The sequence below is a fragment of the Hibiscus syriacus genome, unplaced genomic scaffold, assembly GCF_006381635.1.
Source record: "Hibiscus syriacus cultivar Baekdansim isolate YM2019G1 unplaced genomic scaffold, ASM638163v2 tig00110890_pilon, whole genome shotgun sequence".
Taxonomy (NCBI): Eukaryota; Viridiplantae; Streptophyta; class Magnoliopsida; order Malvales; family Malvaceae; genus Hibiscus; species Hibiscus syriacus.
In genome coordinates this window covers 13,838,261-13,892,159 of record NW_024062900.1, presented here as the reverse complement: position 1 = coordinate 13,892,159, position 53,899 = coordinate 13,838,261, and the positions used below count along the sequence as shown (strand labels likewise).

The 53,899-nt window shown below is 35.4% G+C and overlaps 2 protein-coding genes across 2 annotated transcripts; one reads left to right on the top strand and one right to left on the bottom strand.

Moving 5' to 3' along the window:
• The first annotated feature begins 25,082 nt into the window (after nucleotides 1–25,082).
• On the top strand, nucleotides 25,083–27,725 carry LOC120144746. The gene is made up of 4 exons (XM_039158734.1): nucleotides 25,083–25,501; nucleotides 26,979–27,032; nucleotides 27,244–27,336; nucleotides 27,534–27,725. Exons 1-4 carry the CDS (start codon nucleotides 25,145–25,147, stop codon nucleotides 27,723–27,725), a joined length of 696 nt encoding a protein of 231 aa, XP_039014665.1. The 5' UTR covers nucleotides 25,083–25,144.
• A 9,329-nt stretch (nucleotides 27,726–37,054) lies between these two features.
• On the bottom strand, nucleotides 37,055–40,601 carry LOC120144878 (two-component response regulator ORR24-like). Its single transcript, XM_039158839.1, has 6 exons — nucleotides 40,261–40,601; nucleotides 39,794–39,946; nucleotides 39,178–39,570; nucleotides 39,006–39,082; nucleotides 37,706–38,917; nucleotides 37,055–37,290 (listed from the first exon to the last, which is right to left on the bottom strand). The coding sequence occupies exons 1-6, from the start codon at nucleotides 40,391–40,393 to the stop codon at nucleotides 37,213–37,215; spliced, it is 2,046 nt and encodes a 681-aa protein (XP_039014770.1). The 5' UTR covers nucleotides 40,394–40,601; the 3' UTR covers nucleotides 37,055–37,212.
• Between the last annotated feature and the right edge of the window lie 13,298 nt (nucleotides 40,602–53,899).

Genomic DNA, 53,899 nt, shown 5'->3' with positions numbered 1-53,899 from the left:
TTAATACAAAGTACCATATTTCAAAAAAAAAACATACAAGGCAAGGGGAAGAATAAGGCAATTGTAAAAAAATTGAATTGAAAATATTTCTCATTTAATTGATTTCATAACTTTACACCAATTCTATATTTATACACAACTAAAAATTATTCTAGCAAAGTAACTACCCATAACTAATTTGCTAACAAATTCATAACAGAAGAAAAAACTAATTCTAACACTCCTCTTAAGTTAGTGGGTGAAATGTCTTTAACCCCCAACTTGAACATTGGATAATCATGTTGTTGAATACCCAACATTTTAGTCAAAATATCAGCTAATTGTTCTGTTGAAGGAATATGTTATGTGCTGATGTGCCCTGCGTGTATCTTCTCTCTGATGAAGTGACAACTGATCTCTATGTGCTTAGCGCGCTCATAGAATACAGGGTTTATTGCTATTTACAGAGCAACTTTACTATTGCAATAGAGTTTTACCGACTGACTATTGTCGAATCCAAGTTCAATTAACAGGCCTTGTAACCAAACTATTCCAGCTGTGGTTACTGCCATACTTCTATACTCCGCCTCTACAGACAATCATGCCACTTTATTTTGCTTCTTTGATTTCCATGAGACCAATGAGTTCCCTAGCTTAATGCAAAAACACGTAATATACTTTCTTGATATTAGACAAGTTGCTCAGCCTGCATCACAGTAAGCAACTAGCTGACAACCACTGATACTATTTAACAAAATTCCTTGACTCTTAATATACATTACAACCCTTAAGTTTGTCTCCATATGTGATTTTTGTTTGTTTGTGCAAAAACTCACTTAGGAGATGCACTGAGTATATGATATATGGTCTGGCGTACGTCAGATATATGAGTTTTACAATGAATCTCTGGTAGAATGTTCTGTTTGGGATCAACTCATCTTCAATATTCTACTGTAAACTATTAGCAAATTCTGTCGATGTAAGCTTATTGTTTTGTTCTATAGGTGTTATAGATGGCTTGGCACCACTCATTCCAGTACTTTCAATGAGTTCCAACGTATATTTACGTTAGCTAACTAGAATTCCTTCTTTTGATCTCAAAACTTTTAAGCCAAGAAAATACTTTAAAATCCCCAAATATTTCATTTTAAAATATTGATGGTGTAGATTCTTCAACTCATTAATCATAACCTTATCGCTTCTAGTGATCAAAATGTCATCAACTTAGATCAAAATCATCACAATCTTAGCTCATCTCTTTGTAAAAAGAGAGTAATCATACTTACTCTACTTGTAACCAATAGATATAAAAGCCTCTGTCAGCTTTAGATTCCACTGCCTTGAGGCCTACTTCAGACTATATAAAGATTTTTGCAGTTTACATATAGTATTTTTCCCCTAACTACAAAATCCAGCATGCAACTCCATATACACCTCTTCATGAAAATACCATTGTAATAAGGCATTGTAGACATCCATTTGAAACAAACTCCAACCATGCATGGAGGCTAAAGCTAAAATAAGTCTAGCGGTGACCATTATAGCAACTGAAGAGAGTTTATCAACAAAGTCCACTCTCATTCTCGTTGACTATAACCCTTCGCCACAAGTCTAGCCTTTAATCTTTCAACTGCGCTCGAGGTTGTGTACTTGATTCGATAAACCCATTTACAACTAATAGGTTTTTTTGTTAGGAGAAAGAGGCACAACGTACCATGTTTTATTTGACTCAAGGGCTTGAATCTCCTCTTTCATAGCATTTACCCAACGAGGATCTTTGACAACTTCATGAAACGTGAAAGGCTTAACAAGTTTTGAAGTAGAAGAAAGAAAAGATTTAGTAGATACAGATAAATGGTCATAAGTAATATTGTCATTAATAAGATACTGCACTGGATGATGTGGATTGGCAGCTACAGACAAAGCCATTTAACCAAGCGGGAGGTTTAGGGACATGAGAGGATTTTCAAGAAATAACAGCAGGTCGTGGAATAATAGGCTAGTGAACAATAGGAGAAATAAAAAGGGTATCATACTCACTAGGCAAATTTGTTGAGGCATGAGAAGATAAATTAGAAGAAGAAACAGATGAAGAAAAAGGAAAGGAGGAATCTGAAATATTATGATCAAAAGAATCTGATCAGGAAGGAGAAATTATCAAAAAATCATAATCATCAATGTAATGTTAAGAAGGAAAAAAAAAAGAATTCCTATTGGCATGAAATTTAAAAGGAAAAATGCCCTCATGGAAAGTAACATCTCTATCAACAAAGAAATTATTAGTGTCTAAGTTAACGAATGTATCATTTTTTGGGTTAAAGAATATCCCATAAATACCGAAGGAATGACTCTAGAAGAAAACTTGTCATTTAGATTTGGTTGTGTTCTATAACACAAGCAGCCAAAGACTCGAAGATGAGATAAAGAGACTTGTACGGGTTTTTTTATTGCAAGATGGAATAAGGCAAGCAATTATTTAAATAACATGCATTAAGTATGCATTCACTCCAAAATTTAATAGGAATATTATACTGGAATCTTAGAGCTCGAGCTATTTCAAGAATATGTCCATGCTTTCTTTCGGCCACCCCATTTTATTAGGGTATGTGGACACAAGAGCTTTGGTGTAGAACACCAAGGGAAGAAAATATGTCAAAACACTATAGATTGAAAAAATTCAGAGCCATTATCACTACGGATAATTTTGACAAAAGTAGAAAATTGACTTTTAACAAAAACAAAGAATTTTTTAGGGAGATAACAACATCACTCTTAAGTCTGAACAAGTTCACCCAACTCATTTTGGCACAGTCATCAACAAAGGCAAGAAAATATCTATGACCGCTATGAGTCGAGATCCTATATGGTCCCAAAGATCAATATATAGAAATTTAAAAGGTTTTCAAGTTTTAGAGATACTTAAAGTGTAACGCCTTGATTCTTGGGTTAGTAGTTTTGGGTAAAAACTGAGTGAATTTAAATGGGCTAAGGAAGTTATTTAAAAGCTTTGGGTCAATTCATGGTTATTTTGGTTTGAGCCCAACAAGGTTTAAAAAAGGGTGTTTTTGAGTTGAACACCTAAAGAGAAGGACTAGGAGTGTAATTTTCCCCTAGCTTGGTCAAAAGGTTGATTTATTTTAATTTCTAGGTGAATTAATGGAAGATTAAAATACCAAAATAGGAAAAAGCTCTTTCATCCTCTTTTCCTTCACCATTATCTTATTCCTCCCTTTCAAACTCTATCATTCTTCTCCTTGACCCCAAATTAAAGGTGGGAACTTATTGCTCAACATCTCCACTCTAAAATTATGAAGGTAAGATCTCAAAATCACCTCTCCAAGATCTTCATTTTGAGCTCTCAACTTGGTAGTTTGGCCATGGAAGCTTGAGTGAGAGTTTAGTGGGGTTTTGAGTTCCAAAACCCCTTAGGACTTTAAATTTATTTTGGAAGCTTAAAGACCCTATTTACAAGTTTCTTAGATCCTTAAATAAGTTTATAACTCACTTCTTTTATGTGTTCTAATGAGAGAAGAAGATGAAAACTTCAATGACAAGGCAAGGAGAAGGAAATGCTTGGGTGATTTTGAGGTTATTTTTAAAACTCTTAGGAGTGAGGTAATACATTTCTAACTTTCTCGTACTGCTTGTAAATCAAAATTTTAAGCTTTGATGCATGTTGTGTGTATAAGGCTTTGTTTGCACTTGGATGGGGTTTAAGGCATGAAATGGGTTTTGTTGTGTATTTTAAACATATGTAGTGATTTCATAACACCCATACATTCATCTTGTACCTAGAAATAATTGTATGGAAGTTTGTGACTCAAATAGATGTCTCAACAAACTATTATTTTTTTTAGAAATGATTGATCCCTTAAGGGAAAGGATCGATCCCTTGACCGAAATGATCGATCCTAAACTATCTGTTGTGTAATGGATCGATCACTTTTCAAAAGGATCGATCCCTTGGGAGAAAAGATCGATCCTTTTGAAAAAAGATCGATCCCTCAAAAGAAACGATCAATCCCTTCGTTATTTTACCGATAGAGATCAAAATTCATTTAGTAAAGGTATAAAGTGTTATGAAATGTTGCCTTGGTCTCAGCGTGTTTGAATGAGTTCAGTTTAGTCCATTAATTGATATACCAAACTACTTAATCCCTAAATCAAAAAACTAGTTCTTAAGCACTTTAAATACTAGTTGAATGTTACACCGATTCTACGTGACCCGAACACATCCCGAGTACTTTAAAGGAGTAGACTAGTCGTGTAAGTGTCGATGCTTCGTGACCCAGACTTGACCCGAATGTTAAGGAGATATTGATGCTAGGTGATCCAAGTCTTCCTTAAGTGTTGTAAGTAAAGAATGGTGTGAGTTATGCATTGCTATGTGACCTCAAGCTACACCATAATACTTATTTTTTTCTTGAGTGTTGCATTTTCTCATAACTATATTGTATCATGCTTATATGTTGGATGCATGTAGTACAACTTGGTTATTTTTTGTGGCATTGAGCTTATAAGCTCAGCGTATGGAATGTGTTTTTGTGCGCAGGTCAGTAGTTGCTAGTTGATGAGCTCTTCTCCATACTTGGATTCCAGACTCGACTTTTTCATAGTACGTTTTGAGAGTTTTAAAGGGCATGTACTGTCATAGACCCTTATTTAAATTTTCAGTCGTAACTTTGTATTTCGATTACTAATATTTTTGGAGATTTATGTCAGGAGTTCCCCCGTATTAAACACTTATATTTTGTATTTTTCTGGTAATTAAATTTTATGGATGTTATATTCATGAAACGTTTTAAAAATATGGTTAGTCACTCACGTGGTTCCATGCGAAATCATAATTCAATGACCTTCAGGTCAAATTGGATTAGGATGTTACATTTAGTGGTATCAGAGCGTCAGGTTTGGTCGTTCCTAGGACCCACATGTTAGAGTCGTTAAGCATCCGTGAAGTACATGCCTCTAGAGTGTCAAATATACTTATAAGTCTGAAAATAGTGATGTTGACTCCATTCTTCTTCTTGAAATCGTAGGTTATGACTGATGATCATGCCCACAGTTAGGAGAGCCGTGAGAAGAGCCATACCATGTTAGTTGGGGATTCTGTAGGCAAGTTTACTCCCAACTCTGAGGACATGAGTGTCCCAGAAGAGGCGTGCATAGATGAGGAAATATTCTTCCGTGACCTCATATAGGTATTGAGGCACATAGTTAGGGGTATCCCTAGAGTACCCGCTGTACCTGTACCATCTGCTCAACTTTCCGTATCCCCTCAAAAGTCTCTCGTTGAGATACTCCGCTACTATAATACCACCGACTTCTTCGGATTGGATGAGGATGATCATGTGGCAGCTGACCAGTGGCTCTGTGAGACCCTTCGCATCCTGTAATAACTTTATCTTACCCTTGAGGGTAATTTCGAGTGCATCACCGCTCTATTAAAGGGTGATGCTATTGACTGGTGAGAGATTATAGAGATGGTGCTAGAGCCCGAACGTCCCACGTGAGAGCTTTTTCTGTCCAAATTTAGAGGAAATTACATAAACGAAACCCACACTGATGACCTGAGAGATCAATTTTTTCATCTGACTCAGGGAGATTGCTTGGTCTACGAGTATGAGAGCGAGTTTTTGTATCTAAGTCGCTATGCACCCGAGCTAGTGTCTATTGAGGAGTACCACTGTTGGAAGTTCATAGAGGGACTTCATATTAATATTCTCATGCATCTGGAGGCTGACTCATCGAATGTATTTATCGAGTTGACTTACCAGGCCAAGGCGATTGAACGAGTTCTGAAGAGGAGAGTCAGTCTGATGAGTGATTCTGCAGGGTAAAGCTATCGAGCACCTAACACTATTAGACCGTCACAAACGTCGGCCCAGAGAACTAGAGATTCCCATAGATCATAGATACCATCCTCATCTCAGTCTCAAAGGTTAGGACAGACATCCAACCATAGACAGGGATCTAGAACCGTAGGAGGTCTTTGACTTCAACATCCGTGGTGAGTACCGATGGATCAAATAGGACCATACATCCATCAAACTGTACACTTTATGGTATGAGGCACTCAGGAGAGTGACATAGGGTTTCACGAGCTTGCTACGGGTGTGGGTTCTTTTAGTACCTTATTAGAGACTACCCTAAGGCTAGAAGCACTGCATCAGCTACACAGAGGTCAACCCAGTATATGCAGAGGGGTCGAGGATCTTATCAAGGATGAGGTAGTATCATTTTCGAGCAGTAGAGTAGAGGTACCGCTAGATCGATAGTTGAGCCTGAGGCTAAAGTTGCTTCCTACCAGTACGTCGTCTGGGCTTAGGATGATTGTGAGCCAACCGACATCATCTCAGGTATCTTTACAGTTTTTGGTATGCCAGTTACTACTTTGATAGATCATGGGTCAACCAACATCTGTTATGAGCTTATCCGAGAGATGGACATCCCAACTGAGGACTTAGAGGTTAAGGTATGTGTGTCAAGTCTTCTGGGGTTAGATATGTTGGTGGATAAAGTCCACTGTAGATGTTCTATAGAGATTCAAGATCAAACATTCCCTTCCGACTTGATGGAGTTACCATTTCACGATTTTGACATAATCATTATGATGAATTGGCTAACTGAGCATGATGCGAGTTTGAAGTGTCGAGTGAGGCAACTCAAATTACGTAAGTCAGATGGTACCAAGGTTGTTATGGTAAGCAAGGACTTTAATTGTACCTCAAAATTCATCTCGGTCTTGGAGGCCCACAAGTTGATAAACACAGGTTATGAGGCATTCCTAGCTCACATCGTTGACACTCAAATTCCTAGTCCGAATCTGGAGGAGATATACATGATGAGAGACTTTCCGAACGTCTTCCTAGAAGAATTATTGGGTTTACCACCCAAAAGAGATCTAGAGTTTGGCATTGAGGTGATTCCAGGTTCAGCTTTGATGTCTATTACTCCCTCATCGCATGACACCAATAGAATTGAAGGAACTAAAGACCCAAATTCAAGAACTCTTAGAGTGAGGGTTCATTCGTCCGAGTGTATCACCGTGGGGAGCGCCGATGTTATTTGTAAAGAATAATGATGACTCAATGAGGTTGTGCATTGACTACTGCCAGTTGAACAAGTTAACCATAAAAAATCAGTATTCACTTCTAAGGATTGACGATCTATTTGACCAACTCAAATAAGATAGAGCGCTCTCAAAAATTTATTTGAGGTTGGGATACTACCAGTTGAAAGTTAAGGAGGCTGACATAGCAAATACTGCATTTTGAACACGTTATAGTCACTATGAGTTCTTAGTGATACCGGTCGACCTCACCAATGCCCCCACATCATTCATGGATTTGATGAATAGAATCTTTCATAAGTATTTAGATCATTTTATGGTGGTGTTCATCGACGACTTCTTGGTGTACTCGCGTTCTATGGAGGAATATGACTACCACCTCCACACCATTCTGCAGACCTTGAGAGAGCGCCAACTATATGCCAAGTTCAGAAAATGTGAGTTTGGCTAGTAGAGGTATCATTTTTGGGTCATGTAGTGGCTGCTGAGGGTATTCGGGTGGACCTATAAAAGATTCAAGCCGTAGTTAAGTGGGAACCACCAAAGAATATAACCGAAGTGCACAGTTTTCTGGGACTTGTTGGTTACTATCGATGTTTCGTATAGAGATTATATATGATTGTCATTCCAATGACAAAGCTGCTGCAAAGGGGAGTGTCTTTCGTTTGGGACGAAAAGCGTTAGCAAAGTTTTGAAAAGTTAAAATAGATTTGACTCAAGCCCAATATTAACCCAACCAGAACCGGATAAGGATTACATCAAGTTTAGTGATGCTTCACTGAACAGATTGGGATGTGTATTGATGCAAGAAGGCAAAGTGGTTTTGTATGTTTCCCGATAACTTAAGCCACATGAGCGCAACTATCCTACTCATGATCTGGAATTAGCCGCATCGGTATTCGCTTTGAAGATTTGGAGGCACTAGCTATTTGGAGAGAAGTGCTATGTCTTCATTGACTACAAGAGTTTGAAGTATTTTCTCTCCCAAAAAGAGCAAAATTTGAGGTAGCGACAGTGGATAGAGTTGCTTAAAGATTATGACTATGTAATCGACTACCATCCATGTGAAGCAAATGTAGTAGTCGACACTTTAAGCAGGAAGAATGTATCTAATCTTCAAGTTATGCTTGCACGCATGAGTTTGGCCATCAATGGAGGACTACTAGCAGAATTACGAGTAGAACCTGAGTTAGTTAAGGAAGTTAGAGAACTTCAGAGTAATGACAGTTGATTAATTAGCAAGGTTGAGCAAGCCCATCAGGTGAGGCACCGGGTTTTTAATTGAAAGACAGGAATGTGTTATACTATCAGGGACGGTTGTGTGTTCCGTCAGTTAGTGAGTTGCGAGCCAAGATTTTGGGTGAGACACATTGTGGTCCATCTTCTGTCTATCTAGGAGGAAATAAGATGTATCAGGACCTACGACAGTTATACTGGTGACTAGGCAAGAAAAAAGAAATATTCGAGTTCGTGTCCAGATGTTTAGCGTATCAACAAGTGAAAGTGAAACATTAAGTTCTATCAGGGTTACTCCAGCCTATTTAGATTTTGCAGTGGATGTGGGACAGGGTAACCATGGATTTCGTGATGAGATTGCCTATGACACAAATGAAGCACGATGTTATTTGGGTAATGGTTGACTGATTGACCAAGTATGCTCATTTTTTACCTGTTCGTATGGACTTCACCCTAGAGAGGTTGACTAGGCTGTATACTCAGGAAATAGTGAGGTTAAATGGGTTTTCGACATCGATAATCTTTGATCGAGATCCATACTTTACATCGAGGTTCTAGAAGGTATTTCATGAAGCTTTAGAAACCCGACAACATCTTAGTATCACTTTCCACTTGTAAACCAAGGGCCATTCTGAGCGTGTGATCTAGATCTTAGAAGATATGCTCCAATGTTGTGTGATTGATCTCAAGGATAGTTGGGAGGACCAACTTCTATTGGTTGAGTTCGTCTACAATAACAGCTACCAGGAAAGCATCCAAATGGCACCTTATGAGGCCTTGTATGGGAGGAAATACATGACATCATTCTGTTGGACAGAACTCAGTGATAGGAAACTAGTTGGGCCTAATTTGATTTATGAGGCGGAAGAGAAGGTTCGACAAATTCAAGGATGACTGAAAGAGGCCTTCAACCGACAAAGATCGTATGTAGACCTGAAGTGAAATGACATAGAGTTTGAGGTCAGTGACAAGGTTATTCTTAAAGTATCACCGTGGAAAAGAGTACTACGGTTTGGCCGAAAAGGGAAACTAGCTCCGCGTTTCGTTAGACCGTATGAGATTCTCAATAGGGTCGGACCTGTAGCCTGTCGTTTAGCTTTTCCACCAAATATGGAGCACATCCACAACGTTTTTCATGTGTCGATACGTAGAAGATATTGTTCGGACCCATCCCATGTTATTCCTTTGGAGCAAATTGAGTTAGGTTTAGATATGACTTATGAGGAAAAACCAATAAGGATATTAGATCGAGAGGTCAAAGACTCGAGGAATAAGCAGATTCCCTTGGTGAAGGTTCTCTGAGGAACCATAGGGTCAAAGAAGCTACATGGGAGACCGAATAGGACATACAACTATAATTTTCGCATTTACTATTCTCAGGTAAATTTCAAGGATGAAATTTCTTTTAAGGAATGGAGAGTTGTAACGCCCTGATTCCTAGGTTAGTAGTTTCGGGTAAAACCCAAGTGAATTTAAATGGGATAAGGAAGTTATTTAAAAGTTTTGGGTCAATTCATGGTTATTTTGGTTTGGGCTTTGCCCAACAAGGTTTAAAAAGGGTGTTTTTGAGTTGAGCGCCAAAGGAGAAGGACTAGGAGTGCAATTTTCCCCTATCTTGGTCAAAAGGTTAATTTTTTTTTAATTTCTGGGTGAAGTCAAGACATATTAAAACACCAAAATAGGAAGAAGCTCTTCCATCATTTTTTCCTTCACCATTATCTTTTTCATCCCTTTCAAACTTGCTCATTATTCTCTTTGAGCCCAAGTAAAAGGTGGGAACATGTTTCTCAACATCTCCACTCCGAAATTATAACGGTAAGATCCGAAATCACCTTTCTAAGAGCTTCATTTTGAGCTCTCAACTTGACAGCTTTGCCATGGAAGCTTAAGTGAGAGTTGAGTAGGGTTTTGAGTTCCAGAACCCCTTAGGACTGTAAATACATTTTGGATGCTTAAAGACCCTATTTCCAACCTTCTTAGATCTTTAAATGAGTTTATAACTCAATTCTTTGATGTGTTCTAGTAAGAGAAGAATGTGAAAGCTTCAATGGCAAATGCAAGGAGAATGAAGTGCTTTGGTGATTTTGAGGTTGTTTTTACAACTCTTACGAGTGAGGTAACACATTTATGACTTTCATGTACTGCTTGTAGATAAAAATGTTAAGCTTTGATGCATATTGTGTATATAAGCCTTTGTTTGCACTTGAATGGGGTTTAAGGCATGAAAGGGGTTTTGTTGTGTATTTTAAAGATATGTAGTGATTTTATAACACCCAAATGTTCATCTTGTCTCTAGAAATATTTGTATGGAAGTTGGTGACTCAAATAGGCATGTCCTGACGAACTAGTAATTTTTCCAGAAAGGATTGTTCCCTTAGGGGAAATGATCAATCCCTCGACCGAAAGGATCGATCCCAAACTCTCTGTTGTACAATGGATCGATCCCTTTTCAAAAGGATTGATCCCTCGAGAGAAAGGATCGATCCCTTTTCAAAAGGATCGATCCTTCGGGAGAAAAGATCGATCCATTTTCAAATGGATCGATCCCTCGAAAGAAATGATCGATCCCTTCGTTGTTTTGTTGATGGGAAAAGATGAAAATTAATTCAGTAGGGGGTCTAAAGTGTTATGAAATGTTATCTTAGTCTCAACATGTTTGAATGTGTTCAGTTTGGTCTATTAATTGATTTACCTAATTATTTAAACCCTAAATCCAAAAACTAATGATAATGATCAAACTCAACAAATAAATCTATGAAATAAAGTGACATAAAATTAGCCTAGTTTGATACTCTAGGAAACGATGAGGAAACTTAGTTACTTAGTAATGTGAGTGTCTATATATATATAATATCTGGATATATCCAATCTAGTGCTTGGGCTCTTTAAATACTAGTTGGATCCAATGCTATATGACCCAGACACATCCCGAGTACTCTGGAGGAGTAGACTAATTGTGTAAGTATTGATGCTTCGTGACCCGAACTTGACCTGAGTGTTAAGGAGATATTGATTCTAGGTGACCCAGGTTTTTCTTAAGTGTTGTAAGTATAGAGGGGTGTAAGTTCTGCAATGTTGTGTGGCCCCAAACTACATCATGATACTTATTGTTTTCTTGAGTGTTGCATTTGCTCATAACTATATTGTATCATGCTTATATGTTCAATGAATGTAGTAAAACTTGGTTATTTTTGTGGCACTGAGCTTATGAGCTCAGCGTATGGAATATGTTTCTGTACGCAGGTCAGTAGGTGCCAGCTGAGGAGCTCTTCGCCAAACTTGGATTCCAGACTCAACTTCTTGAGAGTACGTTTTGTGAGTTTTAGAGGGCATGTACTATCATAGACCCTTATTTAAATTTTCAATTATAACTCTATATTTCAATTACTAATATTATTGGAGACTTATGTCAGGAGCTCCCCTTAAACACTTATATTCGTATTTGTCTGGTATCTAAATTTGATGGATGGTACCTTAATGAAACATTTTAAAAAAATGGTTAGTCACTCTCATGGTTCTGTGTGACATCATAATTCAATCCTTGGTCTTTTGTGGCGAGCACCGCCACCACCATGATAATCATCGTAGTCCCGTGACTAAAACCCAGCTGACTACACTCCGAGAAGCCCCACTGTTTGCTGAAAAAGTATGTTCAAAGGGTTGCCGAAAAGTTATGGGTTCTCCACTGTTTTTCATTGATTTGTTGCCGATGAGCTGGCAGTGTTCAACATCATCGACGCCAATGAGTTGTCACCATTAAGGAACGTGAGACAAAGGAAATTCAACCGTTAATGAAATGACATCTTCGACACTTTCTGATGTTAAATAGCACTTGTACAAGATTCCCCATATGCCAATTTACAAAACTAAAGAATTTGGTCACCGTCGCACACGTCGCCTCTTGTGTGTGGGGGTTGTTTCCAGCCAATGGAGCTTCTAGAACGGTTCGAGTCGATCTAAGTCGATGCTTGAGCTGATCCACGAACTGAGCTAAGTCGTTAACTTTTGGATGATCGTTCACAGGGCGTTGACTTTTTTTGGACCATCTATCCAAATGTTTTTTGATGTCCTGAGTTTGGTTTTAGGGTATGTTTTACCTAATTCGAACCAGTTAAGCTATTTTCAATCTTTTATATTTTGATTTGAATAGTTTTCCCCGATTAAGTACTATTTTTGACGTAAATTCTTTTCCTATGTTTCTAAGATTTTATGAGGTGTTGAAATCAAGTGTGAGAGAAATCAAATGGATTTTAAATGGTCGATTGATGTGGCTAAAAAATTGAGGTTATACATTACTACATTTTGCATGCTTGAAGGAACACGTTGATATTGGTTATTGCATGAATAAATGATTGGTCAATTATGTAAAGTTAATTATTGTTGGACTGGGACTGAATACGATACCAAATTAGTAAATTGTATGTGACCCGAATGACCCATATAATAAATTGTAAGACTGATGAGAATTTAAATCAAAGTTTGTTGAATAATCAGTAAATCAATAAACCTTAGGATCTGTAAATTCTGATTACTTTCATTAAAGGTTGAATGCTGAAAATAATTGTATAGTAAAATTTCAAAAATACCCTTAGGGGGTAAAATTACGAAAATATATTTGTATAGTAAAAAGTATATGATTGTCTGCAACACATATAACCTGTATACGTATCAAAATACGAGTTATAAATGTCATATTAAACATTCCTATTTTCTTTAAACTGAAACCCTTAAACTTTTGATCTATTTCAAAAGTTCAGTTTAATAAATTATATATGTCTTAATAGTTGAGTAATGCCATAAAATAATAATCTATCATCCAAATCAAAACCAGTTTTAGACAACAATTAGGCAATGTAGTGTTGTTTCACAACACTTATGAAATTGTCTAAATGTTGCTAACTTTAAAATCATTGGGTTTTTCCTCTTAAATACTTTTAATGATAAAGTACTAATTGATCATATTATCAGATATAATTATACTAAATAAAATAAATCAACCCTACTTTATTAATACATGCCATTTTAAATAGAAATTGATCAGAGCTACCAAACAAATAACTTTCGCTTTCAGATTTCTTTTTCATTTGAATACCTCTCAGAACTTTTATCTTTCATATTTTTAGCCCAATGTATATGTAAGAGAATGAAAGGTACGTGAGTCATACGAGTGTGCACAATTAACACTTCAGTGCTATCATCGTAATCAGAATATGCACTCCAAGTGCATTCATATCATTTGCACCAACGATGCTACACATAATGTACACAAATGTACCAAATCATAATCACTCCACCTCATGGTATGTCAATTGTACCTACTACTCTCAATGCAACACACAATGGGTTTTTCAAACCATATTATATTCATTTAAAACATATAAATATTTTCAACTAGAATCATTCCTTATTCATCATCATAAACATTGATAATTTGGATAGTTCATACCCGAAAACCATTTCTGATAATTCATTCAAACATATTTTTAAAAAAATTCTTATAAAAACATATTGGGTAATTTATACCCAAATTAAATAATAAATCATTCGTAAAACCTTTATAAAAATATTATGGAATTATCCCATAGTTAGAATTAAATCATATTTTAAAAATCATACGAGGTTGACTTATTACAATTCTCCCTCGATCAGAATAATTAAATGATTAAGTTGCACTCACCTTTGCCTTACTGCTGAACCTTTCCTACGATGTTTTTTTCCAAGTACTTTGTCCTTCATTTTCGAATCGCTCAAATCGGAAGATTTGACACAGTCTGTACGACATCATACACACACACACACGCACACATATCATTTTCAAATCACATGTTAGTATTCTACTAACATAATCTAATTCCGATGAAAATATAATTCTATAAATGTGATCGATACTACATCGTTACATAAACTAAATCATATTTCCATCATAATTTTAAACTTCTCAAAATACTCATTCAATTCCATAAATATTTATTTTTCATCATCAATCCCCTTCAACTTTTACCAGCTTTGCATTCAATTTACTAATTATGAATTCTTCTTAGAATTCATATCAACATTTCCATTTAATTCATAATGATTCTACACCATTAAGACCATTTCACATAGATTACTAAAATTTCCAGCACCTCAATAAAATACTCAAATTAATACTTTAACATTAAAAAACTTGCAATTTTACCCTAAACTTTCTTAGACTTTTCAAATTCAACCATCTACCTTTATAAACTTGCAATTTGATCCCAACTCCATATTTAAACTAAAAAATCAGCATACTAATAAAATTTTCAGCCTTCTAATTTTCTTAACAAAATAATACCATCACCTTTGAAAAATTACAATTAAGTCTCAACTTTCATGACTATTCTAATTCAACCTTGAAAATTGACCAAATTAACACTTTGGTCCAAAACAACATTACAACTTAAAATTTCAGCATTTCATCATTATACTTCAACATTGAGGGGCCCAAATTACTCATTAATACATCAATGTCCCATAATTCTCAAAGCTTGCAAAACAACCCATTTTCTATTTCAAGCTTCCAAATTAATCCAAATAAATCTCCAAATCACATAGAACACATCTAATATCAATCTGAAACCATAGGAAATATTTCAACATTTTCCCCTAATTTTTTCCTTGTGGTCAAATACCCTTAGTGCACTAGGACTTGATTTTTCATTCAATTTCAAGCATGAATTCAACCTCCTTACCTCAAATTCATGCCATTTTAATCATCATAACATAAAATTCAATAGAAATTTAATCATCCTCTATAAACCCTAATCATGACCAATCATGATATAAACTTTTACACTTGAATTTAATCATCATCTAAGCTTTAGAATTAATATCCAACATCAATAACTTAAAAATCTTCCATTAGATCTTTCAAAATTAACTTGTTCTTCATAAACCCTAATAACCAATCTCTATTTCATGTTTTAATCCAAAAATCAAATAAAATATCTTTAAAAATAGAAAAGAAATCTTTTATCACCTTCCATGGAGTTCACGATAGCAAGGGGAGAAGATGAACAATGTTGGCTGATTTTTCCCTTCATTTATTAGCCTTTACACATGTTTTAATCTAATTAAATGAATTTAAAATTCATTTAATAAGAAATTATCACTTTACCCTTAAAAATGTGATAATTTCCATTTCACCATTGAAAATATATTCCATTAAAATATTCATGGTCAAAGATGAACCAATTTGAAGTTGAATTTCCACTTTGGCCATGCAATTTTTGAAAATTTCACTTTAGTCACCTAATTTCCCCAATTTCGGCTAAATATGGAAAATTAACTTCAATTCCACTGATCCATGATAAATTTCACTATTCTAAAATATGGACATAATATTTTCAACCTTTATTTAACCTCCTTGAAATTTTTATAAAAATTTTGTTCGATTTGATTATCTGATTTCTTACCGGTCTATAATGTTTTATAGCTTTTAATACAAATTCAGAATCAAAAATTTTGATTCTCATGAAAAAAATTTATTTCGGAACCAACTATCCATTTATGAACCAAAATATATAAATTTTAAAAATTATATTTTCGGTCCCTAACATTTTCCAAATTTATACTTTAACCACTAAACTTTTAAAACTTATATTTTGGTCACTGGCCAAAATTTGGGGTATTAAATTATCCCTAAAAGTGGGAAATAACTTTGAAAGCTATACTTGACTCAATAAAACCCTGGCAACCGACTATAACCTCTAAGATGACAAAAGACTGAGAAATTATGGCTCTTGGATAAACTCTTGAAGACTAATTTATTAGAAGTAATGCATATGGCAGAATTACATGAAATGACTGAATTATAGGAACATGTTGAATCAAATGAAAGGACTGGAATACATACGAGTTTTAAAATGACCTAACTACCCCCATAACTTAGAAATAAGTGGATGACATTTGAATAAATTCTGAAATCACCGATAAACCTAAATGTTGTACTACCCTTAAGGGTTATAGAGATGACTCAAGCATGTCAGTCACTTTAGATATTATTGCAATGCAGAATAATACAAATATCATTGAAATATTAGTTTAGTTCCTCAAGATTCGTTCAGCAATGACTCTCAAGGTGATCAGTTCAATTGGTACCGTTAGTATTAAGAAGTAAATATTCGTAAAGTATCTCGGTCCGAATGATTGACACGCATCGTAGTAATGGGATTTGTTCAGTTCGAATTGACATGATATTCTGATAAATCGACGTGAATCTTAAACACTATAAATCATCGTTTCACCTTTATTGGAATAAGTTACTAAGAAATTCTCCAGGAATCAAAATGTATGAAATACCCCTAATAGCTTGAATGATGGAATCATACCTGTTAAATCTGAATCTGAAATAAATATGATGTAAAGGTTCTTGAATGTCTTCCAAATGCATCCGAATTTTAAATGGTTCTGAAGCATTAGTTCCTAAATGTTTAATTAGATTCGTTAGTGATCAAACCCTTTTAATAGGGTCCATATAACTGAAATCCAATTATACCGAAGTTTTATGTTTTCCCTACCTAATATCTATCAAGTCTATATGGAAAATAAATGGATCTTCTAGTGTATTCTCTCTGTGCTATATGACTATTTTATTCATACTGAAAATATGTTTTAATATCTTGTTGATTTATGAATGTTAACTCTGATTTATTGATTAATCATTTATAGCTATGGTTTCCTGATATATGATCTCTTGTTACCTAATTTTACTAGAAAGTATAAATATACCTGATTTATAGATCATATACCTACTGTTACTATATAAATTGTTTTACTGCATATAATTTAGGTAGGTTCTAGAGTATGAAGGTTCAACTCTGATCAAGTTGGTAATTTCTTACGGACCTAAGGTGACTCATGAGTAGGATATTAGGCCATGAGATGCTCCCTTGGGTAGGCTCTTAGGCCCAAAGTTATTTAGCTGCGGAGGCTCTAAGGCCCTAAGGTATTCATTGGGTAGGCTCTAACGCCTTAAGGTACTCCCTTAGGTTGGCTCCTATACTCATTGGGTATAGAGTAAGTCCTTATGGATATAGTTGTAATATCACAAACATCAGGTCAATGACTAAAGTGTAAGAATTCAAAATTTAACAATTTGATTTTGATAAATTGAAATGTTCAAGGATTGATTTGGAAATTTTTTTAGGATGTATTATCAAATATTAAAGGATGGAAGGAAAAAATGGTCTTTTAGCATGAAATGAATTTAAAATTCATTTTTAATGTTATTTAAACATGTGAAGATTTAGAAGATGAGGAAAGAAAAGCCTAAAACACTCTCTTCATCTTCTCTTCCACCGTAAACTTCCATTGCTAAGGTAAATGATTTTGAAGTTGGTTGTTTCTTTCATTTTTGAATTGGTTTTGAGTCTTTGGTGGTATAGAAGCTTAAGAAATATTAAAGATGATTAGAAGCTATGAGATTGATAAGTTAATAGTGATTTGGTAAAATGGGTTTTTAAGGGAATTGATGAAAATTGATTAGTATTTGGATTTTACAGGTATATTTGACTTTTTAAATGCCTGAATAAGATGTTTGAAGTATTAGAAATGATTGGAAAAATGTTTGAATAATGGGTGTGATTTTTAGTTTAAGTGTTCTAGTGAAAATTTTGGATGTTAAAGGGGATTTAATTGATATAAGTTGGTTTTGATAAGTGTTATTGAGTTTAAGGGCTTGAATGGAGTTAGAAGTATGAGATTTAGGTGAGTTTTGGGTAAAATTCGAAATGAAATAAGTGAATTCTGGCAAGAGTATCGGTATTGTAAGAACAATATCGATACTGAAGGGGTAGTATCGAAACTGGGGGTATCGATACCAATAGTAAGGTATCGATACTGTAATTGAAGAGGAAATTCTAGAATGCAATTTCGGTATCGATACTGAGGTAGGTATCAGTACCATAGAAGGGAAGTATTGATACTGGGTGTAGAGTACCGATATTGTTCAGCCTAAAATTGTGAATTAGGTGTTTTATTTAGTTTATGTAAATGCTTATTGGTTATCAAATAATTGAGCTCCGATATCTATCTTGGACACGTTAATGTGTAGATTTTGATCGAAAGTAAGTACCAAACAAATTGACGTAGTAAAGAGATTGAGCGAAAGTGAAAAGAATTTTGCTTAGGGCTTACTTATTTTATATTCGATATGAGGAAGGATTGCGATGAGCCAACCTCGAAGGTTTTTTATTGAAAACAATTTGAATTATTTTATTGAAAACAATTTGAATTATTTTATTTATTTTATGAAATATCATTATAATGTTTTACCTAAATTATATTTCAGAAGCATTGTTTTGATTTCGTTACTATGAGTATATGTCTTTTATGTGAATGAATGATCATTTGAATAATGATATGTGAAATATTTATACGATTAAAGCCCATAGTATGTGTTATGAGAATTAGAGGTATAATTGACATGCCAAGAGTCGATGGTTCTACGTGGTCCTTCTGGACAATTCTATGTGGTCCTTCGAGATAATTCTACGCGGTCATTCAGAAAAAATCTATTTGCCACTTCGGTCCATATTCTACGTGATACTTCGGTGCAAAATTCTACCCAGCAGTTTCGACTGCAATTACAGTGCACAACCTCAGAGTACTCACATACCTTGAGTTCTCAATGATATACATTGGGCTATTTGAACAAGTTAATGTGAATTGAACAGTGCATAACCGTATATGTTATTTATATGAAATGTATCTTGATTTTATGTATTCAATGTTTCTCCTGAGATGTATAAGTAAATGTTTTAATGTTTTATTATGGTCATTTATGCCTTACTAAGTCAAAGACTTAGCGTGTGAGTGTTTTCACAGGTAGGTTCAAAGAAGTATTTACCGCTGGCAGAGTTCGCTTACAACAATAGTTATCAGTCCAGTATAAAGATGGCCCCATACGAGGCATTATATGGGAGGAAATGTCGTACTCCATTAAATTGGTATGAACTCAGAGATCGAAGTATTCTTGGTCCTGATTTGATTCAAGATATGGAAGAGAAAGTTCGGGAAATTCAACATAACCTAAAGGTGGCATTTGATCGGCAAAAGTCTTATTTTGACCTTAAAAGAAAGGAGATTGAATTTGAAGTTGGGGATAAAGTTTTCCTTAAAGTATCTCCCTGGAAGAAAGTATTACGATTTGGTCGGAAAGGATAGTTAAGTCCTAGATTCATCGGGTCATATGAAGTTGTTAAAAGAATAGGACCAGTGGCATATCAGTTATCTTTGCCACCAGAAATGGAGAAAATCCATAATGTTTTCTATGTGTCTATGTTGCGGAGGTACAGGTCCGATCCTTCTCACATCATTGCACCAGAACAAGTAGAAGTCCAATCGGATCTGACATATGAAGAAGAGCCAGTGAGAATATAGGATTATGAAGTAAAATAGTTAAGGAATAAAACTGTTCCATTGGTTAAAGTTCTCTGGAGGAATCACAAAGTAGAAGAATCTACGTGGGAAAGTGAAGAAGATATACGATTTCAATATCCTCATCTGTTTGTGCAATGCAAATTCGAGGACGAATTTTCTTAAGGGAGGGAGATTTGTAACATCCTCCATACCGGGTTAGTGATCAAATTATGAAATTTTAAAAGTTAGTGACCAAAGTAGAAAAATTGAATAGTTGAAAGATTTAATGGGAATGTTTCATGTAGATGGATAAGTAAAGAAGGGAAATTGAAGGGGTAAATAAGTCTTTTAACAAGGAAATTAAATAAATCTTAGTTTGAGGATATTTATTCCCACGTGGAAGCTAATGAGAAAGACCAAAAGTTTCCAGATTTCTATTATTCTTCTTTCTTCTTCTTCCCCGTGAAGACAAAGTTAAAGGTGAGTTTTCTTGTTAATCAAACTCTTAATGAATTTAAGGTTTCTTATTGATCATTAGATGATAACTAAGCTTAAGGAAAGCTTAGGTTATCTTAAAATCAAAAGATGATGGAGTTAGGACGGATTAAAGAAAGGAAGTAGAAAAGTGAAATATTGGAATATAGTTCATAATAAGAATTATAAGTGGGATTTGACTTGTAATCAAGCTAATTAAAGGATATGAAGTGTTAGAATTCGATTTAGAACATGTTGGAAATTGAGTGAAATTCTTAAATTTTATATGGAGAATTGGATTTCTAAGTTTTAAAGGTATCGAATGACTAATAATTAGTTTAAATAAGAGTATGCAAGTTAGGGATAGAAAAGGATGTGAAATATAAAGTGTAGAGAATATTATAAAGAGATTTTCATGCTTAAAATGACATTTCTGGGCTATGTGCATCGATGCATCAAGGATAAATCCCAGAAATTGTTCAAGGTGTATCGCATGCCATCGATGCACCCCCTTAAATATAAACATCGAATAGGATTTATGCATCGATGCATGGTGTGGTGCATCGATGCATGGTGTGGTGCATCGATGCATACCTTCATTAAAAGATGAAAATGGATTTTCTTTTAGCCCAAGAAATGATAGTTAGAATACATTCATTAGTATACTGATTAGCATCAATGAATTACTCTATAGATACCGAGCCTAAACAAGTTCCAGAATAATTGTCTCGTAAGATCGATCGAGGAAAAAACAAGGAAATATAGGTGAGTGCATATACATAGCATGAATATGTATTCTATTCATTTCTAGACTTGTGAGAAGTCTAGATTCAATATTTTGATACATGATCGCATTTCATATTATGATACATGATATGAATTCATATTATATGCATTAAGTGACATGAATATGCAGGAAAGATTATATAAGCTATGTGATAAGGTGATGGAACATGATATGTTTATGTGATAAAGATATGGAAATTATATGTCTATACAATATAAATTATGGAAATGGTGGAAGCCCATGTTATGTAGATGAGAACTATAGGTATAGTTGGCATGCCAAGAGTAGAAGGTCTACGCGGTCCTTCGGGACATATATGTATTCTTTGGAACATGTGTGAGGTCTTTTAAGACACATACTTGATCCTTGGCATATGTATATGATTCTTAAGGAATTATCTACATGGTCCTTAGGGACAATCTTATATGGCACTACGGTGTAATTCTACATGGCACTTCGGTGCAATTCTACGTGGCACTTCGGTGCATTTATACGAGCTGTGGTGTTAGTATAGTGCACAACCTCACAGTACTCACATACATTAGGTTCTCAGTATGGTATCATGGGCCAATAATCTTATTAATATGAATTCATGAATGTCAATATATTATGCTGACAGGTAAAGAGCATGGTGATATAAACTGCATGGTTTAGTATTTGATTTCATCTCATTCCATTTAATTATGGCATTTCCATTACATTTCTTTGTTATCATTATTATATTGCCTCACTAAGTCGATGACTTAGCGTGTGAGTGTTTCACACGTAGGATTCAAGAAAGTAGACGAGACAAGTTAAGCAGCTAGACAACATTACTCCTGCAACTACCAGATCAGAAACAACTTAATAGTATGTCATTTTGTTATGTAAATCAGTGTTGGCATGTAATAGAATGTTAAGTTGTGTACGCTCTGAGTATTTTGATAAACTTGTATTAAGATATGTATATTATTGTATTTTAATAATATAAGTTCAAATGTTTTATCGGTTTTTTAAGAGTATTGTTTTGTTTAGTCAATATGACATCCTGGACTCGTATCCGGGTTGGGTATGGGTTGAGGGTGTTACAGGTAGGATACTAGAGTATGGAGGTACAACTCTTATCAAGCTGGTAAATCCTTACGGACCTAAGGTGACCCTTGGGTAGGCCCACAATCCCCAAGGTACTCCCTTAGGTTGGCTCCTACACCCAATTGGCCTAGGGTAAATCCTTATGGATGCAGTTTTGAGAAACTGCATATCGGTGTTTGGGTGGAGGGTATTTCTGTGATTTTTAAAAAATGTTTTTTTTAGAAATGAACTACTATTTTTAGATTAGTTTTACACTTATTTTCCGACTTCAATAGAACACACTAGACTTCCCAACTCAATATTCTGAAACTATCTCTCTCGGAAATGTTCCTTTTGAATTATAAGCTTCTTGTCTATCACTTGAGGAGTTATTCAGTAGAACCTCAACCTATCTCTATGATCTGTATATGTTTGGATAACTGAGGAAATGTTATGCTTATCATATCTACTTGTCTTATAGCATTAATTTGGTAGTTTTGTATTATTGAGAGCTTCCCAAAGCTCACTTTGTTGTTCACCATTTTAGGTTAAAGGGTTTGGTCATGTGCATTATTGACATTAGTAATGGAATTCCTTTGGCGTTGCTTGTAGAGTACGGTATATGTATGTAGAGGGAGCATGTATGTCACTTTTTATTTGTATATTAGAGTTTAAACTAGATTAGATATTGTATATTAATTTTAATAAATGCATGTTTTTATGGATTTGTGTTTTTATTTATAATATTGTTTTACAGTTTAAAACGGTTTACAAATTTTTTTAATTTTCTTGTATTTTTATGGTGGGTCGCTCCAGCGATCCTAATGTGACACATCGAATCGGATCGGGTCACCCGCATCGAGTTGAGGGTGTTATAGTCACAAACTGAATTACTAACATTCACTAATAACTATTTATCCAAATATTACTCATTACCACATATTTTAATATAGGTTTAATCACCATTAAACAATTAATCAATTTATCACGTAAAATCACTTTTTAATTTTTCAACATTCAAACTAAATTCAATATTAGACAACAACTTAGCAATTCATAACTATAACTACCTAAACTGAACCTTAACAAGTTTCTCCATTTTTATTTTATTGTTTATCGGGTATTATACATGTAATTCATTTAACTATTTTTCAACACTAATATAACTATCCATCATTCGTTTTAATAACATAAACTAGTTTAGACATAAACTATTACAACTAGGTCTAAACTAATTTATGACCATCCATTATTAACATATACATGTAAACTAGTAAAATTAAAATACATCAAATAGATGTCATTACTGATATTGTAGATATAATCCTCGATAGATAGGATGCCAAGCACTCCTTACTCAAATTTCTGCGTTTTACTTACGTGTGAAAATCATAACATGCTAAGTATGCGGTTAGTGAGACAATCATAGTAATATTCAATGAAATACAACACATAAATATAAATAAATAACAATACTCAATACATTATGATTATTTTACTTGAATGAAATAAAACCAAAATTTTATTAGATACCAATTTGAAAGAATGTGTATATTTCATATATCAAATTGAGAGAAAAAATTATTTAAATACTAACTTTAAATAATATGTATAATTCAAATACTAATTTGAAAAACAGTGATCTTTAAATACAACTCAACTGAAGATATTAGTCCATTCCATATACAAAATATATACTTAAACCTAAAACTTAATAGTAGTTCACTAGATTTTCTAATACATATCATTTACATTATCCAATTCCCTTCCTCTTTAAATTAAAAGTAAATTATTTTTTAAACTTTTAAGAGGTATTAATCAAATTAAAACTCAATTGATACGATTTTATCTTAATTAAAATTAATAGAATTTAGGGTAAATTATGTATTTAGTACTTAAACTATCGGTTTTGGTACATTTTAGTACATAATATTTTTATTTTTTCAATATCATACATAATGTTTAATTTTTATTTCATTTTAGTACCTCACTGCTAAAAACTTAACGACACTGCATTTTTATAAGTTAATTATATCATTCATCACTCAATTATCTTCTCACTTCTAATTCGGTATTAAAGTTTAGAAAAGTTCAATTTACTACTCAACTTTCATATTGCTCCTATTTTAATCACTCTAATTTATTTTATTAATAATTTTTGTGACATGATATTTATTAATATATAATTAAAAATAAAAAAATAAATTTAAAAGTAAGAATGATTAAATTAGGAGTAATTTGAAAGCTAAGTAATTAAATTAAAAAAATTAAACTTTAGTGATTAAAATAGGAGTGAGAAAATAGTTAGGTGATGAATGATGTAATTTACTCATAAAAAGTTACCGTTTACAAATCACCAATTAAGGTTCTAACTACGAGATATTAAAACAAATTAAAAAATAAATGTTATGTATAATTTATAAAATTAAAAAATTAAATATTAAAATAGAATAAAATTAATAATTTAAGTATTAAATACTTAATTTACCCTAAAATTTAATCACTAACCAACAAAGATACATCCGCTTAATACAACCAATAACAAACAAATTAATTTATCGAATTACATTGCATGACCGCCCACTATTTTCAATTCATGTGTGCCGTTTTAGTGGAGATGACCATGGTTATATTATGGGCTCCATCTTGAAAAATTAAAATGAAAATTCCAGCATTTAAAATTTGTAAAATAAGTCCAAGGTGGACCAAACAAAGAGTGTTCCAGTGAGCAAACAAGGGAAAGGGAAAAAGGAAAAGGCGCCTTCGTATTTATATACATTGCTGATTGCTCACACCCATCCCCGTCATTTTCTTTCACATTTTCAACCTTTCTCTCTTTACTCGCCACCGCCTTTCCCTGTATCTTCTATATTCTCTCTTGTAAACCTCTTCTTTTCTTCACATCCACCTCTTTATTAACCTCAGCTTTTGTGTTCGTCGGGAGGATGACGAAGACGACGGCGAAAGATGAGTGGGTTCGTGAGGCGATGACCAACGACAGCTGATTGCTCACACCCATCCCCGTCATTTTCTTTCACATTTTCAACCTTTCTCTCTTTACTCGCCACCGCCTTTCCCTGTATCTTCTATATCTCTCTTGTAAACCTCTTCTTTTCTTCACATCCACCTCTTTATTAACCTCAGCTTTTGTGTTCGTCGGGAGGATGACGAAGACGACGGCGAAAGATGAGTGGGTTCGTGAGGCGATGACCAACGACAACGTGGTTGTGGAGTTTCTCGTAAGGCTCAAGCAAACCCAGGACGCGTCACGGCCTCCCAAATCTGCGGTGGCTGCTCTTAGATGGGGGATGCGTCAGCCCAGGTCTAGACCCACGCTGATGGCTTGCGACGCTAAGATAGATGGTGGAGATTTCAACGTCGGCAGTAGAGGTAGCCCCACCACGCCTCTTTCTTGGAGCGGTGGTGGAGGCGCCGCATCTCCTCTCGCCGCCGATGGTTTTGAAGAAACCTGTAGCAGTCACCTCCGTGGCTCTCCACCAGCTGCACCTTCCAGATCCAAGGTATTTTTCACACTCTCTCCCACTCTTTCTTTCTCGTTCATCTGAGATATGGAGATGCTCTCTTTTTTCTTTTTGCTACGTCTGAGATGAAAATGTTCTTGCGTGACATGTTAAAGTACTTAACACCCACGATGTTAATTTCAACCCCATATCTTCTCATTAGTGTTTGCCTTCTTTTCATGTAAAACGATGCTCTTTTTCCTGGATTTCATGTTCTCAATCTCCAGATGACGGTTGCCCTTTCAATAACTCACCGTGGTCAAATGTAATCATTTTTTGTTTTTGCGTTTCTGGGTTGGATGTCTTCAGGCATTTTCATCCGGACTAAAAATTCGCTGGTATTTTTACAAATTCCACGGTTAACACGTGAGATCAGCTGCATAAGCAGATAGGAAGCGTTTTCTTTTCCGGTCACCTCACCTGTCATTCTCTTGTTGGCATTTCTTAGACTTAGTAAATCGAACCACACTTGCTTAGATTCTAGTTGCCACTTCTAGTTTATGGTATTCAGTAAAGGACAATTTCATCAGGAAAAAAAAGTGTTCAGTGGTCCCAGTCTCACCACACAGCCCATCTAGTGGGTGATCTCTTTTTTTTAGGTTTCTTTTCTATGATTCAACCAAAAAGGGTAAAATACAACATAACTCACTTAATTATATTCAAAATTTATTTAAATTTATCAATTTTTTATAATTATTATAGTATCATGATCATTTAAAAACAGTTAAATAATTTGATAATTATTTCAAAACTTTTAAAACATTATCGATAAAAATAAAATTTTGAACATAGTTTAATTGTATTTTACCCAAAAAGTATTTCATAGATGGGATGGGGGTCCATTAAAAGATAACTGTGGGACTGCGTTTTGGGTTTGGTGTGATGTTTTCTTTTTGGGTAGATGGAAAAAAAGGGAGGAGATTATCAGGTGTGACGCAAAGGCAAACGAATTCGGTGGGTCTGTCTTCCTCCCATATCTATATATCTATCTATACGGATGGCATCGGTGTTGGTTTCTATCGTGTTTATCCATTCTTTTATTTATGCATGGCCCCACTGTTGTGCAACATTTAGGATCGGTTGGACCATGCACCGTCCGATATGGAAAAGATGTAGTCAGAAAAGGAATAAATATAGCTCTGAGTTATGCGAGGGTTTTTCTTTTTTAATCATGCAAGAAAGATTAAGGTTATAAAGCCCGTCATGTCAGGAAGCCTCATGTGCTTTATGTCACGTGACGTGAGGTAGAAAAATCCTTCTTTGTATGACGTGGCGTGTTACTACTGGCTGGGAGCAATTTAAGGATTTGTATATAATTATATATATTTATATTTATTTTTAATTTTAATTTTCCCTTTTCTGGTGAGCTGTTAAGGTTTTTTTTTATCGAGTGGAGAAAAATAACTAATCTTTATTTCTTAATCTTCAACTTGCTTTGATGGGCTTTAATTTTTATAATTGTTGATGGATGTTGTAGGGCACTACTGCGAATGAGGCCACTAGCACAAGTACCAAAAGATCAAGAAAAAAGGTCAATTTAGTTTATGATGCATGTAAATGTAAAAGGACGAGGGTTGTATGTTGTGGCTGTATATTTTGAAAATTTAATTTTTTTATAAAGTTCAATTATTTTTTATTAAAAATTAAATTTTATATCTTTAAGATTTTCATTAGTTTTAAATTTTAAATATAGTTTTTTAAGTTCACATATTAACATAAATTTTCAATTTCTTGTGTTTCAGACATTTGCAGAACTTAAGGAGGAGGAAAATCGGCTATTGGAAGAAAGTGTATATTTGAAAAGGGTGTTGGATGAATTCAAGTGGGTGGGGAGGGTCAATTGTCCCCTTCCTAAAAATTTCAATTTTGTGGATATATTTTAGATGTTTTTTATTTTTTATTTTCTATCGATGATATGTTTTCATTTTCTAAAGTTTTTTAACTTCATTCGTCATAAAATTTTATAGGTTTACCTTTTTAATATAAAATCTTGCGTACGTCTTGTTTTTAATGTACGCCTGCATTATTGCAGATTGATACTAAGACGTGGAGTTCAAATGTCGATGGAGAGGAGAAAATAGGCTCTGGTGTTGTCTGCAATCCTTCAACTCTGCCCATTGATGAGCGGAAACCGATGCCGGATTTGTGCAAGGCTGGTTGTAGTGAGCAGGAGAGTGTTTTCTTATTGCCTGATCTAAATATGATGCCTTGTGAAGATGATTAGATGTTGGTGGAGAACAGTGACACTAACCAACCCTTTTTTTAACTCGAAGAGCGTAGATGCTAGAGACCTGTTCCCTTAGTTCAGTACTTGTTTTGATAATTAATGGTGATTCTTATAGGTGCCTCACCTGTGTAAGCTTCTTCAAACAAATTTCATGAATCCTTGTTCATCAAGACAAGGAAATGTTGGAATCTGATAACTTCAAGAACTTCCCTTCAACTCAAATACAAGTGTTATATTCCTTCTGTCATAACCATTTAATTGGAATTAAATTAAAAAGAAGTTGCCATCGACATTTGGGTTAGATAGGTCGAATACCTAAAAACGTATTTTAAAAACAATTTTAAGTAAAAATCGTTTTTAAGACAAAATTCGGTATGCGTTTACCAGAAATTCGATTAAAACGGGTTTCGGAGTCGTTTACGCGTGGGGAAGGGTTAGCACCCCATAGCGCCCAAAATTTAGTACTGTGTCGTTTACATGTTGTCGTAGTAATGGAATTTATGAATCGAATATACAGTTAAAATATGATCCTTTTATCAAATTGCTTCGAATTATTTATCAAAGAAAATTATTTATCTTGAAAAGAAATCTCGAGATTAACAATCATCCGTTAGGAAAGCTAACTCGTCTATTTCTTATCTTTAAAGAATATTCTCTTCTCATTTATTAAAAAAAACACGAATCGAATATAAATATAGAAACAACATTTGCGTATAATAAAATACATTGCCATTTATAGAAACATGACTTGCATCGTTGAGTGTAAAATAAGAAAGAATTAACAACTAACAAACTAAAATTGATTTATTTCAAATTTCATTTTTGTTAAAATGTCGTATCGGATCGCATCACTTCGACCAAGTGATGCTTTCCACGGTCATTATACAAATCGTTATTCTTGAAACTATTCGAGTAGGTGACATTTAACAAACTATTAAATAAAATAACATTTAATATTAAGTTAAAAAATGTACCTAACTTTACTACATGAAACACATAAATATCCTTACACATAACCATATACATATAAATATTTGAAATAGCATGCATAATAACACATACACCTATATTAAAGTGTAATGTAAAAAATGAATAAAATAGATATTAAACCAACAAAACAAGCTCACAGGGATAGACAAGCAATAATCCATTTATTATTTTTTTAGATTTACCAATGATTAATTTACAACTTTACTAAAATATATAGGGACTAAGAACAAAAATAAACCTAAACAAAAAAAATTAAGAAAGAAGACTAAATTGAAATTTAACAAATATTAAAGCATTAATCATGTACTTAAACAAAAGGAAACCAAAAGATGATTAAAATGAACATTTTGCAGATTAGCCATCCAAATCCAGAACATTGACAAAGTAATGAGATAAAACAAAATAGGGACTAAATCACAGCCATGTCAAAAGTTTAAGCCCAGAACAAGAACAAACAAATTTCATTCAATGACTAAATTGAATATTACATAAATAACGACCTTGAAATAACAAGGATCAAAGCTTTTCTAGTGACTAAAATAAAAAGTTACAAAACAATAATGGCACGGAGTGAAGTTTACCCATACGATAAATTGCCTGGTTGCCCCTCATCTAAACGATGTCGTTTTGCACGTTTTATATAAGGCCAACCCTAAACCCTAATCCGACCATTCTCTCATATTCTCCACTTTGTCTCTCTCTCTCTCTCTCTCTCTCTCTTTTTTCTTAGAGAGGGGAGAACTCTCTCAACCCTTTAAATTCCCCACCCCCCGAAAGCCACTAAACTCCCAAAACTGCACATCGACCACCGTTTACCATGAAACTAGCAGCCTAAACGACCCCACATGCCACCCTTCTAACCCTAAAAAAAAACCCTATAACCCCTAAAAAAGAAACAAGGTTCCCTCCCCATTCGACCATGAATCGGTTCACCAACCGAGGCCCAACAACTCACAGCTCCGGCAAAGGCTTAGGAAGGTAAACATCTAACATCTCTCTCTTTTTTTTGGTTCAAAACCCCATATCTCTCTTGTTTTCTTTTTTTTTCCTTTGATTTTTTTCTTTTTTCTTTCAATTTTTCTCCTAAACTCATTGTTTTTTCGTTTCTGGTTTCCCCGAATAGTTTCTCATTTCCCTCTTTTTTGAATCCCTCTTTGTTTCTTTGGTTTTCTCTTTCCCGTCCTGAATGCTCCTCTCTGCCTCTGTCTCTCTATCTTCTCTTATTTTATGTTCCTCATTGTGGTGATTGAGTTGAGATGATATTTCTACCATTGGTGAGATAGAGTTGACAAAGGCTAGATTGCCTCGGGATAACGTTTGATTTTTTTCTCTGCTTTTCCACTGTTGCTTGACTGATAGATGAGCTCTCGGTCACTATAGATGATACCATTGAGCGGGAAATAATCGGTGGCTGGCTCACGCGCGCTCGGAGTACAGCGATGAAGTCCTCGTGCAGCTCTGGTGGCGGTTGCTTTAGGGTTAAAGGATTAGGGTAGAAACCCTAATCTGCTTAGGGTTACTAGGTCAGTTCGGGCTTCAGGTCGGGTCTAGACCGGTTCGAGTTTAACTGATGGGTCTACTGTGATAGCTGGTGGGTTATGTTTTTGGGTCAGGGTTGGGTTGAGGGTTTTGGGCCTCGATTGAGGGTCTGTGTTACATGGGCTTGTTTGTAATCAGGCTACATTTGGCCTGCAAAATATGTAAACAAAATAAATATAATAATAATAATAATAATAATAATAATAATAATAAATTAATAATATTTTTGTAGACCCGGACAAAAACGAGTGTCTACACCTTCCGAATCGATTCTCCTTCATAAGATTGATTTTCACTTTGCACAATCAAAATCTCCAAATAACATCTATGCGGTCAAGGTCTTAAAAGAATATCTTTGGACATCGGACATCCTGAGCCCCCTCTTGAAAAAACTACAACCCATTAGTATAATTTCTGATAGATTTCATGTAATCGTTTAAAATTAATTGAGTTTATCTATCTTATCAGTTTATGAATAATTATTATGACATTTAACTGACACCAATACTAAATATCATTATAAAACTTTCAATTAAGATTTAGAGAAGCGAGCATTTGAAATATAATCTTGACCTTCCTTCCTTGACAAAATAAAGAACCCTAGAACTAATAAATAATCGTTAAATCAAAAGCATTTGAACAGTCTATAATCATGGTGACCTATTTATTCAATCAACCATAAGAATTATACTCGATCTACCTGGTTTGAACTATTTCTATCACAACACTTCTTTGATCAACCGTTACGAATTTACATGGCGGATTCACTACTTCAGAAACTAGAAAAAAATTACCTTCACGACAGAAGAGGATGTGGATCTTCTTGGGAGATTTCGTGGGAGAGGAAGCAGTAGATTAACCCCACTGTCTGATTGGGAAACTCATCACCCAACGAAAATTGATGTCAGTACGATGACCCAAGTATTCCGAAATATCTGGGGTACCAACATGTGCATGATATTGAGGAATTGAAACCTGGAACATTTTTATTCGAGTTTAATAGTGAGGGTGCTATGAAGGTGGCTATTAACAGATCACCTTAAACATTTGATAGGAACTATTTTTCCCTGGTAGAATACGATCCGACTAAAGGAATGGATGAATACTCTTTGGAGTTGATGAAGATTTGGGTAAGGATATACAACCTTGGAGTTGATTCTACTATAATTGTTAATCTTTATCATTGGAGTTGATTCTACTATAATTGTTAATCTTTAATTTCTTCTCCAATCAACATTTTCCTCCATGTCTGTCGGCTTTTAATAGACATGATATGCATGATTGTGGTGTCTGATTCCAATTAAACATCTTAAATAGCATATTTGATGCACTGGGGGAACTTCCTATACGAACGCACTTAGTATTCTTCGAAGGAATGAAATTGCTCATACAAAGCAAAGTGTCATTTCTAGATAAAATAATTATAACCGAATAAATGATAAATTTGGTAAAGCCTTTCATGGCATCACTCTGAGATTGTAAAGAAAGAAACTCTCGATATTCTTTAGAGAGAGACGAACGAGATAAAGGAGGAAACAAGCCCAGACACAGAAAATGTTGAAAAACTTGATATGCATTTTTAACAAGATTCAAGACACTTTCAAAATTTTCTCTTTTTTATTAATGGTAAATATAAAACAGTATCTGTTTAAAAATACACTCTCAACTATATGACATTGAACGTTTACATTCTTAACATTTTTGGTATTCGAACTCGAAATTTCAAAAAATAACAATAATTCCTTTATCACTGAGTTCGTTCAGTTCATACAAAAATTTCAAAATCACTATTGAATATGTGATTTAAGGTACCTAATCGTAACCAAGGTTAATTTATGCAAATAATACTCTTCTTATATTTATTTATTTAAACGTGATTCAAATAGATTTTTTTCAAAAAGAAGATATTCTTTTGGTAAAGATATGTCATGTAGGAGGCATTTTTTAAAAAGTGCAATTTTTAGGATTTTTTTTTGTTGATGTGACAAATATTTTTAGGTGAGTCTTTAAATTTAATGTCGCTCAGGGTTAGAATAAAAAAAAATTGTGAATGATGAATAAAAATGTGAAAAATTTATTTAAATTATTGAGTGATTGAAAATAAAATGTATATGTGCATATTGTTATTGTTTGTCGTGTTTGTGCGAATATATGTTTTTAACATGTAAATACACATTATTTCCTTTTAAGTAAGTTTCCTTATTGTTCTAATCTAGTATGTGTTCAAAATTTGAGGACGAATTTTCTTTAAGGGGAATAATTGTAACACCCCAAAATTTTGGATGGTGACTAAAATGTAAATTTTAAAAGTTTAATAGTTAAAGTATAAATTTAGAAAAGTTTAAGGACCAAAAATATATTTTTAAAAGTTATATATTTTCCCGTAAATGAATAGTTTATTGCAAAATTGATGTTTTCATGGGAATCATAAGTTTGATTCGGGATTTGTATTGAAAGTTATAAACTAGTAAAGTCTGATAAGAATTCGGGTAATTGGATCGAATTGAAATTTCACGAAAATTTGAAGGATGATATAAAAAGGTTGGAAATATTATTTCCATAATTTAGAACAGTGGAATTTAACATGGATTAGTGGAATTGAGGTTGATTTCCATGTTAAATTGAAATTGTGAATTTTGGTGACTAAATTGCAAATTTCAGAAATTGTATTGGTAAAAGTATAAATTCAATTTTTTTTTGTTCATAATTGACATTTGAATATTAAATTAGAAGATATTTTGGTGGCAAGTTGAAATTATCAAGGATTTTAAGGACAAAATTGAAATTTTCCATTAATTGAATTTAAAATTCAATTATATTATAATGATGTCAAGTGTATTAAGTGATAATGGCAAGAAAAATCAAGAAGAATTCAGCCATTCTTATTCAAGGCTTCCGTGAACTCCATAGCTACAAAGGTAAGATTTTCAATTTGATTTTTAAGTTTTCATGGTTGATTTTTGGATTAAGCTACTAAATAGAGACTTAATCCTCTTGAAATTATCTATCATTTGGAATAAAAATTTCATGGAAATAATGCTTGGATGATGAATTTCATGAATTGGATGGTTGAAGAACATGTTGGATTTTGAAAAGTTAATGGATGATTTTTATGTTATTGATGTTGTAGATTAATTTTCAAGTATGAGTGATAATAAAAAACAAGTATAAAGGCATATATAAGTTTTGGCCAATGTAGGATTTATGGATATTGGTAGAATTTTGATTGAATTTGACGTTAGATGAGTTCTACATGCTTTGGAGATTGAATTGGATCAATTTGGAACCTTAAGATAGTAAGAGGACCATTTTGCAAGTTTTTTAAATTATGAGACATTGATGTGTAATTATTCAATTATGGGTGTTCATTGCTGGAATTTTATGTTTAAATGTTGAATTTGAAGTTAGACTATTGTTTTGGATCAAATTACAAAATTTGGGGAAGTTTAGTAGTCAATTTGAATGAGCTTGAAATTTGGGGATTTAATTGCATGTATGAACTGTCCAATGCAATGATTTTTTATAAATAATAATTGAACATGTTGATATATATATATATATATATATATATATATATACATTGGATAAATGAATAAGATATAAATATGATACAAAAACACATGGTATGTGCATAGAGAATCGTAGGTACAATTGGCAAGCCATGAGGTGGAGTGATATATGTTATCTGATTTGGTTCATTCGTGTACATTAAAGAATGACACCGTTAGTGCAAATTATTCGAAGCACTTGGAGTCCATATTTCTGTTTATTGATGATAGCACCTAGAGTGCTTATTGCGTATACTCATTGACCCATATACCTTGCATTATCTTAAAATATACATTGGGCTATGCAAATGAAATGTGGTTGAATGGAAAATAATATGAAATGATTATTATGACTGAAATTGATTATCATGATTTTTATAAAATTATGAGATGATGATTTTTGGCATGACATGCCTTTTATGTAATAAAGTGTTTATATATGTGATGTGAGTCGAAAGAAAACTATTGTTTATTGAATGTTCGGATTTGACACTATATGCTTATACATGTGCTAAAGAATGATCAGGTTCAATTTCATTAAAATGAAAAAAAAAAGTTTGAATTATCAGTTTATATTTTTTATACAATGGTAGTAGCACTCTGGTTATTTATGATATTTTCACAATATAAAAATGTCTTACCTTAGTTTATATGTCTCACTAAGTGGGAACTTAGCGTGTGATTGTTTTACATGTAGGTAAAGGAAATGGATCGGAGTAACGAGCGTGGTTTGGCATCACCTTTGAAGATCATATCAGCTCTCTAATATCATTATATTATTTTCTAATGATTTGACTTTTCTAGTTGGCATGTCACTTGCTTTGGTTATTATTCAGGACAAAGTAAACAGAAGAAAAACTACTATTTTTTCTCTCCGAATACAAGCCAAATGATGAAAGATAGTATTAGCGAACGACTTGGCTTCAAACAAGTCAACAACCTGGGTAAATATTTAGGTGTCCTTGTTCAACATGGCAGAGTTCATAATGTTGATTAAGGTTTTATACTTGAGAAAATGCGCACCCTACTAAATGAGTGGGAAGCTCGATCTCTGTCTACCACTGATCATATTACCTTGACCAAATCGGTACTCACCTGCATCCCTATTTATTTTATGCAAACTTTATGTTGCCGGTTGGGATTTGTGATGCCATTGACTTATTCCACATTTCATCTGGGAAATTTCAAATAACCAGCCTGCTCTCACCCTAAAAAATTGGGGGAGTTTATGTCAGCCCCTTGATTGTGGCAGACTCGGCATTCGCCGCATCCGAGAGCAAAACTAGGCGCTGCTAATGAAATTTTTTTACGCAATGATCAGTAATCCGTGCACTCTTTAGATTAGCCTTCTTCGTGAGAAGTACAAGGTTCACGATCTCCTTCCTTTATCGCTGCACAGAAACAATAGCTCTCCTCTTTGGCGTGGACTTTCTTCAATCTGGAGTACTTTTCGTTCAAACATAGCTTAGTCAATTGGGATGATATTTGGGTTCCGAATCTGGGACCTCTACGAAACCATCTCCATAGCTCAATTTAGGTGGTACCAAACTATAATATGGCTGATTTGGTGACTAATAATGGTGATTGGAACAAGGCCCTCCTTGATCTTTACTGGCTCAGGATGTTATTTCTCATATCTTTGGCCTCCTACCACCACAAAATGGGGACGACAATGACAGGTGCATTTGGCGTTGGGGCTCATCAATTTTCTGCATCTTCTACCTATCATGCTATTTCTTCCAGCTCTTGGTCAAGTCGTAGCAATATTTGGAAGACAATTTGGAATATCCAGGCTCCCCAACGCATCCTCATTTACCTTTGGACCCTTTTTCATGGTTGTCTTATGACGAATGTTGTACGCTGAGAATAGAAAGTGAAAGACCACAGTGGAGCATGATAAGGCCTGTGTCTTGGGAGGAAAACATTATTTTTACTACACTGATCAAACACATAGCCCTGGTGTTGTTTTCGATCACATTTATGAACTCAGAGGGCTCATTGCTGATGGGCAGTTGCTATCTTCGGAATCACTTAACCACAATCAAAAGGTTAGATTTTCTTCCGTTTGCAATCTCTGCAGAAAACCGAAAAACAAACTGCCCCTGCAACAATAATTTGACTAATTGACATAAAATTTTGCCTACAGCTTTTTGTTGATTCCCTGGTGAAGAGAGTTTATAAAAATTCAAGGACCTCAACAACCTTGCGAGTACAAAAGGGAGCGAACCAGTCGAGAGCACTGGTAAATGAGAACAACTACAGCGCAGAATACTACACCACAACTGCTTAGAAGAGTAGGCATCAGCAGCATATTACCCCAGAGCCAAGCCCACAGATCCAGAATAATAATACCCACCAAGCAGTCCATCAGTTGATCGATTTTCCCTTTGGAAGCTCTGATCAGAATGCAGTAATGACAATGAATAATCAAGAAAGCATTGTTCCCTAGTGCCACCATAAATTACATGCCAATTGGAGGAAACCCGACAGCACCCGGGGCGGGGGGGGGGGGGGGTCCGGTTTTGCAGGAGATTAGTCTCAGCCGAGAAACAGGCATGGAATTGAAGATTTCTTTACCAAGGAAATCCGGCTTAGGAGTATGGAAATATTAGCAACCGATGACATGCAAAGACTGCTGAAGACTTTTGGTGTAGGTGATGGTATGTGAGCTGCTTTTGGTCATTCAGACGAGTCTCATTTTACATACACCATCCCTTATGATCATCAAAAGGACCACCCTTATCTGTATGCTCATGAACGCGGCAAAGGATCGGGGAAAGCGGTTGTTGGGTGGCTTAAGTTGAAAGCTGCTTTAAGGTGGGGAATATTTATAAGAGAGCTGCTGAAAGAAGGGCTCAGCTTGTTGAGCTTGATTGACTGACCTGATGCTTAGAAAAAGTTATTTTAACATCATTATCTTTTAGCTGGTTCACAAAGGATTGGTGTTTCGGTAACCATTAACCTTCATTGGCAACATTGTTGAATGAGAAGTTAGAACTTCTGTATATGAAATTTGATTCTCTTTGCTGCAGACGTGTAATATTGTCATATGTTTTTTTAATACTTAATAATAGGTTGATTCGCTTTATTCTTACATAAGGGAATGTAACTTTGCTTTTCTTTAATGGCCCTGGTTATCCAAGAAAAAATATGTATGAATGTTTCTTAAGGATCTTGATGAATCCCCTAAAAAAATTATGAGAAACTGTGAAAAACTGTAACTTTTCTAAAGCTACCATTTCATCAATGTGTAAAGGACATGACAAAAGTTGATGCTTACATCAATTTCAAGCAGAATGTGATAGAACAACGGAGAATAAACTACATAATGATAAGATTCCTTATAAAGAGGATATAGATTTATGCCTTTTGCACCGTCTTTTATCCGAGAATCAGCATCGACTATCTCATATGCAAGATCCAAGGGAGTATGCAGCGTCACATCCAAATCCCCCATCCATCAACAAGGTCTCATTATTTTGCTCCTGCATCAAAGGATACAGTCATTTTAAAGAATTTATAAAGGAAATTCACATACAGAGGCTAAAACTGTAAACCAGGTTCAATCAGAGAATTACTATAGACGAAACATATTCTTCCGGCTAGCAAGAATGCCATTCCAAGTTCTTTTTGGAGAAATGTAACACTTTTCACAATTCTTGATCATACATGGATTCCACAGTTCAGCACTAACTGCAATATTCATGTAGTGAAGCAAAATATAAGCGCGGGGAGAAAAACACGCCAATGTATCTTTATCTAATGATGCCTAACTGTATGAGCTATCTATTTTTCAGACTGTGCTAAAAGAATTTCATGTTTCAACACTGACAAGTGAACAAGGAAAACAAAGCATAAAAAATGTAACCAACAAGGACAAATGAAGTTCTATTGTCTTACCAGTTTGATCATGGAACACATTATATCCTCCAAGGATTCATAGTTATTTCGACCAAAGACATCTTGTGGCTTTGACTGCTCGAAGAGGAAGTCTTCATTGGACCTCAATTCTGTGTCAAAAGATGATTTCTCACCTTTGGGATGCTGAACCACAAAAGGAGAATCGCCACTTGATTGGCTGAACAAAGAAACATCAATCGTTTTACTGCTAACGACATTGTTTTGGGCCAGCATAGAATTATTTAAATTTCCATCGTGATTGTGTCTCGAATCTCCCCATTGTTTATTTGCAGTGTGATCTATATTTGGGACGACCACATTATTTAGACCAGATTGGCAGAGCATATCTGCCCTAGAATCCGCCAATTGTGCTGAACTTGCCATGGAAGAAGAAAGATCAATAGGGCTTATACTTGGGTGAGAGTTTGTCCAATAGACGATTTCTTGCAAATTATTTCTCAGTAACTGCTCATTACCGAAAGCTTCATTTGGTTGGAAGTTGGATGACTGAACAGTGCCCTGCCAGTTCTCACTGCATCTACCATGATCAAGACAATTAGAAGAACCACGAACACTCATGTCAATAGATTCCTGATTCAGTGATGCCACACCAAGCGATGGTTGATTTGCAAATGCATCACTATGTTCCAACTGTTGTGTGCTTGCATGTAACAACAAAGGTTTACCTGAGGCAGTTGACAGAGAATTGCTTGAGCTACCAACTGTCAGTGTAGCATCTGAGAAGCTAGCAGTAACACCAAAAATATTTGGATTGTTGACACGATTGTTTTCTCCAAATTGATTAGTGGACTTGGTCTGTGACAGTTGGTTAAGCTCTATTGAAGTCGGGATCCATGGAAACAAAGATCCATTTTGATTCTGGTTTGCAGGTAACACGACAGGCTGAATCTTTCCAAGACCATTGATGGAACTATTTAAGGTTTGAGAATGTCCTGGTTGAATCAAACCAGAAGAAATCCCATGTAGGCTTAAAGCAGATGAGGAGTTCAGTCTACTAAACATTCCAACAGATTGAAACGATGATAAAGAAGCACTCGAAAGCCTTCCAGGTCCAGTCAATGTGCGAAAATCTCCAAAGCCATCCAGGGAACCCATACGCAAGTAAGAGGGGTCTTTACTGCCTAATACAGCAACCATATTTGCTTGCTGTGTGGCAACACTGCTGAGTCTTCTCAGGTAAAGCCTATATTTCTGCAAAACAACATAAAAGGTAACTTAAAGTGGCAATATATGGGAAATCAAAATGCAGAAGTAAATTATACAAAGGCAAGTAGTTTACCTGTAGATGGCTCGCAACATTTTCCCTCGTGATCCCTTCAACATTCATGAGGTCAAGGATTTTCTTTGGAACAGCCCCTGCATGTGAATAAAGAGAATTTAAAACCGAAGTCAGAAATGCAGTTGGGCAATGCCAGAACATTATACACTAATCTCAACAACAGAAAACTCACTGTCAAGGCCCAGGTGGTTGACAGCAGCAACAAACTTCCTGTGCAAATCTACGGACCAAACAACTCGGGGCTTCTTCTGATTTGAGGGGTCCTCATTTTCATGCCCATTATCTTCAGCCTCTTCTTCCTCATCTTCACCTTGGTCCTTTCGCTTCTTATTGCCTTTTTGGTCTGAACCATATGCCGATGTTTGACCAACTTCTCCAGTTCCTCCCCAAGCCTTATCTTGATTTGGGGCTATGATTTGATCCGTAGAGTCAGATTTCTTTCTTCTAACCACATGTTGCCATATGTTTTTTAGCTCCTCAATTCGAACGGGCTTCAATAAGTAGTCACAAGCACCATGAGTAATCCCTTTCATTACAAGCTTGGTATCGCTATGTGCTGACAACACTGATATTCATTAAGAGAGAGAAATTATGTCAAAATCATTCGGAAACAACTCAAATTTGCCAACCCTTTTAAGTTAATAGATAATCACAAACACAAAAGATGAGAAAGTTCATTCATTCCACAAAAAATAAAAAATTCAAAAGAAAAAGGGTTGGAAGACAGCAAAAACAAATGAATATAATTGATTCAATGCCATTAATTAAAAAAAAGGATTAATGATTACTTATTACAGGCAGGCCCATTTCAAGCCCCAAAAGCTCAAGAAGCTTAAACCCATCCATGTCTGGCATATTAACATCACTAATAACCAAATCATATCTGCTTTTGTTTTCCCTCAACATTTTTAGGGCCTTAATCGCCTGATTGGTTGTAGTAACTGCAGAAAAGAAAAACCCCATAAAGGAAATGTTAAAAAGTACTTGAATCCGACAATTATAAAGATCCAAAAGCAAATAGACACTGCAAATCCAGATAAAACATTGAAGTGTGGGCATGCCATGGAGATTTATCTAAAGTTTTGAGAAAATGGTGAACAAAACTTTGAATTGAAGATTGAGAACTACATAACAAAAAAATTAAACAGGTAACTTATCAGACGAACTTAGGAGCAACTTTCAAGTTTCAAAACAAAGCCTATCGCAGTAAAACGAAAATTTTCACTAGAAATTGTAAAGAAAACGAACGACTAACCTTCGTATTGGCATTTACGAAGCAGATTTTCCAAAATTTTGAGGCAAATAGGGTCATCATCGACTGCTAAAACACGCATGCCAACAGGAAACCGGTCACCATTGGAACCAACCATGTTCTCCTCCATGGTCATTTATAAGATAAGCAAACGAAACAACCCAGAAGAGAAACCAGGGCAAAAACAGAGATCGCAAAGCCAAAATTGCAATCTTTTTCAAGTTTAAACCGTTTTAAGGCTTAAAAACAAAACCCAAATTGTCAAAACCAGTTTAGAAAAGGAACACGATAGTACAAAGGCAAAGATAGTAAGTTACACAGAAATAGAAGGCGAGGGTCTGAAACTGTGAGAAGGAGGGGGCCTTGCGAGTAAAAGATGTACGGAGAGGGGCAATGATATATACAAAACAGAGTTAACCCCTTTTTCTCTCTGTATTTACTTGTCTTTAGCGTGTTTATTTTGTCAAACCATCTTTCCATTTTATTTTACTAGTACTTCTTTCGTTCGCAAATAAGCCACGTTTTAAGATACTATTGCGTATATTTTTTAATTGAAATAATTAACACTTATATTTATCCAAATTTATATAAATAAATTACTTTTTGTCATATTTGTGTACCACCCATTTTTCGTCCGATCCAACTATACAATATAATATAAATATAACTTATGAAAATTGCATGGTTTTTATAATACATATTATATTGTTAATAATTTTGGGTTTGTTTTTTTAGGCCCAAGTCAACCTTGTCAAGCCTACACGTGTAAATAAGGTTAGGGTTTTATGAATTCCCTCTTTAGCGTCGCCTGACCAGTATTCGAAGGGTAAACCCAGTCGCAACCAACTCTCCTCCGATTTTCCCGACGTCGTGGATTCGTGGGAATCAAGGAGAAGAAATAAACAAGTCAAACACAACAACCCAAAATCAGTTTTTGAATCCTATTAGGAGTCTAAAACCGAATCAAAAATAGGGTTTTGTAACCTTATAAATAAATGAAAAATCACTCAGATGTTTACACACGAAATACTAGAAAAAATATATACGAAAATCTCATAAGGATATCGTAAGAAAAAATACGAGCAATTGTACTTTTCAAAACGAAAATAAATAAAAAGGTACTATTTGTACCTTTGTTCGTTTGACTTTTAGCTTGCGTATGTTTCCTAGTTTTCTTCTTTGACCCAAAAAAGCCCTCGAAAAAAGAAACCTATGAGAAGGAGGAGGAGCATGCGAAAGATCTTTTCTTAGATCTAGCTCTCCTCGATGTTATTTTTTTAAAAAAACGTGGATATTTGAAAAGAGGGCAGAAAAAATTTTCGAAAAATATATAAAAAAAATTCCCACCGCCGACGAACGGCTATTGGCGCCAATATACGACGACCGACGAGGCGGTGACCAGTCGATTTCTGAGTTTGGTGGTTGTGTTATTCGTGAAAACGAAGAACGTGATGAAGGTTTGAGAGATTTTGGGATTTCTAGAGTTTGATCGAAATAAAATGGGGAGGGAAAATAAAAATGGGTTTTTAATTTTAACTTATATAGTGACCCGCCAAATCGTCGGGCCGACCCGTGACCCAGTCCATATACCCCTGGGATTCGCGTGTTTTGTAAAAAAAGGGGTAATCTCACTTTCAGTCCCCCCGTATTTTCTGAACGCCCATCTTGCCCCCAAAAATTGATTTTTACTCCGAAATGCTTTTAATTTTGCCACCTAATTTATTTTTATTCCAATTTAGTCCCTTTTATTTAATTTATGATTTAATTATTTTTTCTATTTATTTATTTATTTAATCTAACAATATATATATATATATATATATATATATATATATATATATATATATTCTATTATTCATTTTATTTATTTGTTTTTTTCTCATTTAGTTTCTATTTTGATTTATATATATTTTTTATCTAACATTTTTTTACATATATATATATATATATATATATATTCTTTTCTTTTTCTTTTTTTCTGTTTCATATATATATATTTTTTTACATTTTATTTTTCTTCTTTTGTTTCTGCTTTTTTATTTCTTTTATTTTCTTTTAATTTTTATTTAATTTGTGTTTTTATTTAATTTGTTTTTTAGTTATTATTATTATTATTATTATTTTTCTTTTCTCTTTTTGGGTTTTATATTTTATTTCGTTTCATTGTCATGTTAATCTCGTTTTTTTTTATCTTTTTATTATGTTTCATCTTTTCAACTTGGCTACGTTTCTGGGCCTGTTTTTCATTTTTATTTTATGGGTTTATTTGTTTTTCTTTATGTTTAAGGTACCATAATGTAATGTACATATTCTCTTCTAATTTGTTCTTTTTTTTTTACTTTATCAATTTAACATTCTTTTGATTTTTAAGGGTACTCAAATTCATCAGAGGTAAGTAATTTGAATCATATCTTACCTTTTAATTTAACTTATCATTTTCTTAATTAAGACAACTGGAAATTAATTAGTACCGAAAGGGCAGTTCAAGGGTGTTAATCCTTCCTTGACTGTAACCGACTCCCGAATCTGACATATCTTTGGTAAGATGCAGATCAGGTAAGAAATCAAGGTATCCGATCAACCGATTTTATTCTTTAAAATAAAGGATCGGTGGCGACTCTAACCATTCCATTCAAGTTGAAGCCTAATTCTGGGCCCACCTGAAAGACGGTTCCGACAGTTTGGCAACTCCGCTGGGGACATGTAAGTGAGTCAGGCTAAGGTTAATTTCCAGTTGTCTTTTTAATGAAAAGGGTAAGTTTCAATTTTAAGGTAACTTTTCAATCCTTACTACTTACTTTTGATTATAATTTCAAATAAATAGTTGTACTAACGATTTCTTTCAATGGTTTCAGTTTATCAAACTCTTTTTCCATCTAACTCTCTGAACCCGAGCTCCAAACCCGATTTTAAGTGAGGGTGAAAGCGACGCCTTCATGAGATTTATTCTCCGCACAGACCTACCAAGTAGCATTCGAGATTCATGTATCTTGTGTCTTTGTGTGAATTTATTCACCGCATAGACATAAGGGAATGCATCCTCTCGAGTTTAACTTAATCCACACAAGCTTGTAATGGGCTTAGGACTAAAGGTCTAGCAAGCCAAAAAGGGCACCAGCAAGGAGAACTCATGTACCTTTATTTAGAACCTAAACCGGGAGACTATAGAGAATTAAAGCCTACCCCGAAACCTCATTTTAAAACCTAGGATGATTTTCTTACTCATGCAGTTTGCCATCTTTATTTTTATTTTTATTTTTTTCAGCATTTATATTTTTGTCTTAATAACTTTTTGCTTTCGTGTTTGTCTTTTTTAGCATTTGCATAATAAAAAAAAAGTTATTTATCCATAAAAGGTGTTAGTTATACACAAATAATCTGCATTAATGGACAAAAGGGTTGTAATGCAAGAGGTAAAAAACATTGAGGTACAACTATGGTCCGAAAAGACCCAGAAAGAAAAGGGAGATAGTCTTCAAGGAAGTTATGTGTTAGAATTGGTTATATACGCCTCTGTCAGCCTAAAGCACAATGATGTACAAGAGCTTCAGAACATCTGAGACAGTTGGAAGAGTGACTGAAAATAGAAGTTCAGCCAGCGGTATGGTGATATTGCACTCTTACTTTATGTCAAGACTGATGAGCCCCTAATCAGAGCATTAGTTCAATTCAGGAACCCGGGATACTATTGTTTCACCTTTAACTAGGAGGACATGATGCCCACAATCGAAGAGTATACTACACTGCTACATTGCGAAAGTGTCAGACTGGAGAGGGCCTATATCAAACACATCAAAAGTCAGCCTTTCAAGAATAGACTAGCCAAGGTTGCAGGGGTTGATGAAAAATGGGTAACTGACCAGGCTCGACATAAAGGCAGCGGGGAAAGAATTACTTGGCTCCATATCAGGCAACTGATGAAGAACCATCCTGATGAATGAAAGATAATAGACCTTTTTGCACTGGGTCTGTATGGTTTGATTATATTTTCAAGGACTTTGGGATACATTGATGCGGTTGTGGTGAAACTGTTTGAACAACTCCCGAGGCGAGTAAATCCATCACCAGTAATTTTAGCTGAGACCTTCCGCTCTCTCAACCACTACAGAAAGACTGGCGGAGGAAGGTTCATTGGGTGTGCTCAGCTTCTCCAGGTTTAGATTCACAGTCATTTCTAGAAGACTAACGAGATTGCTTACTATCAATTCAACACCACTTATTCACCTTTGGGAGAATTCATCACTCTGAAATGGCATGAAGGCGCCTCAAAGGAAAAATGGATGAAAGTCTTCACACATATTCAGGATCGGGACATTGCCTGGAGAGCTCATTGGTTGACCCACAGTGACATTCTCTTCTGATGTGGGGATTCAAACATTATGATATTGCTTGGACTATGGGGGGAGTTGGGTACTCTTCGCTTTTGGCACTTCGACAGTATGAGGCACTTCAGTTTGTCCCAGCAACGTACAGACTGTCTGGATAAGAATTTGTGTACCATGGTGACAACTACAAGAAAATGATCAAGGAAACAACTAAGTCATGGAAGAAGGTATTCCAAATGGATGTTGTGGCTGCCAAGGACATGCTCACTTTGGACTATTTGGAGTGGCAAAGACTAAGAAAAAATGACAACATCCTAGTGCCATATTGTGAGGACACCCAGACCATGGAGGAACATCTTAAGCTCGTTCCTTCTGAGCTCAAAATAGTAAAGGAAGAATTTGAAGTTGTGAAGAATTAGCTGAAACAGAGGGTAATGGAACTTGAGGCTGGACGATACCAATGGAAGTTCGATGCTGATACTCAGAAGGATCGGGTAGACAAGCTGGAGAAAGAATAGAAGAAAGTCTGTTTTGAGTTCGAAGACTTGAGAAAGGGGTACCAAGAGCAAGTCCATAATAACTCCAATCTGAAAAGGACTTCTGAGTACTGGAAAGGCGAAACCAGTAGCTTGAAAAGAAAGTTTAAAGGGAATGATGAAAGATAAACTCTAAAAGAACAACTAAAGAATGCTCAGAGGCGTTTGATAGACAGCCAACATCAGAACTAGCTCTTGAGAATCTAGGTAGCTGACTTAGAGAAGTCTCTTCAGAAACAGCAAGAGCGGGATGACAAAACCATAGCTGAGTTAGAAGCCATTATTGACGGATTCAAGAAGCAAGCAAGCGAGCTTCAGATAGTTCCCTTTGATGAAGGGTTACAGTGGCATTTTCATTGGGAGCAAGCTCAGCAAAGGGTGAAAGCTAGAGATGCAGTCATTCGTGGCTTCCTGGAGCAAGTACAGAAAACAGCTCGTCATTTGCATGGCTTAGAAAGGGAAGCCGGAGTGGTTCGACAAGGAATCCAACTAGTGACAGATGAAGGAAGAAGACTTGTCAACCTACTAGAAACTGTTTGGGGTCTAGAGGATTTAGTTTGGATGCACCTTTAGATTTTTTTTCCTGTCTCTTAAAAGATAAAACACTTTTGTTTAAATAAGGATTATTTATAATAACATACAGATTTCTGGATTAATGCCTCTAAATATCATACATCATGCATCTTATACTTTGCATTTTATTTTCCATGTTTATTTTTATATTGTTCGTGTTTTTACATTCATATTAACTAACAGAACATGTCTTTTCAAAAGAAAGAACAAACACGACTTTACCTTCGCAAGCTCTAGAAACACATCATCCGTACAATACCCGAACGAAGAAAAGACAAATAGAGGCCAGAATCGCTCAAATCGAGGAGAACATGTTGAAGCTACAAAGAGAGCTAGAAGAAAAAATAAACCAGAACAGTCAGAGTACTTTGGATACAATTACAAAGAGCCAAGAGTCCTTGGTTGATCAGATTATGGCCAAATTATCCAGCTTACATCAAACCAATGCATCCGAGGGTGGTTCGTCTGATGGGGAACTATACTACCAACCCCACAGGTGGTTGTTTCACCTGAAATCTTACCCGGGACTCATCTGCTACCAAATGGAAAGCCACATATAATGTGAAGATACAAACCTCTACAACCAACTCTGACAATAATCAGAGATGATTACCACATACAAGATTTTGATGAGGAGGATAAGGTGAAGAAGATGAAAGAGAAAATTAAGAGTCTGGAAGACCAAATGAAAGTAGTCAAAAGGGATCATGACTACTATGGGGTGGATGCATTGGATCTAAGCCTAGTTTGTGATTTGGTGCTTCCACCAAAATTTAAAGTCCCTGAGTTCGAGAAATTTGATGAAAACAGTTGCCCCTCAGCCCACATCACGATGTTCTATCAGAAAATGACAGGCTATGTGGGAAATGATCAACTCCTGATTCAATGCTTCCAGGAGAGCCTGTCTGGTTCAGCTATCCGGTGGTACAATCAATTGAACCGAACTCATATCAAGACATGGAAAGACTTAGCCAAGTCTTTCTTGGAGCAGTATAAGCACATTAATGATATGAGACCATACCTAGTTATGCTGCAAAGCCTGAAGAAGAAGCATGATGAGAGTTTCCGTCAGTACGCACAGAGATGGAGGGATTTGGCTGTGCAGGTTCATCTACCCTTGGATGAAAAGGAAACCGGGAAGCTTTTTGTACAGACCCTGAAGGCTCCTTACTTCGGGCACCTGGTTACAATCACATCATGAAGCTTTTCAGACTTGGTTATGGCTAGAGAGATGATCGAGTTGGTCATAAAACAAGGCAAAATAGAGGGAAGAGAATCAAGAAAGAAACCTCCCATGAAGAACAAAGTCAGAGAGATCAACAACGTCAGCACCTACAATGCAACAAGGGTGTTACGATCTCAAGTACAAAAACAACTGCAACTGTACCGTCAGGTACTTCTAAACAAAATGAGAGGAAACCTAGGAAATAAAGAGAGAATAAGCAATTCGATCATATTCCCATGACATACAAGGAACTATACCAACAGTTTTTTGACACTCATGTGGTGTCACCTTACCCTATGGAGCACCAAATGGTATGACGAGAATGCTCACTGCGAATATCATGGCGCTGTGCTAGGGCACACGATAAAAAATTATCTCACATTTAAGAGGCTTGTGCAACGAATGAGAAATAAGAATTGGATCTATTTTGACTCTAAAGCACCAAACGTTGCACAAAATCACTTGCCTAATCATCAAGAGACTGGGATTAACGCAGTCACTACCGAGAAGGGAAGGAGTGTCAAAGCTAGTGTTTCAGAAGTAAATTCTCCTTTGGTTTAGATATGGAGCCAAATGGTGAAAGCAAGACTTCTCGCACTTCATTCGAATATATCAAGGAATGAAGATGGTAACCACTGTTGTTACCACAACGAAGAAGGGAATGAGGTGCAATATTGCCCAGAATTCAAAACTTTGGTCCAACTCATAATAGATAGAAAGGAGTTGGAATTTTATGAAGAAGTTCAAGATTCTCTGGAAGCAGACGTTTTCGCTACTGAAGAGTCATTCGAAAGAAAATACGGTAGGAGTAGCCTTTTGATAATTACCCCTAAAGCAAAGACAATAACAACGACACAAAAAAAGGTGGTGATCAACACCACGACCTTTTCACTATAAGGATAGCCGACAAGTGTCATGGAAGTATGAATGTCAGGTGAGCACTTCAAGAGAAGACGATAACAAAGTGAGGCAGAGACCACTTGAACCCTTCAAGGAAGATGTGTTAGCAATCAATGAGCCCATAAATGAGGAAGAAGCTAGAGAGTTCCTTAAATTTTTGAAGCACAGTGAATAAAACATTATAGAGTAGTTGCACAACCTACCGACAAGTACTTCAATGTTGACGCTATTGTTGAACTCAGAGGCACACCGAGAGACACTGTTGAAGGTCTTGAATCAGACGTTCGTGCCACAAAACATACCAGTCAGTAAGATGGATCGACTGGTAAAAAAATTCAGGCTGATAATCTCATCTCATTTTCAGATGATGAGATTTCATCTGGAGGGAGAGGCCAAACAAAAGTGTTACATATCACCACCCACTGTAAGGGGCACGCTTTACCAAGTGTATTAATCGATAACGGTTCAGCCCTAAACGTGATGCCTTTAGTCATATTGAAAATGATGTCAATGGATACCTCTCATATGAGAACTTGTCAGAGTGTGGTCCGAGCATTTGATGGAACCAAGAGGGAGGTAGTTGGCAAGATTGAGGTGTCGTTAACCATCGAACCTGCCACCTATAATGTTGAGTTCTTAGTGATGGATATCATGCCTTCATACAACTGTCTTTTAGGAAGGCCTTGGATTCATCAAGCTGGTGCAGTACCATCTACGCTGTATCAAAAAGTCAAGTTTGTTATCGATGGAGCCCTGGTGATCATTAACGCTGAAGAAGATATCGTGGAAAGTGTGATACGGATGCTCCATATATCGAAGTAGATGAGGAGGCGGTGGAATATTCATTCCACTCCTAGTAATTTGTGAATGCCACATTTGTGGCTGAAGGAAGGAAAATTTTCAAGCCCCAGTTTTCCGAGTGCACCAAGATGGAAATCAAGCAGACCTTGGGAGAAAAGATTAACCCAGTCCTTCCTATATTAAAGTTCGATCATTTTGGGCTTGGTTTTCAGCCCAGTTATAAAGAAAAGAAGAAGAAAATTAAAAAGAATCGGGAAAGAAGAATAGTCAGGTTAACTGGAGATGAATTCCAACGGGAACCCATAGTATTCCCACTTCTTTACGACACCTTTAAGTCAGGTGGTTATGTGTTTAAGACCACCTCATCAGATTTGGAAGCGGCTCTGAAAGATCTAAGTATTAACGTCATAATCATAGAAAATACTGAAGATACGACTAAATCAGGAATCCTCCCACTGTCACCTGGGTATGTAATTAGAAACTGGTCGGCGGAAGAACTGCCTGTGATTTACAAATGTCTTTCAGAGTAATATTCAAACTATCCCTATTTTCCTATATCCAGAGCAATAGGTGATCTTTTGTAAGGGTGAATAAACATGTTGTTTAAATTCAATAAAAGATGCAATTTCTTCTATAGCAAACAAGTTTTCTTATTTTATTTCTTTTGAATTCATTTTCTATTTTCTTCATTTCAGTACTCCATTTCATTCTCTTTCGAACTTATGTTTCGGCTGTTCCGTGTGGGATATTGTCCTCTCACTCATACACATTTTCTTTTTCCTTCAAGTCCCTAGATAACGATAATGTAGACACTGATGATCCTGATCCAGAGGTGGATTTTGAATTAACCATTTATCTCGGGGAATTTGATGAATGCAACAATGAAGATGAGTGCAACTTACCTACCAAATTGTTGAGAATGATAGAAAGAGAAGAAAAACAAATATTGCCATATGAGGAGAAGATCGAAATATTGAATCTGGGCACCGAAGATGAGAGAAAAAAAGTTAAAATCGGCACAACTCTTTCGGATAAAGCAAGAAAAAACTTGATAGTCTTGCTTCAAGAATACAAAGATGTGTTCGCATGGTCGTATCAAGACATGTCAGGGCTAGACACAAATATGGTAGTCTATAAACTGTCTATCAAACCAGAATGCAAACCCGTGCAACAAAATCTTAGGAGAATGATACTAGAAATGCTCCTTAAGATCAAGGAAGAGGTCAAGAAGTAATTCGATGTTGGTTTCCTTCAAGTGGCCAAGTATCCGAAGTAGGTGGACAACATAGTGCCGGTTCTGAAGAAAGACGGGTGCACATGTGTGTAGACTACCGGGACCTTAACAAGGCAAGCCTCAAATATAACTTTCCTCTGTCACACATAGACACTTTAGTGGACAATACATTCAGAAATGCTTTCTTCTCGTTCATGGATGGATTTTCAGGATATAATCAGATTAAGATACATTCTGAAGAGATGGAAAAAACCACATTCAGCACAATGTACGGAACTTTTTGCTACAAAGTGATGCCCTTCGGATTGAAGAATGTTGGGGTAACATATCAGAGAGCTATGGTGACCCTGTTCCATGATATGATACATAAAGAAATCGAGTTTTATGTCAATGACATGATTGTCAAGGCATAAACTGAGAATGAACATGTCGAGAATCTGAAAAATCTTTTCCAGAGATTGAGGAAGTTTCAGCTGAGACTGAACACTAGCAAATACACATTCAGAGTAACCTCTTGGAAACTGTTAGGCTTCGTGGTTAGCAGGAAAAACATCGAGGTTGATCATGATAAAGTTAAGGCTATCCAGAATCTACCTCCCCTATAAACATAAAAAGAGTTTCGAGGTTTTTTGGGTAGATTGAACTATATAGCACGGTTCATATCTCAATTAACCGACAAGTGTGATCCAATCTTTCGCCTCCTCCAAAAGAACAACCCTGGAGCATGGGATGAGAACTGTCATAATGCATTTGAGAAAGTAAATTAGTATTTGTCTCACACTCCTATCCTGATGTCCCTCATCCCGGGAAAACCTCTATTCTTGTATCTATCAATATTCGAGAATTAAATGGGGTGTGTCTTGGGTCAACATGATAAATTTGGAAAGAAGAAAAGGGTCATTTACTACTTGAGCAAGAAGTTCATCGATTGCGAGGTTAGATATCCTCTTATCGAAAAGGTTTGTTGTGCTTTAGTCTAGGCTACACGAAGACTCAGACAATACATGCTGTATCACACCACTTGGCTGATTTCCAAGTTAGATCCACTAAAGTACATGATTAGTGTCTCTACTCTCTCTGGAAGGTTAGCCCAATGACAGATGTTGTTACATGAATTTGACATCGAGTATGTAAGCCAGAAAGCCATAAAAGGAAGTGTCATATCGGATTTCTTGGCAAGCAGAACCGATGAAAATTACGAGCCGTTGGACTTTGATTTCCCAGACGAAGACTTGATGGCCATATCCTTAGAAGAAGCGAGTACTTATACAGACAGTTCCTGGAGAATGCATTTTGATGGTGCATCAAATGAATTAGGACATGGCATCGGAGCCATACTGGTCTCCCCATAAGGGAATCATTACCCATTCACTAGCAGACTGAATTTCGATTGCACCAATAATATGACAGAATATGAGGCTTGTGTTTTGGGGATTCGAGCTGCAATAGGGAAAAATATAAAGACCTTGTAGGTATATAGAGATCCAGCCTTAGTAATCTATCAGCTCTGTGGAGAATGGGAAACCAAATATGTGAAGCTGGTGGAGTACCGAAAGCTAATACTGGATCTGCTCGAAGAATTCGATGAAGTCACCTTCCACTATGTGTCTAGAGAAGAAAATCAAATGACTGATGCTTTAGCTACCTTGGTAGCCGCATTCAAGGCTGGCGGAGAGTCTGAAATGATGACAATTGACATACAATCGTATGAGTACCTGGCTCATTATTACCAAATCGAGTAAGTGAAAAACACTAAGCCTTGGTACCACGACATTCTGCAATACATCAAGAATTGAAGTTATCCAGAGGAAGCCACCAAAACTGATAAAAAGAACCATTAGAAGGATGACAGTTGGATATGTCCTTGATGGGGATGTCGTATACAAGAAAAGCCATGACCAAGTCCTATTAAGGTGTGTAGATGTAGAAGATGCAAAGATGATAGTAGAAGAAGTATATGACGGGGTTTGTGGAACACATGCGAATGAACATATGATGTCATGGCAAATAATGAGATGCGAATATTTTTGGTCCATACTGGAAAGTGACTGCATCAACTATACTAGAAGATGTCATAAATGTCAAATTTACGGAGATAAAAGAAATGTTCCACCTCATCCACTTCATGTGATGATATCACCATGGCCTTTATCTATGTGGGGCATGGATGTTATCGGGCAAATCCATCCGAAGGCTTCGAATAATCACCGATTCATTCTCATGGTAATTGATTACTTCACCAAATGGGTAAAGGTTGCATCATACGCTAGTGTCACTCAGTCCACTATTTGTATGTTTTTGAAGAAAGAGATCATATGTCGATATGGCTTACCTGAAAGGATCATTACCGATAATGCTACAAACTTGAACAATAAGATGATGGATACTGCTTGTGAGCAATTCAACGTAAAGCATCGCAACTCTACTGCTTATAGACCAAAGATGAACGGATCATTAGAAACAGCAAACAAAAACATCAAGAAGATAGTGGAGAAAACAACTGAGACCTATAAGGATTGGCACGAGAAATTGCCTTTTTCTTTGTTTGCTTATAGAACCTCGGTGCGAACTTTGACTGGGGAAACCCCATTCTCATTGGTATATGGGATGGAAGTAGTGCTGCCATTGAGGTAAAAATTTTGTCATTCCGGGTCTTGTCAGTAGTCAAACTGAATGATACAGAATGGGTACAATCCCATTATGATCAGCTAAACCTAATAGATGAAAAGAGATTAAAGCCATTCATCATGGTCAAATCTACCAGAAGCGAATGATTCGAGCACATGACAAGAAGGTGCGCCTGAGAGTATTCCATGAAGGAGATCTTGTGCTAAAAAGAATTTGATAATTCATAAAGACTTCAGAGTAAAATGAATGCCAAATTGAGAGTGACCTTATGTTGTGAAAAAAGCTTTCTCCGGAGGAGTACTTGTCCTGCCTAAAATGGACGGGCCAGAACTGCCAAATCCCGTTAATTCAAATGCAATCAAGAAATATTTCGCTTAGGATGAAAACTTGAGAGGGCGTCCTAAGTCGAAGAAGAAAAAGAAAAAAGAAAAAAGAAAAAAGAAAAATGTTTAGGGTGAAAACCCCAAAGGGCGCCCTAAATTGAAAAAAGAGAAAAAGAAAAGGAAAAAGAAAAGAAAGTAAGGAGGGTGCAATATGAAAACTCGCAAAGGGCATCTTGAAACCAAGGATGGGTCCAAATTAAAAACCTGAAAGGGCGATTTGGATATTGATTCAAGAAAGGTCCCTAATCCAGACAGTGAAACATCCCGACATCTAAATCTTCTACAGACTTAACGAGTAGGAGAACGATTGCCTCTCCTGAACATTGTCGCATCTTCAAAGATCCCTTGACAAATGATGCGTTCAAGATTACCTAACGACTTATCAGCTCAAGAAGTGCTCATATTATTGATATCTGAGACATTCATTCCTACTCCATTTATGTATTCATTTTTCAGAATGTATGTCAAGTATTGTTTGTTTTTTTCCTTATGAATAAAGATGACCATTCCTCTAAATCAATTCTTTTTAAGCATCTTGGGTTGAATTTAAATCTAATGATTTATTCACTTCTGAAAAAGATAATTGTATATTACTATACAAAGATTTTTGAAAAGTACAGTTACTCGAAAGTCAATCAAGGCTCATGCACTGCACTTGAGATGGTTGAGAACCATTTCCCAATTCAATGAGAAAAAAGTAAAATTTGCACATCAGATTTAAACATTTGAAGAATTCAAGATCGGGAATCAAAGATTCAAGATTCCAGAATCAAGAGTCACCAAGGCAGGCAATTGGAGATCAGGATTTCTCTCCAGAGCCCAAAATAACACATGTTACATATGCATTTTAGGCACACCTAAGAGCATTGCATTCATAGCATCACATATATGCATAATTTTGCAGATTCTTTTTAGAGTCAATTTCAACTTCACAGCGAAGGATATTGAACTCGAAGCAATACAACTTACAAAAGATTGGATTTCAACTTCACAACGAATGATATCCAACTCAAAGCCAATTTGGTGAAACAATACTT

Coding starts and splice junctions, on each gene's coding strand:
- LOC120144746 (XM_039158734.1), top strand. CDS start 25,145: ATGACGAAGACGACGGCGAAAGATGAGTGGGTTCGTGAGGCGATGACC. Junction 25,502..26,978: donor CTGCACCTTCCAGATCCAAG/GTATTTTTCACA, acceptor TGGATGTTGTAG/GGCACTACTGCGAATGAGGC. Junction 27,337..27,533: donor AATTCAAGTGGGTGGGGAGG/GTCAATTGTCCC, acceptor GCATTATTGCAG/ATTGATACTAAGACGTGGAG.
- LOC120144878 (XM_039158839.1), bottom strand. CDS start 40,393: ATGACCATGGAGGAGAACATGGTTGGTTCCAATGGTGACCGGTTTCCT. Junction 39,947..40,260: donor TCGTAAATGCCAATACGAAG/GTTAGTCGTTCG, acceptor TCTTTTCTGCAG/TTACTACAACCAATCAGGCG. Junction 37,291..37,705: donor TGTGTTCCATGATCAAACTG/GTAAGACAATAG, acceptor CCTTTGATGCAG/GAGCAAAATAATGAGACCTT.